General features: G+C 46.1%; 6 protein-coding genes across 7 annotated transcripts; 3 read left to right on the top strand and 3 right to left on the bottom strand.

The window, feature by feature from the left end:
- Positions 1-17621: 17621 nt before the first annotated feature.
- LOC119275732 (zinc finger CCCH domain-containing protein 4-like) lies at positions 17622-26452 on the top strand. The gene is made up of 14 exons (XM_037556632.1): positions 17622-17840; positions 18677-18863; positions 19186-19359; positions 19460-19607; positions 20241-20552; positions 21094-21240; positions 21324-21504; positions 21884-22167; positions 22251-22367; positions 22864-23008; positions 24259-24524; positions 24633-24824; positions 25279-25806; positions 25958-26452. Exons 1-14 carry the CDS (start codon positions 17708-17710, stop codon positions 26168-26170), a joined length of 3027 nt encoding a protein of 1008 aa, XP_037412529.1. The 5' UTR covers positions 17622-17707; the 3' UTR covers positions 26171-26452.
- A 5547-nt stretch (positions 26453-31999) lies between these two features.
- On the bottom strand, positions 32000-38023 carry LOC119275730 (protein pleiotropic regulatory locus 1-like). The gene is made up of 17 exons (XM_037556629.1): positions 37815-38023; positions 37694-37718; positions 37496-37595; positions 37191-37272; positions 37044-37103; positions 36801-36882; positions 36434-36526; positions 35866-35929; positions 35657-35742; positions 34918-35019; positions 34752-34835; positions 34418-34478; positions 34271-34337; positions 34090-34167; positions 33156-33220; positions 32827-32904; positions 32000-32499 (listed from the first exon to the last, which is right to left on the bottom strand). Exons 1-17 carry the CDS (start codon positions 37952-37954, stop codon positions 32327-32329), a joined length of 1440 nt encoding a protein of 479 aa, XP_037412526.1. The 5' UTR covers positions 37955-38023; the 3' UTR covers positions 32000-32326.
- Positions 38024-38099: 76 nt separating this feature from the next.
- On the top strand, positions 38100-40891 carry LOC119275731 (50S ribosomal protein L18-like). 2 transcript variants are annotated; one of them, XM_037556630.1, is made up of 3 exons: positions 38117-38251; positions 38586-38705; positions 40245-40891. In XM_037556630.1, exons 2-3 carry the CDS (start codon positions 38588-38590, stop codon positions 40601-40603), a joined length of 477 nt encoding a protein of 158 aa, XP_037412527.1. In that variant the 5' UTR covers positions 38117-38251; positions 38586-38587; the 3' UTR covers positions 40604-40891. The 2 variants fall into 2 exon arrangements, with proteins under 2 accessions (XP_037412528.1, XP_037412527.1); XM_037556631.1 differs by lacking the exon at positions 38586-38705 and having other exon boundaries at positions 38100-38251.
- Positions 40892-44749: 3858 nt separating this feature from the next.
- Positions 44750-45479, top strand: LOC119275728 (late embryogenis abundant protein 41-like). Its single transcript, XM_037556628.1, has one exon. It carries the CDS (start codon positions 44859-44861, stop codon positions 45144-45146), a length of 288 nt encoding a protein of 95 aa, XP_037412525.1. The 5' UTR covers positions 44750-44858; the 3' UTR covers positions 45147-45479.
- Positions 45480-48594: 3115 nt separating this feature from the next.
- LOC119275727 (dynein light chain 1, cytoplasmic-like) lies at positions 48595-52407 on the bottom strand. The gene is made up of 3 exons (XM_037556627.1): positions 51988-52407; positions 51758-51863; positions 48595-48941 (listed from the first exon to the last, which is right to left on the bottom strand). The coding sequence occupies exons 1-3, from the start codon at positions 52222-52224 to the stop codon at positions 48859-48861; spliced, it is 426 nt and encodes a 141-aa protein (XP_037412524.1). The 5' UTR covers positions 52225-52407; the 3' UTR covers positions 48595-48858.
- A 2712-nt stretch (positions 52408-55119) lies between these two features.
- LOC119275726 (epoxide hydrolase A-like) lies at positions 55120-58170 on the bottom strand. The gene is made up of 4 exons (XM_037556626.1): positions 57681-58170; positions 57404-57586; positions 55746-55987; positions 55120-55509 (listed from the first exon to the last, which is right to left on the bottom strand). The coding sequence occupies exons 1-4, from the start codon at positions 57975-57977 to the stop codon at positions 55263-55265; spliced, it is 969 nt and encodes a 322-aa protein (XP_037412523.1). The 5' UTR covers positions 57978-58170; the 3' UTR covers positions 55120-55262.
- Positions 58171-69592: the final 11422 nt, after the last annotated feature.

Here is a 69592-nt window from a genome sequence, read left to right as displayed (position 1 = left end):
TGTCATCCAATCCAGCACCCATGAATTGACATCTTCAGCATCTCCGGTGATGTGCAAAGTGGCATAGAACTGAAGAATGAGTTCTTCATTCCAATCACAGATATCAGTGCAGAAATTCAGTAGTCCTGCATTGTGAATAACTCGGAGGACTGGCTCGAAGCACGGCAGAGATTCCATATCCACATGAGGAATATGCTCATGATCGAAGATTTTGTCCTTGTCGAAGAGCACTGAGGAATAGAAGTTGGCTTGAGTAGCAGTCCAGAAACGTCTTTTCCTTATGCGAGCAGAGTCATATGGATTGTAATCAGTGAAGAACACATGTTCAGAAAAGAAGTCTTCAGCCTTGAATTTTTGCTTGCTCGAGAACGGATTCTTCGGTTTGGGCAGAGGAGTGTCAGTGATTTGCAGCACAACCTCAGGAATCGCGATCTCAGGTGCTTCAGGTTGAGGAATTTCTGGTTCCTCTTCTTGTGCAGTTTGGGGATCAGCAGCAGGTTCTTCAGCACTAGTGGCTGGAATTTCTTCATGAACAGACAATGTGGGATGAGTTTCTTCAGAGCCCATTTGAACAGTTGTAGCCAGGGACTGAGGAATTTGTTGAATGGGGGTGAAGAGAGGAGTATTGGGATGCTGACTTTCCCAAAAGTCATCGTTCATCACTGGTGTAGTGCATCCAATATCCACGTCTTCTTCTTCTTTTTCAATTTCCTCAACACCAGCCTCTTCAGCTGTGAACTGAGGCATAGGTGAGGAAATGACTGGCGTTGAAGGGAATGTTTCCACTTCAATTTCTTCATCAAACTGCTCTGAGGTAGCAACAGAATGATTTTCTTCATCAGATCCACTTGGGATCTTGTAGTCTTCTCCATAAGGAACAATCTCCTTAGATGACATGGAGGAAATGGGAACGGCATCAATGGGATTTTCAAGCGAGCTGGTCATTGGCTTCATTTTCTTCGCGGCTGGAGAATTTGACGCAGTTGATGCCTTCCTTTTCTCCACTGCAGCTCGCTCTGCAGCCTTGGTCTTCTTCACTTCATAAGCAGAAGGAAGAATTGGAGTTGGTGTTGGCACGGGAGGAGCTGAGGACTGTGGTTCATTTTCTTCAGGCGCAACTGGTGCAGTTGCCCTGATCTCTTCAGTTTCTTCAGGCGCACCACTAGTGGATGCCCTGGGAGTTTCCTCAGCGGCTGGAATGGAGTCATCAGCCCTGGAACTTGTATTCTCATCAGCAGGCTAAAAGTCATCAGCTGTGCTGGCATGTTCTTCAGCAGGCTGAGCAGAGTCTGCAGCCTGAGGATTTTCTTGTTGCGATGGGGCTGCAACAATTGTCATTTTCTTCGTCAAATTGACGAATCTCACTTTGGCTCCTTGCCAATCAGCATTGTATGCATCGAAATCTTTGCTGAGGGCTTGGATCTCAGATTGAGCCTTGAGAAGTTCTTCAGGAGTTAGTCTGACGATGTTCTTCTTCAGAAGCTTCTCCTTTCTAGCTTGTGCTCTCTTTATCTCACGAGCCTTTTCAAACTTCCATTTCTCTTCAGAGATGAAATGGGTCAGCATATGACTTTGACCAGGAGTCAGAGGCAGATCAGGCATTGGAGTGTTTGGATCCTGATGCCATAAGTCGATGAAGTCGAGGATCTTCTTCGGATCCAAAAGCAGAGGCACAGGTGTTCCTTTGGCTCTAGCGGCCTTTGCTTGTCTGTCTCTGATGATTGCTGCAAGTTCTTCATCAGAAGCCTCGTCATCAGAGGGCACTTGGAAAGCAACCTGTTTCTTTCTTGGACTTGGCCGAGGACCGCGTCCAGCTGTTGCTTTTGTCTTCAGCAGAGTGGGGCCTGATGAGGACATTGGTGCAGCTGAGGAACTTGCTGAGACACCAGAAGCAATTGAGAAACCCTGAGTCCTTTGAGATGTAGCCAGATGCATAGGAGTTGAGGACTTGGAGGGAGCTGCTGAGGACTTTGGTGGAGCAGCAGTAGTCTGAGGAATTTGCCGTGAGGGCGCAACTGAGGAACTTGGCCGTGAGGGCGCTGATGGTGAAGCACTTGGCTTGCGAGCAGGCTTCTTCGGCAATGATTTCCTCGGCTTGACCGAGGTCTCAGCGGCAGCAGCAGCAGCAGAATCCTCATTGAATTTCCTCACTGCCTCCTTGGCTTGTCTTGCCAGTTTTGCTTGACGCCTAGCCCATTCTTCAGGAAAGTCCTCACCACGCTTGATGCTGGTGGGATCAGCTACTTGGCCAGGTGCCAATGGAGCTCTTGGGCATGGAGGGTTTAAGGCGAATTTCCTCATGTACTTGGGAGTAACATATCGATATTCCCTCCATTCTCGTGCCCATCTTCGTTCTATCCTCTGAATGCGCACTTTGCGCTGATTCTTGTTTTCTTTGCCAAACTTGGCTTCATCAGGTGTGCAATAATCCTTGTATATTTCATCAGGGATCTCGAAAGCAGTCATGACCTCCGGTTTCTTTCCTCCTTTCTACGGTCTCTTGCCTTCTGCCATTTTCTTCAGATGAGGAATTTGAACAATCGAACACTCTGAAGAAGTATGCAGTTTTTCTTCGAGGAACGCTGCAAATGAGTTAAGTTGATGAGAACCTAGTGATTCAGCAGCGGACATGAGTACCTGTGAACAGAGTGTAGGTGCGAGGAATTTGGAGAGGTCATATGCGTTCTCAGAAGATTTTTCGAAAAGACAAGTTTTGAGGAATTTGACCAGTTGAGCCTTGAGGAATTTCACTAAGCATTCTTGTCTTAGGTTCCAGAGTTGTACAGATCGAAAATCCGCACAATTCAGGAATCTTGAAGAATTGAGTGCTTAGAGAGATGGATCAAGAGCATACAGTGTGTGAGGTGTTCATATGTGAAGATTTGAAGAATAAAACACCTTTGAAGATTTTCAGAAAAGTTTGAGAATCAAAGCGAGTAATAAAAGTTACTTTTAATTACCCGAACTGAAGAACACGACGAACAGAGATGAACAGCGGTGAAGTTCGTCAAGTTAGATCTCCCACGCCCTAACTTGGCTGAGGGAGATAGCTACGGTGGCGGCGGAGTGAAGATTTCCGCAGCCGGCGCGAGTACGACGGCGACGAGGTCGAGGTAGTGAAGCTCTTCCTCACCAGCGGCGATGCAGTAGCGGCGGCGCTAGTGTTTGAGGAGAGCTCGAGCGAGAGACAGCGACCGAGCGGAGTAAATGAAGTAAGGAAGGGAGAGGGGTATTTATAGCCACGGTAAAAACTGTTCGCCCGAAGATTTTGGGATGAACATGCCCCTGCCCTTTCTTCTTCACGCGACATGTGTCACCCACGTACTGTGCAGATGAGATCGTGTAAGATCGTGGGTGAATAAACTAATGCATCGTGGGATGCGGAACGGTTTGAGCGGTAAAACCAAAAATTTGGATAAGATTCGTTTTAAAGTTTCGTTCGCAATTTCTTCAGCTGACAAGGACACAGTGAAGACTTTGAACGAGTTTCAATCAGAACGCACATGAAGAATTGGTGAATAGATTGGGTTGAGTATAGCATAGAGGGGGAAGGGTCCGATCACATTCACTTAGCGGAAATCGCAACTTGAAGAAATAGCAATAAGTGAATGCTGTAGAGGACATAAACTCACATATATATATATAGCCAATGAAGAAAAACGACGGAAACAGTGAAGATTTTGCAAAGTTGAAGAATTTGAAAGACTGAAGAATTTCAAAAATAAAAAAAAACTCAAATTGAAGATTTTCAACTTTTGTGGTGGCGTGACCCATCGTATAAGAATGATGATTTCAGACACCGCGTACAATTGTCGTAGGGTTCTGAGAATCAAATTCTTCATTAATTTCTTCACACTTAGAGTGTTATTCTTCATTGATTGAAGAAAAACGTTTCTTCATGTGTTGCACATCTAAGTCATCAATTCTGCATAAGGGTTAGGATGTGTGTCCTTTTCAAAGAACATTCGAAGATTCTAAGATATTTAGCTCACACCGCAACTTGCTAAATCTCTTCTCATCCAAGGGCTTAGTGAAGATATCAGCTAGCTGTTCTTCAGTCTTCACATGCTCGATGGAGATGTCGCCCTTCAACACATGATCACGAAGAAAATGATGACGAATCTGGATGTGCTTAGTCTTCGAGTGCTGAACTGGGTTGTGAGCAATCTTGATGGCACTCTCATTGTCGCAGAGGAGAGGCACATTCTTCACGTTGACGCCATAGTCCTTGAGGGTTTGCTTCATCCAAAGCAGTTGAGCACAGCATGAGCCAGCAGCAATGTATTCAGCTTCAGCAGTAGACAGTGATACACAGTTCTGTTTCTTCGAGGACCAACAGACCAAAGATCGTCCGAGGAAATGACAAGTGCCAGATGTTGACTTGCCGTCCACACGATCACCAGCATAGTCAGAGTCAGAATATCCAATGAGATCAAAAGCAGAGCCCTTGGGGTACCATAATCCTAGTGTTGGTGTGTGAGCTAGATATCGAAGAATATGCTTCACAGCCTTATGGTGTGATTCCTTCGGTGCAGCTTGAAATCGGGCACACGTGCAAACACTAAGCATTATATCTGGCCTAGATGCACATAAGTACAATAAGGAACCAATCATGGAGCGGTATACCTTGTGATCGAAGTCAATACCATTTTCATCAGTGCATAGATGGCCATTTGTGGGCATAGGAATTTTGACGCCTTTGCAATCTTGCATGCCGAATTTCCTCAGTACATCTTTGAGGTATTTCTCCTGAGATATGAATATGCCATTTCGCTGCTGACGAATTTGAAGACCTAAGAAGAATTTCAACTCTCCCATCATAGACATTTGATATTCTTCACTCATCATATAGGCAAATTCATCACTATAACGTTGGTTAGTACATCCAAAGATAATATCATCAACATATATTTGGCACACAAACAGTTCACCATCATATGATTTAGTAAAAAGAGTAGGGTCGAGTGAACCGGGTGTGAAGCCATTCTTCACGAAGAATTCCTTCAATGTATCATACCACGCCCGAGGGGCTTGTTTGAGGCCATAGAGGGCCTTATTGAGTCTGAAGACTTTGTCAGGATTCTTGGGATCTTCAAAACCTGGGGGTTGAGCAACATATACTTCTTCCTCAAGCTTACCATTGAGGAATGCACTTTTCACATCCATTTGATATAAGATAATATCATGATGGTTAGCGTAAGCAAGTAATATGCGAATAGCCTCAAGTCTAGCAACAGGTGCAAAAGTTTCATCGAAATCAATTCCTTCAACCTGTGTGTAGCCTTGAGCTACAAGTCGTGCCTTATTCCTCACCACAAGGCCATTTTCATCTTGCTTGTTGCGGTAGATCCACTTTGTGCCAATGATATTATGATTGCGAGGATCTGGGCGATTTACCAATTCCCAGACATTGTTCAGCTCGAACTGATGTAATTCTTCTTGCATAGCCTGAATCCACTCCGGCTCCAGAAATGCTTCATCTACCTTAGTGGGCTCTGTGATAGAGACAAAAGCATAGTGCCCACAAAAGTTAGATAAATGTGATGCTTTTGAGCGTGTGAGAGGACCTGGTGCGCTAATGTCATTGATGATCTTCTCCACTTGCACTTCTTTTGCGACACGTGGATGAGTTGGTTGTCGCTGAGGATTTTGATCAGCATTTTCTTCAGCACCATTTTCCTCATCATGTTCTTCAGGTGCATCAGCTCGACGTTCTTCACGAACAGGAATGAATTCTTCAGCAGATTCTTTAGTCGGAATGACATCCTCAGTTGCCTTGAGCTTGATAGCATCCTTAGGTGCTGGTTCATCTAACACAGAAGGTAGGTGCTCTCTTTGCGAGCCATTAGTTTCATCGAACCGCACATCTACAGTGTCAAAATCTTGTGAAGAACAATGTTGAAGACTCTGTAGGTGTGCGAGTCCTTTCCGTAACCAAGCATAAAACCTTCATGTGCTTTCGGTGCAAATTTAGAGTTGTGGTGAGGATCTCTAATCCAACATTTAGCACCGAAGACTTTGAAATAACTCACATTGGGTTTCTTGTCAGTGAGGAGTTCATAGGCAGTCTTCTTGAAGAACTTGTGAAGATATACTCTGTTGATGATGTGGCAAGCAGTATCAATTGCATCAATCCAAAAACGCTGAGGCGTTTTGTATTCATCAAGCATAGTGCGAGCCATCTCAACAAGAGTTCTGTTCTTGCGCTCCACGACGCCATTTTGCTGAGGAGTATAGGGAGCAGATAACTCATGAGTAATACCAAGTTCATCAAGATATGCATCAAGACCGGAATTTTTGAACTCAGTTCCATTGTCACTTCTGATATGCTTGATCTTCACACCAAAGTTGGTTGAAGCCCTCGAGGAAAATCGTTTGAAGACTTCCTGCACTTCATGTTTGTAAGTAACAATGTGTACCCATGTATATCGAGAATAATCATCAACAATGACAAAACCATATAGAGATGCATCATTAGTGACTGTTGAATAATGATTAGGTCCGAAGAGGTCCATGTGAAGCAATTCGAATGGACGAGTAGTGGTCATGATAGTCTTCGCTGGATGCTTGGCCTTGGTCATTTTTCCAGCCTCACAGGCTCCGCACAAGTGATCCTTGAGGACTTTGACATTCTCAATGCCAATGACATGCTTCTTCTTCGCAAGCGTGTTCAAATTCCTCATGCCTGCGTGACCAAGTCGTCGATGCCATAGCCAGCCTTCTGAAGCTTTTGCAAGTAGACACACGGCTGGTTGTGGTCTTGTAGATAAATCAACAATATACAGATCTCCTCTCCTGAAGCCTTCGAAGACTTTGGAATTGTCAGCTTCCATAATCACAACACAGCGATATTTGCCAAAGACAACAACCATATCAAGATCACAGAGCATTGAGACTGACATGAGATTGTATCCTAAGGACTCAACAAGCATGACTTTGTCCATGTGCTTATCCTTAGAGATAGCAACCTTACCAAGACCCAATACCTGACTTTTGCCTTTGTCAGCAAAGATGATATGCTTCAGAGGTGACGGTGATAAGGGAGCATCCATCAATAGATTCTTGTCACCAGTCATGTGATTTGTACATCCACTATCGAGGACCCATTCAGTGGTTTTGGGTTGATCATCCTGCAGATGAATTAGTGTAGCTTACAATCTCATATGCTTCATTAGTGAAGAATATGATATCAAGTTCATCAGATGAATTTCATCACGCAGTAAACAGATATAGCAGTATGAGGACGTGTGAAATGAAAGTTCATTTCATCATGATTCGCCTGCGTCCCTTCAGGCATTTTTGTCAGGTCCCCAGCAAATTCTTCAGACGTTAGAGCACGTCTGGAGACCTGACCCTGCAGAAGAGATTAGTTCTTTTTCTTCACCACCCACATCTGGAGGGGTGGCAAAGAGTTCATCATTCTGCGAGCAGCATATGAGAAAGGTGGCAAAGATGCCAAACCATTTCGTTTCACATAAGAGGAGTTAGGGTAAGCATATGAATAAGCAGAGTAATTCTTCGAGGACTTATGAACATAATGGTTTGAAGAGTAATGCACATATTCATAGCCCTTAGCTCTACCCTGCGAGACAGAGTTGTTAGCACGATGATAATCATATGAGGACTTTGATCCAGTTGAGGAATCTGATCCATGTGAAGAATTTGGTCCATATGAAGAATTTGATCTAGGGTTCCTGTTCTTCACAGGTGGTGTCATGAGGACATTCACCTGAAGACTTTCCACACAACTTTTGGGAACCCAGATTTTCTTCATAGGGGAACCGTTCCTGCAGTTAGTGCCAACATATCTAGCAAATACTTCACCCTTCTGATTTTTGAACAGTTTATAGTTGGAGTCAAATGACTCATCAGAAGAATGAGAAGATTCACATGTAAAGCCAGATAAGTTAGATGGATCAACTGGAGGTCCCTTTGCAGCAACCCATGAGGTTTTGGGGTACTGCTCAGGCTTCCAATATGTTCCATCAGCATTGAGTTTCCTCTCAAAGGCAATACCCTCTTTCCTAGGGTTTCTGTTGAGGATCTGCTTTTTGAGCACATCACAAAGTGTTTGATGCCCTTTGAGGCTTTTGTACATGCCTGTCAAGTACAATTCCTTCAGCCCTGCATTGTCAGTAATACTAGCAATGTCCTCAGATGAGGAATTAGTGATAGCAGAGGCAGATGAAGTATTTGTAACAGTTGAAGCATTTGAACATTCAGGTGAAGAATTAGCATATTCACGTTCAATGCACTTTAAGCATGGAGGAACAAATTCTTCCTGAGAAGCGCTGATTTGTTGAGCTAGTAATGAATCGCGCTCCTTCTGAAGATCTTCATAACACACTCTTAGCTTTTCAAGATCTTCCTTTCTTTGAAGAGATTCAAGAGAAAGCTTCTCGTGATCTTGCTTTTCTTGAAGAATTTCATAAGAAAGTTTCTCATGATCAGACAAGAGAGAGTTATGATGACCTTGAAGGTTATCAAACCTAGACTGAAGTCTCTGAAGATTTTCAGTCAAGGCTTTAGTGCGATCCATTTCTTCACCCAACATATCATCACTTTTATCTAGCATGTTTTGAACCTTTTCAAGAGCCCGTTGTTGTTTCACAGCAAATTTAGCGAGTTTAGAGTAGCTGGGCTTGAGATCCTCATCAGATTCATTTTCACTAGAGTCAGAGGAGTTGTATTTGAGTACCTTAGCACCTTTCGCCATGAAGCAATAGGTGGGAGCGTAGCCATCATTATCTTCATCAGGCTTGTCGGTGGAGTCAGTTTCTCCAGTGTTGAAGATGGACTTGCTGACGAAGACAGTAGCAACGGCCAGACTCGCAACACCAAACTCAGATTCTTCAGACTCCTCCTCTTCATCATTTTCCTCAGATTCAGCTTCAGAGTCCATCTCCTTGCCAATGAATGCCCGAGCCTTCTTGGAGCTGCTCTTCTTGTGAGATGAAGACTTCGAGGATTTTGATGACGAAGATTTTGATGATTTCTTCTTCTTCTTCGCATCATCAGAACTGTAATCCTTGTATTTATTCTTCTTAATTTCCTTTTCCCACTGAGGACAATCTTGAATATAGTGACCAGGCTTCTTGCATGTGTGGCAAAGTCTTCTCTTATAGTCACTAGATGAGGAATCATTTCCTCTTGAGGATTTTCCAAAGCGACCACGTCTTGTGAACTTCTGGAATTTCTTCACAAGCAGTGCTAGATCCTGGCTCAGTTCTTCAGGATCACCAAGGCTACTACCAGAATCCTCATATTCAGAGTCAGACACAGCCTGGGCCTTCAGGGCACGTGGTTTGCCATAGTTTGAGCCATAGAGATCTCTCTTTTCAGCAAGCTGGAACTTGTGAGTGTTTAGCCTTTCAAGGATATCAGCAGGATCAAGCGACTTGTAGTCAGCACGTTCTTGTATCATCAGTCCCAGAGTATCAAATGAGGAATCAAGCGATCTCAGCAGTTTCTTCACAACTTCATGATCAGTGATGTCAGTGGCACCGAGGGCTTGAAGCTCATTTGAGATGTCAGTGAGGCGATCAAAGGTTTGTTGGACATTCTCATTGTCGAGTCTTTTGAAGCGGTTGAAGAGATTCCGAAGAACATCGACTCGAGAGTCACGCTGAGTTGAAACTCCTTCATTTACTTTGGACAGCCTATCCCAAATAAGCTTAGCAGTTTCCAAAGCACTCACTCTTCCATACTGTCCTTTGCTCAGATGGCCACATCTGATATTCTTCGCTTGAGAATTGAGTTGTTTGAATCTCTTCACATCGGTAGCGTTCAGTGAGGAAGTGACAGTGGGGATACCATTTTCCACAACATACCAGAGATCGTTATCAATTGCCTCAAGATGCATTCGCATCTTGTTCTTCCAGTAGGGGTAGTCCGTTCCATCAAAGGTAGGACACCCAGCCGAGACCTTGATCATACCTGCGGTTGACATAACTAAAACTCCAGGCGGTTAAACCAAAATCACACAGAACAAGGGAGTACCTTGCTCTGATACCAATTGAAAGTGCGTTATATCGACTAGAGGGGGGGTGAATAGGCGATTTTTATGAATTCTTCACTGAGGAATTTGCTGGTGAGGAAATTCCTTAGCAAAGAACTACTTGCAGCGGAATGTGTACTCAGAAGTAAACATAACAGGATACAAACATAGTCATCATGATGAAATGAAGACTAGCACAGAGTACAGAAAGCGTAAACACAGGATAACAAGATGAAGAAAAACAGACTGAAGAAATTGAACTGAGGAATTTGTGAAAGTCTTCAGTCAAAGTCTTCAAGCACAGATATGAACAACATACAACACAGTAATGAGGAAATGAAATAGTTGAGGAAATAGAACCAGTTAGTTGGTGAAGACAATGATTTGGTAAACCAGTTCCAACTGCTGTCTCAGTTGTACGTCTGGTTGGAGCGGCTGAGTATTTAAACTCGAGGACACGCAGTCCCGGACACCCAGTAGGACACCCAGTCCTCACCGTATTCTCCTTGAACTAAGACCACGCAGGCCTCGTCCAATCACTCGTGGTAAGTCTTCAGGTGACTTCCAAACCTTCACAGACTTGGTCACTCAGCGATCCACAATTCCTCTTGGATGCTCTAGACCTTGACGCCTAACCGTCTGGAAGAAGCACAGTCTTCAAAGGTAACAAGCGTCGGATCCACGCAGGATCAATTTCTTCGGTGATGCTCAATCACTTTGGGTTTGTGGGGGTTTGGTTTTGGGATTTTCCTCACTCGATGATTTTCGCTCAAAGTCCTCGGAGGATGGGTTGCTCTCAAATGACAAGTGTCAAGTTCTCTCGGAGCAGCCAACCAACTAGTGGTTGTAGGGGGCAGCTATTTATAGCCTAGGGAGCATCCCGACATGATAAGACATAAATGCCCTTCAATGATATGATCGTTAGGTGGATAAGATATTTTGGACAGCCGGCGCACAGCACAGCAACGGTCGGAAATTTGACTCTCAAATTCTTCAGGGCTATCATGTTCCTCACTGTGTAGGCAATTCGCACTGGCGAATTCCTAACTCCTCAGTCAGAGCAAAGTCCTCAGTGACCAGAAGAACTGCGTCTCTGTCACTGAAGAAATTGACTGAACTGTATGAGATTTCCAATGGCTTCACTCGAAGGGATTGGTAGGTGTAGGATTTTGAGTTGAGCATCACATGGAAATTTTTCCTTAGTATTTCCTCGACCCCCTTTAACAGTACGGTGTTTCCTATGACTCAAGAAAGAGAAAATGAAACTTCGAAAACAAAAGTCTTCACGCTCCATATTCCTCGAATGAATACCAAGTCTTCAAGGTCACACCAATTTCTTCACTTTCAAAGTCTTCAGAAAGTCTTCAGAATATCAAAGTCTTCAGTTGAAGAACTTCATTTTTAGGGGTCGACTTTCTCTGTAAATATCAAACTCCTCATAGACTTATAGACCTGTGTACACTCACAAACGCATCAGTTACTTAACCTATAAGTCTTCAATACACCAAAATCACTAAGGGGCACTAGATGCACTTACAACTGACAGTAACTAGCTTCTGCATGACATCAAAAACAAAAGATTGTAGGGAGAAAGAAATAGAGGGAGAGCATTCACCAGGATAGGGAAGCACTTGTTGCTTGGGCGAAGAGATGTGGTAGGCGCAAAGACAGCTGAGATCAAGTACATGAGCAGCTTCATCTTAAATACCTCACCATGGGTTGTGATGCCCTCCAGCGAAGTTGCCAGCACAGTCGTATTAGGCATGGATGCCATTACAGGAAACAAATGGGCGAACAAAACTTCCTCAATCTTATTATTCACCTCATACGGGACTTTGATTTCTCCACGAGGCACACCCAAAGTGCAGAACACAGATTCCTCATCCAAAGGCAGTCTTCCACGTCCCGGAATCACGAATTCCCTAGACGCAGGCTCATATATCTCACCGAGCCAGTCGCATACAGGGTTTACTAGGTTCGTGCATCGAACATCCATCAGAGCCTGCATCCCCATCTCACCGACAGCTCCCTTCTGCTCATCAGTAAATCCCTCGGTTAATATAGTCAGGCGTTCGTTTCTTCTTCTACATAACACAAAAAGGATCATTTGTTGCCATGTTCAATGTAGTAAAATTTAGTTCTAACGGAATAATAAAAACTCAGTATCAAACTAAAACATAGGGGAGAGAGTGACCTCATCACCATCTTTTGTACGACCGGTCGCATGATTCCGTGGCGGTAACTCCATGAAGTTGTCATCATCATCATCATGATGGTCACCGCGAGCCATTGTGCTACGGTAAGAACAAAAACACGTTAGTGCAAAACGAAAACAGAGCCGACAGATGCGGAAAGAGATGCACGAAGTAACGATTCACTGGATATCATCGATAACAAAAATGAAAACTGCCATGTTTACCACGAAGTTTTAGCATGTGGAAGGAGGTAATTGCCATGGGCTGAACATGCACAAATAGGCAAAAAAACATTAGAAAAACAAGTGCAAACATGACAACTGGATATGTGTGTGCTTCTTAAGAAAGCAGTTGGCATGTAGCAGAATCAAGTCGCCATGTTGGCACTAAACAGTGTGGCAACTGAGGAAGTACCATGGAATACCCAGCTACTATTGTCCATCATGTAATGTGGCAACTAACACATTGGCATAATTAAAGTACAGGTCACATCTACTAGGTTCAAGTTGCCATGTTAACAAACAAAAGATGTGGCAACTAAGGCAGTTCAAATAGAACAGACAACTGCCAGTCTACAACGTATAATGTGGCAACTCACACCTTGGCCTTGTAAAAGAATGAGTTTCCATGTAATGCAATCAAATATGTTGTGCTATCACAAAGCAGCATGGCAACGGAGTGAGTACATGGTACAGACAAACTGCCATTACTCTATATATGACATGGCAACTGTCATAGTTTATTCACAAAAATTAGTTGTCACTTGGAAGGATAGTTGTAGGTAAACAAATGCAATGAAATTGCCGTGACTCCCGTTATCCCACACTTAAATATGCATCTACCTAGATATAGGTATCATACACAACTATCACTCCCTGAGTTGGATCTCATAAAACTGACATTATCCTACATATGACATGGCAACTGACATAGTTGATTCACAAAATTAGTTGCCATCAATGAGGATAGTTGTGGATAAAAACAAGTGTGTTGAAATTGCCATGACTCCCATTATCCTACACATTGAAATGCACCTAACTAGATCTAGGGTTCATACACAACTATCATACCCTCAATTCAACAACAACATCGCCCTAAAATAGTGATGACCATAGCCTTCGAGACAAATCAGAACTAACAATTAGAAATCGCTCACATAGGGAAATGCGGGCATCTGATCCCTCGTACATACATAGGTGGTTGCCGACCGGGCGAGCCTCGCCGGCTTGACTACCACCACGGCGGCGACGGAACTGCGCAATGCCACCCTAAATGGCACACACGCGACTCCCCCGCCGACGGGGACACCGGACCACCGTGAATCTGCTTGAATCTCGAGATGGCTCGAGAGGAATGTGACCAGGGAGGAAGGGGGACAGATTGCGTAGGGAGAAATGTGACCAGCTTCGATAGCCTTACCTTCTCACTGCGGCTGCTCCGACGACGACGCTCTGGTCCGGTGAACACCAGCAACGGCCGCGAATGTCGTCGACTCTTCCGTCGCCGCCGCCTCCTCCTCTGGTCTTCTCCTCCAATCGAATGGAACTGTTGTGGATGGTGGATTGGGGAGTAATGAAACCGCAGCACCGTTGAGGTGGGAGAATGGTGAGTCGTGGGAGACGCAAAGAGAAGTCGTGTGCGGCGTGCGGGCGCGACGGCAGTTCCACCGCATGCCCCGACTCGCAACCGGTGTCGTATGAGGGAGAAACGGCGTGCGGGCGAACTAACAACACACCACACACCGGCCTTGTCCTACATGGCACACAAAATCTGCCTTTGCGTGTCAAGATTCGTGTAAAATTGAATCGACAGCGGTCCAGGCGTGTAGGCGAGTTGGAGTAGTGCCACACGTATGGGCTTTAGTGTTTCCGTATATTTTAGAGAAACGACCGAATCAAAGGAGACTCAAAATCATATTCTCATCGTGTTTAGGTCTACGATAGAGTGGGCGGTTTTATCTCTTTTTTTCCGGAAACAACAAAGAAATACAGGCCCCCGTCCCCAAATGTCCATGAAAAAAAAAACATGTGAAGCGGCCATCAAACATCCCTGCTTGGAAACGCCACTGACGGCGCTGAACCCGTGCGTGAGATTTGGTGCTTTTACTTTTCTCATTTATCCTTTTGCCAACGATGAGGCCGGTCATAATAAAAGTAGTAGGTAGTATCACACGTGCTAATTAGGCATTTTGGCTAAGATGACATGCAATTAAATGAGAAAAGAGAAGGTTGAGTATATAATATCATATCATATTAAATGATGTATTAGTGTAATACTGCCTTCGTTTTTAAATATAAGTATTTTTTAGAAATTCCAACAAGTGAATGTATACTCTAAAATATGTCTTTTTTTTGCAGGGATACTCTAAAATATGTCTACATACATTCTTATGTTGTAATCCATTTGAAATGTCTAAAGAGACTTATATTTAAAAATGAAGACAGTATGTGTTATGCATGACAATAAATAAGGTCAATATGAGTATCATACACTTGACCAGCCTAATGCTTCCTTTCATAAAAAAACAAAACCAAGATAAAGTCCTTCAAGTGAGGCGTCGATTCGATTTATATAACAAGATCAACACGTGATAGGGAGCTAGCTCTCTCAACTCGGTCGTCCCAACCAAACTTGTTTACATCACCTACTACAAGAGAAATTATAATGGTGATCATACATAGTTAAGAACAATTGTGCCGGAGCTGAACCAACATACTACAACCAGGCGAGAGGTGGACATCACTTGGCTTCTCCTATCGAATCACACACATATTTTAACTACTGTACTACACTACTCCTGCCCTTGTGTTCAAAAAAAAAAAAAAACTACTCCTGCCCTCTGCCCCTGCTACAGCCGCAGGCCTTTGTAGACTGGCAACTGACATTGCATGCAGCATGGAGGACACCGGACTCGTCCAACTGTCTTTTGGGTTCAGCGGTCAAGGCATGTCTGGTTGCTACATCTTCTTTTCTGGTGGCAACTTGCCAAAGACTTGAGTTGTGACCACTGTTGCTCTAGCGGTCTAGCCTCTACGCATCGTGTATGTTATCTATTCAAACACGGTAATGAATATCAAACGTAATTTTTGTTTTTTGACACATTCAGGTACTCCTTCCGTTTCATATTAGTCGTCGCTCAAACGGATGTATATAGCACTGAAATATGTCTAGATACATCTGTTTCAGCGACAATCAATATGGAACGGAAGGAGTATAAGCGTATGGCGACCATGTTCAACACTTGGATTACTTCAAGTGACGCGTTGTCGTCACAGCCTATACACATGATCAGCCAATCACAATGCCACATCTTGTTGCGCATTCCACCTTCTTCATGTATCCAGTATATTGTCAAGATATATACATTTTCCTTCACATCATGCTGAGGTGGTTTCTTCGAGATCGATCGTGACCTCATTATTGGACTAGTTACGTCACGGGCTTTGACAATACCGATATTCACAATTAGGTACGGTGCTTTGGCTCTCGGGAGTATTTTGCTCTTGTATAAATAATAAATTAAAAAACTCTGTTTTTCTAGATGTTCATGTTAGTGTCTGAAGTGTGTTTGAGAATTTTCAGATGAAATAGAATAGCAAATATCAATGTTCAACCTTTTTTTTCTTCGCACATGTTGAAATGTTTATGTTTCCTCCCTAAAAGTTTGCTAATGAAATTTAATATGTAAATGTCTAAAAGTTTTTGCATTTTCCCCACATTAAAACAACGTTTTTGGCGCTCGGGAGCAAATGCTCCCTAGAGCCAAACTGATTTTTCGTATCCTGAGTGCATAATTTTGGAGTTGGGGGTACAACTACCCTTGGCAAAATATGACCACCTATAAGTCCACGGACATGATTCAATCACCCCTCATTTGTCTGCCATTGAAACCACTCTTCATTTTCAAACCCTCATTTTCACATTACTCCATGCAATGTCCATTATATCTAGGTAATCATAATACATGAAGCAAACTACACAAATCCCATTCAGCGTCAGAGATATCAATGATCCCATTACCCAAGCCACCAGCCTCGTGCTCATTGGTGGCGGGGCTATGCTCCGAGGCCTCCTCCTCCTCATCGTCCTCGTCCGTGAAGAGAAGCTCCCGCTCCATGTCGGCAAGGTGGATAACGCGACAGTTCTCTACCACCTTCTGTTCGGACTGGATCGAGTCCAGATTGTCGGCTATGAGTTTGCAATCGGTGACGAGCGCCGCGTAGGAGGCATTGCCCGCTTGCTCGACCTCCTCACCGCACCTCCGCCCATAATCATCGGGCTCAACCTCCATGGCCGCCTCCTCGTCCTTCGGCACCTCGACCTCTCACTGTGCACGTGCCTCGTCCTTCTCTGCACGCTGAGCAGCGCGGTTTTGCCTTCGTCGTGTGGTGTGCCTCGGCGGCACGACGTTCCCGGCCCTAGGATGTTAGCATATTGTAGTGGGTTATCTTCTCTTGAACCAAGTCAGAGCAAAAAGGGGAAAGAGATGGGGGATCCGGTGGCAGCACAGACGTGAGGAAAAGAAAGAAAATGTGAGCGACTAGGGTTTGCCCCCAGTTTGGTTAAATAGTCGGGTTCTTGGCTCATCAGATGGCGCGCCAGAGTGGCACCATGAATGCGATCACCAAACCAGTGACCTTCCTGACGGTTTGAATGTTTTTCATGCGGGTCTCGCCCGTCGGTCCGAAGTGGTGACGCATCCGACAAATCCCCCTATCCGCCCTACATATGGGTTGGGTATAAAGGGTGACGCACATCCCGAACATATATGAGCTTGGTTTGCGGGTCTTGGTAGGGCTGAAAAAAACATAAATGAATATTTAAGGGTGCGCTTGGTTGCAAAGGTGGGCATGGAGGGTTAGGATCGTCCAAAAAATATACGTGTTTGGTTATAAATCACTTAATGGTTCGAGTCACAAAAAAAAGAATATGCCTAGGAGATGCTAAACCGTTTCACAACCAAATTGGTCGAATCAAATGACCATCCTTTGCATGCATGACCATGTAAGCATGACTAATGGTCCCGTCCTAAATAATTAGCTCATCTCTTATATTGAGCCAAACACATGATTGGACGGGCTGAACCGGAATCTTGGGCAGGAGATGCGGAACAGTTGCAACTGTTGTTTTCCGATAATCCACGATTGAATACAGGGTGTTCACCGGTCACTCAGTCAACAGAAGCTGACCCCCGTGTCCCACTTGACAGTGTCTTTCTCGTGCTCGCCAGCTGTGGAAAATATCGCCATAGGTCAACAGAGGCCGTACGACCCAGGCGTGGACCTGGTGTTGGTGCACCGCGGAGTCACGCGCCGCCCCCGTGCTCTCCTCGGGGCCGGTCCATGCGCCGTGCCGCTGCCTCCGGACTTGTCGCGTCTTCAAAAAGGAAAACTCAACCCCCCACTACTGGCACGGAGGGCGGGCGCGAGGCTTGCAGTGCAAGAAGGGAAGGCGCCGCCGCCGCCACCGTCTCTCTCGAGGAGGAGGAGGGGGAGACCTCACCGCCGCCTCCGGCATGCAGGGCCTCGAGCAGGAGGACGCGCCGCGGCGGCGGCGGCCGCCGGTCGCCACGGAGGCTCTCCGCGACAGGATCGTCGAGAAGGTCAAGGAAAACCGCGTCACCCTGATCGTGGGGGACACCGGATGCGGTAACAATCGAGTCGCTTTTCCTTCGACATACGTTCCTTCCTGCCTCGATCGCTCGCATTTGGGTGATTCGATTTTTTTGGTGGCATTTGGGGTTTGGAGGGAGGTTTATCCTTTTTTTTAAACCGAAAACCAAGGTTTTTTGGCCTGGATTTCCGCAAATTCCCTTGTTTGCTTCCTGCCGCTCTGTTTGTTCATCTGCTTTTTTCGGCCTTTTTTTGCATCTACTGTTTATTGGGGTTTTGGTCTATCGTGGGTGGCGGCATTGGGGGTTTGTTGGAGCAGGGGTTTCTGCCAGATTGGGAACTGCGTGTTTCAACTTTGATTGGGTGGCGGCATTGGGGATCTCGGCCTTGTTTTCTCCTTTTTAGAGCTTTTGGAGGGTTCAAGTTTTTGAGAAAGGGCAAGAGATGGACGATGGAGGAAGGGGTTTTGGGAGAGTGGTGGTTCTTGAATTTTTCTTCTGACGCGAGTGTGGATCTACTCTACTTTCTAATAATCAATCTTCTGGAATTGGGATTTTACTAAAAAAAAAGGTTCACAATTTAGATCTGTTATTTATCGCTACCTTTTCGGAGACTCTTCTTTTCCGAAGTTTCCTTGCATTTTTATGTAACAGCTTTTGTTTGGTTTTAGGCTTTTCTGAATGCATGCTTAGAATGGAGGAATGATGTAGAACAACTAGGGTTCACCCGACGTTTGTAATTTCAATGTTAAAATCATACTCCATTAACTTGCTCTAGGATGTTACTATCGATGTTACATATAGTATCCTGCTCTAGGATGTAAACTTTGTGTTCAGTCACCCTAATGGATTTAACCCATTAACTTGCTGCAGGGAAGAGCTCTATGGTTCCCCAGTTCCTCCTAGACGGAAATTTGGAACCAATTATGTGCACACAGCCTAGGAGGTTTGCTGTAGTAGCTATTGCTCAAATGGTGGCTGAATCCCGCAACTGTCAGGTTGGAGAAGAGGTTGGATATCATATTGGCCACTCCAATGTGTCAAATCTCAATTCGAAAAGGTAATTCCTCACTGAATTTGTGATCCGATGGCACCTTATCCCCGATATTAGGCGGATGAATGAATCGTTATTCATTTTCTTCTTCATTCTGCATTCTCCATGGGTATTATTGTGCAGGATATATGCAGTATATGCTGCCACTTTGACTATATTTTCAGTACTTGCCTCCTTAACTCCAAATTTCCAGTATATATAACATTACATTTTATTTCAAGTATCTTACCCACCTGAAGCTCATGATTTCTCACCAGTTCGTTGATTTTGTGATATATCATTGTGCCGTAGTATCAATTAACTAAAACTTGTCTAATGTGTGAATCAGGTCAAAAATTGTTTTCAAAACAGCTGGTGTTGTACTGGAGCAAATGCGTGATAAGGGCCTCGCTGCATTGAAATATAAGGTTATTATTCTTGATGAAATACACGAAAGGTCCGTCGAATCTGATCTTGTACTTGCTTGTGTGAAGCAGTTCATGATGAAAAAAAATGACTTAAGGTAAGAACTCTGATAACATGCATTGGCACATTTCATTTCTGCCCACCTTACAAAATTATCTTACTTATTGCTAAGATATGTCATGTCACTCTTGACATAGGTTGGTTTTAATGTCTGCTACCGCTGATATCACAAGATACAAGGAATACTTTAGAGATCTTGGAAGGGGTGAAAGGGTTGAAGTGATTGCCATTCCAAGCAGTCCTCGAACGCGCATTTTCCAGAGAGAAGTCCTATACCTTGAGCAGGTACATGTTGTAGCTGACTTCAGCATTTAACTGGGCTGTCAATGTTTGGTTTACTATTATACCATGGAACGTCGATATTAGTTTACCTAAATTTCTTCTTGAAATTGCATGATGTACCTTCTAGTATCTACAGTGCCTTGTTACTGAAGATGCTGCAGTTTGTTTCCTATATGCTCTTGTCTCATATATTTGTGTACTCCCTCTGTTCCTAAATATAAGACCTTTTAGAGATTCCACTATAGACTAACATACGGAGCATAGTGGAATCTCTAAAATGTCTTATATTTAGGAACGGAGGGAGTACATTGGATTTTACAGAAGTATTATTTCACGAATGTAGCACTGCATCATTCTCATTAATAGAATATGGGTTCAATCCTTACACCCCCCCTCCCCTCCATTGAAGACCCCCTGTCTGACATGCAGGCCACCTTGTGTCTGACTTGTTAATCTAGGCCCTAGTGGCTTAAGGGTTTGATCTTTTTATAAGGGCATAAGAGCTTTCACCTCGAAATTGTCACCTTCCATTGTCTAGTTTGTGATTTGCCTTATTTGATACAGTCAGTACTTTACATGGATCTCTTCTAGTCTGTACTTTACTGTTGTCACCTGATGCAATGGAATGCTGCTCAGATTGCTGATATTCTCAAGATGAATTCTGAATCACTCTCAACAAAGTATTGCTCTGGAGAGGATGCTGACGCTGATGCTGGTCTAAACTCTGATGTGTATCAACTTATCCACGAGTTACTGTTGCACATACACCGAAGTGATCCAGACCTTGAAAATAGTATTTTGGTTTTCCTTCCTACATACTATGCATTGGAGCAGCAGTGGATCCGTCTGTCGTCTGTTAGGTCGGTTTTCAAGGTGCACATTCTTCATCGTAGCATTGACACTGATGAAGCACTTCAAACTATGAAGGTTTCAAAGTCTTGCCGAAAGGTATGCATCGTTTTATTGCAATTAACTTGGTTCTGTTAAACATTTTTTTACCTGTTAAGATGATCTCTTAAGTTATGTGGTGCCAGTAGTGGGACATGGTGACAAAATTGAAATATTATGCAGATGGTGTACTTGTGGAGTTGTTTCCTATATATGTCACTATCATTATTTGCTTATTCTTAATTTTATTCATCTCGTCACGTGATGACTCTGATTGGCTGTGTCAGTTCACAGTATATGTAGCCCACCAAAGTGCCCCCTCCTCTCCATTGCCAGAAAAAGTTCTGTGTTTCCTACATCTGGAAACAAATGAATTCAATTTATTTTTCTTTCCACCAGTCCCCTTGTACATTTTAGCGATCCTTGGCCTCGGGGGGGCGCTGTCGGCTTCCCTCTCCTGCTAGTGCTAACCTACAAGGTGTCCCTAGTAACCACAAATGTGTGTAGGTCAAACTTAGCATGGATGTATGCATGCTTACATGATTGAAACAATTTCATCTTGTCAACTGATTTCTCTGAGTCGTTTGTACTTCACATGCAGGTTATACTGGCAACAAACATTGCCGAATCATCTGTCACTATTCCTGGAGTGGCTTATGTTATTGATTCCTGTAGATCATTGCAAGTCTATTGGGATCCAATTAGGAAAACAGACTCAGCTGGGCTTGTATGGGCTTCCAAGTCTCAGGTTATCTAAAAAATATACTGATGTTATCCATTTTAAAACTTAACTTTAACCCTGACGCTTACAACTATTTAAACCTTTTCTAGGCTGAGCAGCGGAAAGGCAGGACAGGACGTACCTGTGATGGTCAAATTTATCGCCTGGTAACTGGACCATTTTACAACAGTTTAGATGATCATGAACATCCTGCCATTTTAAGGTTATCGTTAAGAGAGCAAGTGCTCATGGTTTGCTGTGCAGAGTCAAGAGCTATGAATGATCCTAATGGTATTTGTTTTACTGAAATTCAGCTAATTTTAGTTGATGTTTCTTTTCACATGACCAGTTTCTGTTATATAAATATTTATATATTTGGTTGTCCACATATTAGTCACTGCACCATCTGTCTCTTAAGTGTCTAATTTTGTTACACTTTGCACAGCCTTTCATAGAAGTTTGACCATTTAATTCCATAACAGTATGCTGTCAAGTTATAGAAAATCACCAAATGCCTCTTATGTGTATTAGCAATCCGAGGTATAAAGAAAACAAACCTTATCTGGGTATATGTGGTGTGTGTGGGTTGGGGTTATATACTGCATTTCTTGTTATTTGATTTAGATTAAGCATTAAGGTACTATTCTCACTAACAGTTCATTTTTGCCAGTCGTGCTGCAAAAAGTTCTCGACCCTCCAAATTTGGATGTTATTCAAGATGCACTAGACTCACTTGTTCAAATTCATGCATTGGTTAAGCCAACTTCTCCTAGAGGGCGTTACGAGCCCACCTTTTATGGCTGTTTGCTCAATAGCTTGCCATTATCGTTTGATGCTTCTGTTCTTGCCCTGAAATTTGCGGAGATTGGCTTTCTCCATGAAGGAATTCTAATAGGCATTATGTTGGACATCCAACCACTCCCTATCCTGCAACCTTTTGGCTATCAAGCATTGGTATGTTTTAGTTGCCTCTCGAAAAATGCTTAGATCCCTGTGCTGTATTTATTTATATATGTATCCAACTGCCTGTTTTCCAGTGTAAGATGTTTAGAGACAATTACTTTGACGAGGATAGCAACCTGAAAATTGGCAAGAAGGAAGCTACATTAATTGGAAACCTTTGTGCATTCCAATTTTGGCAGCGAATGTTTAAGGTACGCCTTAACTTTTTCTAATAATCACTGTGAATATTTTCAGGACCTGTTGCATCTGATAGTTGGTTATTAGTAGTAACTTTCAAAACCCACATTATGGTAAACGTTTACTATTTTGTTTTGAGGATTGTACAATTTTCTTGCCCATGAACTCAAACTCTTGCATAGCTTGCTTCTCCACTTAATGAGAAGATGTGCAAATGCTGTTTGCACATTCTTAAAAAAGAAGTACTCCCTCCGTCCCAAAATAAGTGACTCAACTTTATACTAACTTTGTAGTACAAAGTTGAGTCACTTATTTTGGACGGAGGGAGTAGCATTTACTAATGCATTGTTCATTTTCTCTTTCTAAGATTCCATCAACAGCGACAGAGTTTACTCATCATTGTCCATCTTGGCCTTCGTGAGAATGATTTTTGATGGATCAAAATGCACTCATCATTGTCTTCTGTTTGAAACATTAGTTACTTTATTGCTACATTTTCATATGTTTCAGGACAAGTATCGTCAAGAGTATCTGAAAATGGTGGCTGACACCCAAGAGCCAACAGCATATCATGCTTTTATCTCTAAACAGGAAGAAGTGTGGTGTGCATTTCATAACCTCTTGCCAGCAGCACTTAACAACATCTCTGAAATTTGTAAGTCCTTCCAACTTGTGATAAAAAAATGATGAAATGAATGTTGTGATCGGAGTTACTCTCACCGAATGCATATTTTGATCGCACATTGTTCATGTTTGTAGTGTGCCTTGGGCACATTTTTCACACTTATTATGTACCATTATACATGAGATGTTTGGATAAAACTAGTGGTTGGGGCCCGCCATTGCGGGCCGCTTGAGAGAAAGCTATGCGCACCTCACCATCATGTCAAAAAATTTAAAAAATTCTAAAAAACTTTCTCACCGTGACCAACCAGCATGCGCCACATGGCGTAGCTGGTTGGCCACCATTCTAGCGCCTCTTAATGGGTTTAATTCCTATTCTATTCTTGTTCATGAATCTAATTGATAGATCAGATATTGTTTTTCACAATATCGATCCATTCATTATCACGGGGATGGAAAAGTCATCTTGTTGAATTTACAGAAGTCAAACTTTAATATCATCGCGATTACATCCTGATAAAATAAAACGAATAATTCAATTATGGAAGCAGCTAAAACTATTGCATTTATTGTTACTGCACTATTCACTGTAGTTTGATGGCACATTATTCATGTTTGTAGTGTGCCCTGAGTACATTTTTCACACTTATTATGTACCATTACGATGTTGTGCTCATCTAGGAGTTACTCTCACTGTATACATATTTTGATCTCACATTGTTCATGTTTGTAGTGTGTTTGTGTGCCTCGGGTACATTTTTCACATTTATTATGTATACCATTATATGAGATGTTTGGATAAAATTCCCATTCTATTCTTGTTGATGAATCGAATTGATAGATCAGGATCCTATTCAGTATCACCGGAATGGAAAAGTCATCTTGTTGAATTTACAGAAGTCAAAATTTTATATCATCCCAATTATATTCTGATAAAATAAAATGAATATTCGATTATGGAAGCCAATACTATTGCATTTATTGCTACGACACTATTTACTGTAGCTTATACCGCTTTATTACTTTGAATACATGTAAAGATTGTCAGCCAAATGATGAATTTGAATCAAACCTGAATTATTACTTCTTTTAAGTCATTGAAGAAATGGAATGCGTATTTAAGTAAAATAGTAATAGAAATGGTAGCCTAGTGGGTTATTCAGAAGTTCCTTTGGAAAAGAAAACTGTGTGAAGAACTTATGCTAAAATTGTGTACTGCAAATACTTTCCAATAAATAATGTATGCAATAATGATTTTGGTTAACTCTTTCTTTTCAACAGACGATGATGTTATGTGCACACTGCACCGTTTTAGGCCTAGTTTTCTTGTGGAAATCGATCCTCCGAAGTACCTTCAGCCTTCTGAATTCCACCATGTTTGTCTTCACCACAAAGTACTAGAGCCAGAGGATATGAATTCACTCTCGCTGGAATCTGAGAGTTCCCACTTAGGTTCACAGAGGAAGTGTGCTGCGACCCCTTATGTTTCTGCAACTGATTTTGGGGTCACTCTCACTGTTGTCGTACTGAAGGCTCTTATTAAGGAGGTGCGGTGTAACTTCATGCTTCGTCAAAATTTCCTTATACAATAGATAAATTAGTATAAATATACATTCACTATGTTGCAAACATAATGATTCTTGGTTGGCTTCCAGATGAAGACACAACTTGCAGAGGACAAGGTAGTTTCTTGTAGGGAACGAGTTAGTGGTTATGCTCAACAAACCGTTGAGAGTGAGATGTGTGTGTTCTTTGTACGTGGATCCTGTACTCGAGGCAACACATGCCCCTTTTCTCATTCCGCTCGTGCCCCCAAACCAGTATGCAAGTTCTTCCTTACATTACAGGTACCATATTTGCAGCAGTTTGTTTTTCTCATTTTCTTTTGGTCATGTCACTTGCGTTCCAGCTTATAATTCGCATGGTTATGTTATTAGTATTGCAGTATGCGTGTTGTGTGTGTGTGTGTGTGTGTGTGTTTGTGTGTTTCTAGCTAATCTAATGTTTTGACATACTATTACTGTATGAAGTAATTCAAGGCAACTCGTTGGTGAGACTATGAACAAAATAGTGTTGATTTAACCGGTCAAATGAGTTTTTTAGAACACAGTAAATGCCAGTTTGATAGTATGCCAGCTTGAAGCTCGTTAAAAAATTATTTATTGAGCTGCCTGTGTTTATTGAACTGCACACGTGTATCTTGAAAAATTATTTATTGAGCTGCCTGAGTTTAATGTTTTGACATACTATTATTTATTGAGCTGTAATCTTTTTATCTGATGTGCTGTTCCTTATGTTCAGGGTTGTAGAAATGGTAGCTCTTGTTCATTTTCACATGATTGTGGCTCCTCGAACTCGAAAACTTCATCTATTACATCTGGAATATGCTCTCAAGAAGACATACCTACGGCAGTATGCTGTGCGAAGTTGCTGCCTGCAGGTGGAGATGGGCATGTTCTTATCATGAATGACAAAAATCTGCAGTTCTCCTATAAAATCTGCCACTATTATGACCCCACTAAGATAGTTACATGTACACCTGGTCTGCATTCAATGGAGTCTGATTCAGTGACAAACGGCATCATGATACTCCAGAATGTGGCTGATCCTTGTCGTCTGATTCTTGGTGGTGAACGTAAACTACCAGTTGCTTGGGCAAAGTTAGAGCGGGTTTTCTGGTTTGCTGATTTTGATTCTGATGAATCAATGAATGAGAGAGTTCTCCTGCAGAAATTCTTTGAGCATATTGCCATCAAGACCTTGTCAGAGACATTGCCTAATTTGCAGGTTGTCTTGATCATGAATAACACAAAATTTGTTCACTTGCAGGTATGGCATTCCTTAAAAGCAAAATATACAGCTAAAAACTAGTTGCGTTGTGCCCTGACTAATGATAGATATGTTCTTATTTGCTTGTACCTTTTGCCTGAATAACTTAATCCAGGTTATCTGAGAATGACCTTTGCTGCCATTTTTACAGGCTGAAAGATTGGCGAGGGAATGCTTCTATTTTCTGCGTGAATCATTTATGTTCGATGAAGGGACTCTGGGATGGTTTTCAGACGCCCCAAGTTATCCCAATGGGATGCAAGTATCTGCACCAGTCGCTTACATTTTCAACATGCATCCTCCTGCTGGCATTCAGTTTGGCGACTATCAAACAGAGCTGCGCAAAGCCTTACGCAGAGCCTAGTTAGGCCGCAGTGTAGGTTTCTCAGATGTGAATAGCTAGGTCGAATCATTATGCGTGCTGTAATATTTTGGTAAGGTCAGATAAGACTACGAGTGCCATCTCAAGTGAACCCACGCTCGCTAGGAATTCTTATTGGTGGGGACGGAGTAGGCCCTGCTACAGTGACTACTGTTGGTTTCAGCTAACTGCTTTAACTTTATTTCGTTAGGTTGAGAACTGAAGCGTATCTTTTTTGGGGTGTTAAACATTAATATCTTGAGAAGGTCAGATGTTGGTTTGGAATTGTTTTCTGCATTATGAAATTTGAAGTAATCTACTACTACGTTGCATGGTGAGAAAAGATTCCCCTCATACTCATGTAGAAAGTTTGCACTGTGTGGAAAGGGTTTTAGACAAAAACTATAGGTGCTGAAATACACATCTGCTCAGCTATGGGATTCCCTTGCGTCCGAAGTTGACACCTCATTGTGCTAACTTTGCAAGTATCAGCACAACGTTCCATTACACTTTTAGAGCAACTCCTATTCCCAATTACCTTTGCCTTTTCACCAGCCCTGGCCGGTCAGTCAGATTGGACCCAGTGACACGGGTTTGTGCAGTCCTGACACACCGCCACTGTCTTGCACAATGTTGAATGATACAATTGTTAAAACAAGCCATTGTGATCTTGATCTCCTGAAGCAGGGCAAAATATGTTGATCCGTCTGGGCTGACAGCCTGAGCGAGAAGATGAGCATCCGTTTTTATGATCAGGTTCACGATTCCCAGGTTCATGCAAGATAAATTGTACGTATTCAGCACCGAATGGATTGTGATCACATCTCCTCTATGGCTGCTGATTTAGGACACTCCAGCCACCATGATTATATCATCCCCTATAAACCCATCAAAACATTAGCTTTGACTCGGTCATCGTCGGCCCTTCTCCATGAACAGAGGTGAAAGTGAAATTATGAATACATCGAGGAACACTCACGCAAAGCCGCTAGCCAACTGTTTATGCTTCCGAATCCGCCTAAAAGATTATAAGCGACCGAATATTGGAAAACGCTATATGAATATCAAAATTCAAAAAAATAAAAAATAAAAAAGAATCTGGAATCTTGGGATATCAAACCTGGGTGCCCAATCTACTCCTATATGAAGTTCCGTGAAAAAATACAAAGAAATGTATCCGTGATAAAGAAAATACAGTCCGACCTACGATCCATCCAAACAATTTTTTTGTTGTGTACATAGGAATTTTTTATCCCTTTTTATTAAGAGTACAATGAATGCCATTTTTTCGCAGAACTTCGCATGGGAGTAGATTGGGCACCCAGGTTTGATATCCCCAAACCCTAGGTTTTTTTAAAAAATCCCAGCATTTTTCTAATTTGATGTTCATATATGAGGGTGGAGCACCCAGGAGCTAAAAGTCCACGTCCACCGAATATCCACTACATGAGGATGTGTTTGGCACGAAAATGGCCTACGATTGAACAGTTATTGTGCGTCCTTCAAGACCCCAGAGTCTCCGTTTCGAAAAAAAGAAAGATCCCAGAGTCTTAAGGCATGTTTACCGACTCTTGGAGCAACTCTAGCAGACCCCACAAAAAGCCTCGACCCGCAAAATAACCGCCAAAATGCGGGTCGGCGCGGAAAATCCCGACCGAATAGACCCCGCAAACGCAGCCGGCCCGTAATTTTTTTAGGGACGCGGCAAAATCTCGGCCCCAACCTGCGAATAAGCGGGTTTCCGCCTCGCCCCTACGGTGCCCCGTATCGCAGTGAAGCGGTTGGCGGCAGGGACATTTCAGCCCGCGCCCTTACCTCACCTCCTTCTGCCGCCGCCCGCCATTGGTTGCGCCCATCCACCGCCGGCGATTCCAGCCAAATATGCGGGCGGAATCGCGCCGCGGGGGCGTCCCCCACCCTCCACCACCGATCGCTGCAACCACCCCCCCCTCATCGTTGTCGCCGTCGGGGATCGACCGCCCTCGAGCCGCCCCTCGCCGCCGCCCGGAATCACCGGCCCCACGAGCCGTCGGTTAGTGTTTGCTTGTGATTTGTGGCGAGCGCTATGCATAGTCGGTTGACGCGGCATGCGATTCTTGTTCATGTAGATGGAATCGAGCCCGTGCGAGAAGTTTTTGCTCTCTGATTCGACCGATTCGGACGACTCGGATGTTGAGACGCTGCTTGCAAACTTTCGGCAACAAACGTTGGTGATGGCTCTTGCCGTGAAGGAGCACAAAGACGAGAACCAAAAGAGGCGGCGAGGATCGACCGTACGGCGTCTTTGCATTCCTCGGAATCGCCATCTCGGGAACGAGATGTTGATGCAAGACTACTTCGCGGAGAGTCCAACATATCCTCCGCACCTCTTCTGGAGAAGGTACCGAATGCGCCGATCCCTTTTTGTGAAAATTGTTCAAGCTTGCGAGGCAAATTATCGGTATTTTACTCAAAGAAGAAATGTTGCGGACTTGAAGGGATTTACTGCATATCAAAAAATCTCGGCAGCTGTGCGAGTGATTGCATATGGCGTTCCGGCTGACTATGCCGATGAGTACCTTCGCATTGGTGAAGATACCACAATTGAGTCAGTGCGTAGATTTGCCAAAGTGATCATCCGTGTCTTTGGTCCTGAATATCTTCGGGCACCCAACGAGGATGACACAAAGAAATTGATGGCATCTAATGAGAGGAGAGGTTGGCCTGGCATACTAGGTAGCATTGATTGTGTGCATTGGACTTGAAAAAATTGCCCGAAGGCATGGCAGAGAATGTATTGTGGCAAGACTCGTGATGCAACAATTGTGCTAGAGGTTGTAGGATCCGAGGATTTATGGATTTGGCATTGCTTCTTTGGTATGCAGGGCACTCTCAATGATATCAATGTGTTGCAACGGTCTCATTTGTTTGCTAGGCTTGCTAGTGGTGATGCTCTTGCTTGCAACTGTACTATCAATGGGCATGAGTACACAAAAGGGTACTATCTTGCAGATGGTATATACCCTCCTTGGTGCACATTTGTCAAGAGCATCAAAGAACCCAAAACTAGAAAACAATGTGAATTCGCAAGGGTGCAAGAGGCAGCCTGAAAATTCATTGAAAGAGCAGGGGTTTTGTAATCTAGGTTTGCCATTGTTCGTGGTCCTGCTCGTTTTTGGACAAACGGACACTGAAAAACATCATGACATGATGTGTTATCCTTCACAATATGATTCTCGAAGATGAGAGAGGCATGAACTTGAAGTTCTTCTACGACAATGAGGGTAGCCGTGTCAAACCAGCTAGAGACCCTAACCATATTAGAGCTTCTCTTCAAACATACAAGGAGATTGAAAATGCAAACACCCACTTTCAGCTTTAGGAGGATCTCATTGAGCATCATTGGCAAAGGGCTGGACAATAACAAACTCATTTTTCTATTTATTTTATTTAATTCATGTGTTATTTATACTCGGGACACGTTTTGTATTGCATTATTTAGTTTGCTTCGGTGATGTGAATAAATTATTTGTAATGTGGATGATTGTTGTATTGTGTTGGTATTGATAATTTTCCTGAAAAATTATTTTATTTTATTTTTGTGGTGTGGTATTGATATTTGCGGACCGGCAGCAGCGGCGCAAGAGCAGATCCCGCAAAGCCGACCCGTAAAAGGTATATTTTGTGAATATCCTTTTATACGGTCCGTTTTGCGGGGCCTGCCTCTGCGGCCGTCCGCGCCAGCCCTCAAAGCCGTTTTTATGCGAACTGCAAACGCGTTTTGTGGGTCGGCGGGACCCCGCATCCTCCCGGTCCGCAAAACATGTTTGCAGTTCGCGCAAAAACACTTTTGCGGACTGGCTTGGACGGCCACAGTTGCAGACCCCGCATAATGGACCCGTAAAATGGATATTCCCGGAATATCCTTTTTTCCGGGTCCATTATGCGGGGTCTGATCAGACGCAGGTCCTTCCGGCCCACGAAAACTTAGATTTGCAACTTAAATTGATCTAGCATAATGCATTTCTTTGCTTTTGCAACAATATTAGATACAAAAGATATCGCCAAATCTTGGCTAGAATAGCAAAACCAAAGAAAACAAGAACCACAAGTATGCATTTCAGAAGATTTCCAACTTCCATAACTGCTCCCACAAGTTGGACTAATATCTTCTCCATGCATTCATTGTTGATCTGCGGATTCTTGATTTTGCATTCTTCTTTCTTCATCTTTGGTTCGAAAGAAGTAGACGTTGCTTCCCCTCTAATTGCACATGCAGCCGCATCATTGCCTTCGATTATACTAAGGAGTGTACTAACATCTATTAAGTTTCTTTCTATCAACAAATCAATGTATTGGCCCAAAATGAGCATCCATCGTCCCACACAAAAGAATGAGCAAGCTCGAAGTGAGCTACCGCAATTGAACTAAAGAATGAGCTATGAAACGAGCTACCGCAAGTGCACGTACCCCGTCATTTTCGCATTTGAAGAACACCCATCCGGGGTGCTTTGGCGTGCCCGAAGTGAGCCGCAACACTTTTCGCGTGCAGTCGTCGCAATCTATGAACGGCGTCGGCAAGCCACAAAGACGTTGCGCGAGCGCCGAGCCCGGTGGACGGCCGGACGAGTCCATGCCCGCAAACCTTCAGCGACGGCTGGCAGACGAACCCGTACCTGCATGCGGCGATGAGCCCTTGCCTGGGCTACGGGAGAGGCTCCCCGACCACTCCATCGCCTGGGGCAGCAACCGGCGGCCAAAAAAATCCAAATCCGGCGGCCCGCGATGAAGTGCCGCAGATATGCAAATCCGGCGGCCCGCCGACGCAGGGGAAGGGAGGGGAGGCCTCATGCGCGTGGCGTCCTTCCGGCGTGCTCCTGCCGGCTGCTTCCGCCAGAATCTTGGGCGGCGGCCGACGGCGGCGCGAGGGGGGAGAGGAGAGGTGGTTGGTGGGAGAAAGCGCGGGATGAAGGGTCAGTTTGGTTGGCGTCCTCGACACCATGCCTGGTAAATTTTGCTGCCTGGCACGGGCCTGGGAAACTGGAAAATATTGCCTGGTCAGGCAAGTATAGGGGAACCCTGTTTGGTTCACGACCTGACCTGACGAGCGCTTAAAAGTCAATCTGGTCTCTGAAACAGCGATCTGATTCCTTTTCTATGCCTCGGTCCTTGAGCCCTATAATTAATAAGCCCAGGCTGCTCCTTCAGGCAAGCCCAGGCGTCCGAATTCACTTGCCTGGCCGAGGCTAACCAACTTGCCTCGTTTTGGGGCCAGGCTAATTGCGTTGTCAGATTTTGTGGCCAGGCCGGCTCTCTCGTCACCAGGTACCCAACCAAACAGCTGCCTGAAGGTCCCAGGCCAGGCATCAAACATCCAGGACGTGAACCAAACATGCTGGAAATGTCCCACCACCAACCGCTTCCGCTAATATGCAGGGCACCGTAGCCGCGAGCGGGAAACCCGTGTTTTCCCAGGTTGGAGTTGGGATTTTGCCGCGCCACCTAAATTTTTTTGCGGGCCGGGATGCGGGGTCTTATCGAGCTGGTTTTTCCGCCCCGACCCACATTTTGACGGTTATTTTACAGGTCAGGGCGGGATGCAGGGTCTGCTAGAGTTGCTCCTAGCAGGGGATGAGCTTACCATTCTGCATGTGGCAGACGAGGCACGCATCGAGTCTTCCGGGCGTATTGCAACGGACCTTGTCAGCTTCAATTAAACAACGCTTCCGCAGCAGCTAAAAGAAAGAAAAAGAAAATTCCAACTCGTTGCGAATAAGTACAGCAGCAGCAGACGCTTTCAGCAAGGAATGCATCATCCAAGTTAAGTTTTTTTTGCAAGCCTCGCTAATGATGTTAAGCGAAACAAAATTCGTACTGTTCAACTTAGTCTGAATCATTAGCAAGATCGCGATTTTACAGAGAACCCGTAGTGACTTACAGACACCACTACAGCTGCAGAAATTTAATTTGATGCATCACAAAATGCCAATGCATAGAACAAAATATATTCAAACTAGAAAACACCCTCCAAATTCAGCAATAAATACTAGCACAAGACAATCTGTATTATACAACAGGGACGCTAGGGCTTGAACGCCGCCATAAACGCTCAACAAGATGAACACTCAACCAAGGGTAGAATTTGGGCGGTCGAAATCAATCTTGTAACTTATGCGGCAATCAATATCTCCGGATGTCTTTTGGTGGCTTGAAGTTGACAGGGTGGGTTTCTGGTGTTGCTGTTAAATCTTCTTTCCACATCTTTATTGTTTTATCTGCCTCGCATGTCACAAGCCTTGATCCACTATTATCATAAGAAAGGGCATATATACATGCTTCACTCTCCAATGATCCTGAAATTTAAGATAACAGGGATGCAGATAATCAGTGATTCCAGCTGTAAACAAACATCAAGGCTAGACCAGCAGTTTTGTCAGTGTCACTAGCATTTCTGATACATTACTATCAGCACCCCTCACAAGAGGAAAAACTTCGTCAAAATCGAAAAGGCAAGCTGAATATTCACTCATACTCCCTCCGTTCGGAATTACTTGTCTCGGAAATGGATGTATCTAGAACTAAAATACATCTAGATACATCCATTTTCACGACAAGTAATTCCGAACGGAGGGAGTACTTATCAGCCTGTCAACCAATGTGGAATGCATAGTAGCACGTACCAGGCTGGACAATAGTCTGTTCTTGCTGAAAATTATGGCCACTCTTCCAATCCCAAAACCACATGCTTCCATTGTCCCCTGCAAAAGAAACGAAAGATTTCGTTCTACATAAATGGTCTGAGCTCCAAGAACATGCTAGAGATTATAAAATATGGTTCTTCTATACATTGTCACATAACATCTTAGAAATGAACAGGATTCATGCAATAGGTAAGGCATAAAGAACACAGCTGTGACTGTAAATCACCAAATAAAACATCCATATCTAATAAAGCATGATGGGGAGCCCAAAAGGTTGGAAGAATATGGCACTCTGTCAATGCATTTACCTGCAGTTGCCAGGACACCATCCTCATTAACAGCCATTGCATTCAGAATCGTTTTTTGCTGGGACCTGAACGTGATAACAGATGAGAAGTTTAGTGCACGATCCACTATCAATATGTTGGACTGAGAAAAAGAAGAAAAAAAAATCAAGTCCAGATGTTGAACCCGTGACTAGAGGGACAATGCAATATACTCCCTCCATTCCTAAATATAAGTCTTTTTAGAGATTGCACTACAAACTACATACGGATGTATATACATATATTTTAGAGTGTAGATTCACTCATTTTGCTCCGTATGTAGTGCATAGTGGAATCTCTAAAAAGACTTTATATTTAGGAACGGAAGGAGTATTGGATTCTGAAAAATGAATGCAACTTATGCCAAACTGCATAAGTTCTCCTTTTGCAGTAGCAATTCTAGAGGCATTGTCAGGAATCAATGTTGAGCAAGATGAGACCGAGACATCGGATGGTCATTATCTAGGGCAAATAGCATGTTTTGGTATTATTATAGAATAATAATAATATATTTTTAAAATCGCTAAAACAAATAGCACAAATGCCTCTTAAAAGTTTCCCATAATTCTGAGAAAGAGGAACTTGACTTTGGTAATGTCCATAGGTAGATCTAGGGCATCAGAATTGAAACTTACAATAAGAAAAACACCAGCAAATTCATGTCCATTAGTCAACCATTTGAACGCACACAAATGAAGACAAAAAAGACATCCTGATCAACATATATGGCACACGCTCATTTACCAAAAAAGGTTATAAAGCAGACCTAAATGTATTTTTATTACAAATGATGGAATCTGAGTTGCATTGACACACAGTGCAGTACTTAATTGTTTCGACTTACAGTTAGCTAAACAACAAACTGTGGCACTTATAGACAAGGTGAAAAAGTATGGATACAAATAAGTGAACTCACAGCATGTTGTGCAGAAATTCGCCTTTGGGCAGGCTCCACTTTTTTATGTTGTCGGCAGATGCTGATGCAAATGATTTCCTACATAAGAGAAGTTATTGTAAAGGTTCCAGCAATGTACATAATAGAAAATATGAACCCATGGGTACTACATAATTTAAAAAATGAAACCGTGGGTACTAACTCTTTTGGATGCAGTGCCATGGCCCGAACAGACTTCTTATGGTGTGTAAGAGTACACATAGTTTTCCCTGGAGAAACAAACAACTGTAACGGATACAGATAAACGGAACCATTTGGTGGACAATGTCAAGTTCAATAGTTGAATTACCAGCTACAAGATCCCAGAACTTGATAGTTGTATCATGTGAGCCAGTGACAACTTGTGGATCCTGAGAAAGAAAGAAAAAAAAGGTAATTAACAGTAGGTACCACAGTAGACAAGAAAATACTATCACAAGCAAGCTCCAAGCCCGGTCCAAATAATAACATGGTGAACAAACCAGAGGTTTTATGCATGTATTTAACTGCTTTTTATTTAACTTAAAGAAGACTAAGAATCAGAAGACTCCAATTAGAAACTTGAGACACCATTAGATGAAGAGTATTGAAGCTGCAAAACTCAGTATTTCAGTGAGTTGCGGCAAGTAAAGATGCCTTCTTACCGTTGGCCGAGCAAACACTGAACAAACTGTGTTATCATGTCCAGTTAAAGCAGAAACATGAGCCTTTGTTCGGATATCCCACACCTGTGCATGGAGCAAGAACAACTTAGTGCATAGTGTACTGCCAAATTTTGCATAACGTGCACGGTAAGGAGTAATTTCTTACCCTGCAAACTGAATCTCGACCACCTGTCAGCAAGACATCAATTGTTGGATGGAGAGCTAGGCAGTAAACCCCACTCAGATGCCCATGATAAGACCGAATAACCTTTTACAGAGAATACAGACAAAATATCATGAGAATGCCAATATGCCACATGCTAAACACGAGTACTCCCTCCGTCTAGGTGTATAAGTCATCTTAGGTTGTGCACTGCGACCAAGGCGGAGGGGAAAACTAGAGAACTTAATGTTTTTTGCTAATTAATAGCATTGCATGCAATGAACTAACCACTGCATGTCATGTTTGGTAGTCTCAAGTCATTTAAAGAATGCACGGCCCACATCTCTTATTGGTTGATATGTCACGAAACAAGAAACGAGGAGCGAGTTAATGTATCGACAATGGTGAGTAACATACACTAGTAACATACACATATCCCTAGACTATGTTACTACCTTCATAGTGGGTAGTAACATAAGTGTGATAACATGCAAAGCTCCACTTATTAGGTTATAGACTCATATTGCATTGGGACATGTGATGTTACAGTAACTAGCTAAGTTACTATAACTACCTCTCTCCTCATTAACTCATTGCCACATAAGCAAATTTGATGAGTTGGACTCGATGTTACTGCCAAAGTTACTCCCACTGTGGCTAGTCTAAGTGTTTTGGGATTATTTGGTTTTCGTAAGGTGACTTACACACCTAGACGGAGGGAGTAATAAATAATAAAACAGACCTTATTTTGTTCAAGATCCCAACATTTTACTTGTTTGTCATCACCAGCAGAAAATAGATATGTGTGCCGCTGACTGACAGCAAGTCCTACATAAATGCACATTACACCCATCAGTTACAAACTTCCAGATTGGGGCAAAAACAAAAGAAATTTGTAAGGGTGATGAGTGCCTAACAAGGCCCTGCAATCCAAAACCAAGAACAACTTACCGCGGACTTGTTCAATATGACCAGTTAGTGTCAGCTTCAACGTTCCTGATGCCAGGTCCCATATCTACACAACCCAATTGTCAGAAGATCAATGAATGAACTACACAGGAAAGTAGTATGACATGTTGGCAGTTGGATTGCTAGCTTAATGTACAATTGCAAAATAAGGGAAGAGGGAGATAGTTTAGTGGCTCTTATAGTAGCGGTTGCCCTAGCACAAAGCAAAAAAGATGCAAATGGAAGATTGATGTCAAAATAAGACCATATTGGCACCAGAAGCATAAACAGATCATAAATTAAACATGCACTATTTTCTGTTTCTCATGAGAATTCGTCACCAGAATAGCAATATAATTATTCTATTAGTTCAAACAAGATTCCAAAAACTGAGAATAACTGCACCATGCAAATAGAAGTATAAAACATTAGAAAAGTGCGGACACCTGTAAACAAGCATCTGAGCAACTAACAGTGCCAATACATGTTGTGATATAACTAGTGGCACACATACATGAATTCAACTTAGTTGCCAAATTCGCAAGACAGGAATGCAGGCTGTAGGGTTCACCTTTATTGTTCTATCAGCAGAACCAGTACAGAACCATTCATTGCCTGGATCAAATGCTATAGATCGCACCCATCCCAAGTGACCACTGATAACCTGCATACATTTAGAAATACCATCAACAAAAATTCTGGAAAAGAAATGATGTAATTTATCACTTGGTGAGAACCAAGATGCTCCCATAGATCAGTTTAATTCCAACAAAATATGCAGAAGAACATGGAGGGTTTAACAATTTTAACCAGTTTAAAAGTTCACAGATGGATATTAGAATTGCATAGGATGCTCAAAAGCTCAAAATAAGTCCCTGGGGTGCCAAACAAGCTATAACACATAATATGAAAGTGACACTTGAATGAAAAAGGATTACCCGATAGTTCTTCCAGGGAGCATGCCATACAGGTTTAGGCCATCTACTTGGCAACCTTTCCATCAGTGCAGATGTCGAGAATCTGAAAGACATATCAAGACGTGAGCAATTTAAAATAACAGCCAGGAACTGCACATCACAATTATTCCACAGTTGACACACTTAATTGAATATCAGAAATAATATGGAAGCCATGTTGTACGGTGACAAGACAGCCATAGAAGGAAATGCAAGTGAACAAACCTATCAGATGACCCAGGGATCGATAATACGGTTGTATTTTTGCCAGGCACTGCAGATTCGCTGACGAAAATCAAAGAGGAACTTCAGTAGCAATAAAAGGGAACATCAACATATTAACAACAGACAAGAGAATATGGATGCACTTACGGTGCTTTAGGAAGCATAAGCGGTGAAGGGATGATGGCATTACTAGGGCCTTCCCTAGGAGCATCTTTTGTGTCTTGTGTGCCTGACAAAGATAACTTTTAGCATCCTGTAAACAATCTACAATAAAAATCGCTAGAATTCCAGCCGTTGCTCCTGTTCTTTAAATCCCCATAGTTTCTTTTCCCTAGCGGCCATTACTAACGAGCACGAAAATTCCTGTTATAGCTAGTGAATTTCTGTTGTTCAATTTGAAAAGCGGACGGGGCTTTTCATTCAAAAAGGGCAGCAAAAAAAAAAACACATACCTAGAAGCGCCAACGCATTGGAAGGAGCGGCGGCGCCTTTCACCTGCGCTCGGCCCTGCTCAGTCGGCAGGTTCTTGACCGAACCGTACTCCGCATTCACCTGCGAGAAACCACCCGACCACCAAATTTTCAGGGCCGCCCCTTATGCAGACAAAGGTAGGAATCCAACCAGTAGAGAGCCGAGACGAGGCCACGAACCTTGCAGCTGACGCGAATCCGTTTGCTGCAGCGAGATAGAGAGCAAGCGAAGAGAAGAGGTTAGCGCAGGCGGGCTAGGGTTTAGGGGGGTTAAGGAAGGGGGGCGAGCGAGCTGGCTTACCTCTCGGCGTCGGGAGCGAATGGGAGGGAGTGGGTGGGCGCGAAGAGGTCGAGGGAGCGCTTCAGCGACTTGAGACTCAGCTTCTTCAACGACTGCGGCTCTACCGGCTCGCCGCCCGCTGCTGCCGCCGCCATCGCCATAGCCGCCGCCCGCCGATCTCCGAGACAGCTCTACTCCCTTCTCCTTTCTTGTCCCGGTACTGGAGGCGGTTCACAATGTGGGCCTGGATAAGAAACGAGCTGGGCCTAACTGGGCCGTTACTAGTCTAGTCGCATCGCATCGCGTCCATTCCTCTAACCCTGCAGCCGCCGCCCCGTCCATGTTCTGATCGGCTTCGCTACCCTCGTCGCGCCGCGCGCCGCCGCCGCCGCCCTGCGCTGTCCGCTGCATCTCCGGCTCGCCGCGTGGTACGCCTCCGGTCCCGCGTGCTCTCCGAGGTAGGCCACCTCTCTGGTTATACAAATATAGTAAGGTTGCACTGCTCGTTACAGTAGATCCGTATCGGTTTACCTATGCGTTGATTCAGCAGTAGTATTCTGCCATTCCGTGGTAGAGCTCAACTCATTCTGAAAGATATCTTCACCTGATGGGTTCGATAACTGGCTCTGTAGCTGTTAATTTGATATGGCCCGAAAATTAAGTGTCCCTAATTCTTATGTTTAGGTCTGCACGCAGCACGCTTGATCCAGTTTCTGCATACTTAATCGCCATGATTTTATTTGAAAAATCTTGAGCTGGAATTCATTAGGTGTCATGTGTGCTGGTAAACAGAAATGTGTAGAGCGCTATTCAGTACTGATGTTTATTGGAGCCTAGCATTGCTGGGGCATATTAAGGTCTACCTTCACTCAGGGACAATCCTTTCCGGCTTCGGGTTCCTGCCTCAGTGTAGTGAGTCACTCTGAAAATCTTTGAGTTCTTTTTGGGACAAATCGCTCTGTTTCTGCCTCATGAATGCATAAATTTTCCTTCTTAGCCATTAGATATTGGCACTCTAGATAATTTGGCTGAATTCTGAATTTCATGGTGTAATATCCTATTCATTTTTGCTGAAGTTGACATGTCTGGTCATCATACCTCGAAAGACAATGTGATTAAGCTTCCTCTCACTGAACCTGCTAAATGCTGCCTTGGTTTGTTTGGCGCTAAGTATTCTGATATCAATGTTGGCAACTTCATTTAGAGTTTTATGTCTGTCAATTAAGTTACTGCTGCTGCATTATATTAAAAAAATGCATATCAATTAGAACACTATTCTCATAGCTACATTGTTCAGGCTATGTACCGCATCAATTTCTTGCTCATGATGTCACAATGTCCAAATTAACACCTCTCATAGGCATCTACATGGTTGCCAAACTCTCCGTATGCCCATGCTCCTTAGGCGACTCCCAGTGAACTTCCTTGCGAACGTAGGCCAGAACTTTGACAACCAAAACCATATCCAATATTTTGGCTAGCCAACTTTTTCGTATCTCTTGGCTTGGACCAATGTTCAGGCTATCGGTAACTGGTACCATATCAGTTGGGTGCTGAGTAGGGATTAATGGGCGAATAGGCCATTTTACTGAATTTATCGGTAACGCATTTATCGGGAGGTTAACTAGGGCCATATCTATATATCCTAGGCTATACAGAAACATGCAATGTACTGAGTGTCTAAATACGCAATCCTAGGCTACATAGCAATAAGGAAAATTGTGGCCTTGATGTTCTAATGATGCTGCAGCTGATCTGGAAGTTCATAAACCTGAACACTGAAAAGTAGGAAGGGAATAGCCCAGTTTTGGGCTAAAAAATGCCTAGTAGTTAATTCGCCCAGCCAATAATTCGGCCCGACAGCTGATAAATCGGCTTGTCAGACAAATGAACTGGACCTACCAGTTAATGGCTCGAATAGCACGTTCTCGTATCGGGAGGGGTCTGAATAACAGTTAACTACTCGACAGTTAACTGACCGATATTTGGAACAGTGGCTTGGACTCAAACCAAACACACCTAAGGTGCAACTGTGCAAATCAAGATTCTTACCTATTAGCTATTGTGTATGAGCAAAAAGGTTATGTGAGTTTCCTGGTATAGCTCCTTGTCACAATGGTTCAAACACTGTAGCTAAGTACTAGATTCAGTATCAGGTTATCTACTTAGCAGGCAACTTTACTTGGATTTTGCGCCCGCTATTGATTTTCTTCTCTTTCTTTTAAGATCGTCAATTTACCATGCACTGTCGCTCCCTGTCTATACCAGCGGCAAGAATTTGTTTTATGAATTGTTCAACAATTGCATTAATACTGTATTCCTCAGTGCGTTCTGTATCCTGATTTTTAACATCGACCGCTGATAATTCAAAACTGGTTTGTAGATTGGGTAAATTGAAATGTATTCACGTTGTCAATTGACTAATACGTGCTGCTTGTTACCTTGCTACAGAGAAACCAGTGAGAATGGTCGTCCCTCCACCAGACAGGGCCGCTAGGATCGTCGGTTTTCTCAAGCCCTACCTTTTGAGGATGCATTTCTCGAACAAGTATGTAACCGCCCAGGTCATCCATACCCCAACAGCAACCGTCGCGTGTTCTGCAAGCTCGCAGGAGAAGCTGCTGAGACCGAACTTGGAGTCGACCCGTGACGTCTCTGCCGCGGCAAAGATTGGGAAGCTGCTGGGCGAGCGCCTGCTGCTCAAAGGGATACCTGCCGTGTCCATCCACATGAAGAGAGAGCAGAAGTACCACGGGAAAGTCAAGGCCGTTATTGATTCCGTCAGAGAATCTGGTGTGAAGCTGTTGTGATGGTGAAAACGTAGAGCTCGTCTTAGCATTTGCGCAGTTTTGAGCTGTATTTCTGATGTTTGGACTGATTCACAGCAACTTCTCTGTTCATGAATTTGGCGCTAAACGAACGTTTGTCCGGGACTCCAGGTCAATAAAGGGACTCTGTTGTAGGAGCTCGAACTGATAATCTGCAGTAGCACTTTTTATTTTTTGAAACAAATCTGCAGTAGCACTTGATGACTCGAGGATAAACAGCCTGTTATGTTTCTCCTCTCCGAAATGTAACGGAGATTATTGGGCTGGAGATATTCCGGACTTGGTTGCCTGTGATGCTAAATTTGGTATTCAAGACTGTTTAATGGAGCGGATGCTCAAAAAAAAAAAATACTGTTTAATGGAGCATGGTGTGACTTCTTTTACGTGTGGATTAATGCGTGATCGCGACTGCCGAGTGTATCTTGCCGTTAAGCTTTCTTCAGATGCTCAGCTATCCATAGCGTAGCACCATGTGCCTATGAAGATTCTTCTTGATTTCTTCTAGTACTATTCTCTTGGAGAGCACGTTGATATTTTTCTGGCAAACTATTTGCTGTTAGTACATGCTTAGCCTCAGGATCGTATTTCTTTTAGAAGATAGTACTTTTTTGAGGGATTCTTAGTATTGATTTAATTTAATTTTTTGTGGGTGATTCTTAGTAGTGATGATCGTTTCATTCAGGAGATGCTAATCTTTAAGGTAGTAATTGCATTTGTGGTGTTCATTGTCATGTCCCTGGCAAGCAACAGTATTAAGAAGACGCATGGTATGTGACTTTGTGTGCATGACCTTTTTTTTCCTCCACATCTATATAGGAGTATACTATACATAGCTAAAATGGAGAGTTGCGTTTTGGCACATGGGAGCGCGCGCTCCTGGTTTTTAAAATGTGTTTGAAACATATTTTGAAATGTCAAAAAAATTCAAACAAAAATTTGGGGCATACTTCTCGATATTGTACATGCTCACAAACTCGTTTCGCGAAAAACCGACAACTTATGTGTTGCCTGTGAAAAAGACAAAATCCGATGTTGAAAAAGTGTTTTTCACAATACATTCTTTCGTCTTTTTTACACTAGCCACAAAAAATATTAGTTTTCACAAAAACTTGACATGCACATATATAATATCAAGATGTATGCGCCAAATTTTTGTTTGAAATTTTTTCACCTTTTAAAATGTATTTTTCGCGTGCAGGAGCGCACGCTCCCGTGAGCACTAATGGATTTTTGGCTAAAATGGCGTCATATCTAGTGCATCCGGGATAGGTGGTGCATCCGTGTATCCGTCGACTCCTCGGCCGGCCGATTCACATCTCACGTATGAGATCAAAAGCAACACAATTTTGCAGAAACACGCCCGCCGCCGCTCCAAGTCCAGTCAGCTAATTTGCTAATAACCCCCTTCGCTAATCACACTTCTAAATCCCTTATTCCCTGTTCGTCTCCCTCCCAATCTCTAATCACGGCTGCAACCTCCATCCCAACGAGTGCATCGGCCGCGGCAGCATGCATCCGCAGGCACAATCGCCACACCGGATTTCATCTACCCTGGCGATCTCAGCGACGGCCACGTCTGCCCTGGCGATCTCAGGGACGGCCAAGACGGGATGCATCTCCGAACTCCCCATCGGCTTCGTGGAAAAATTCTCATCACGTGACAAGCTGCAACAGATCGTCACGGCGGCTTCTACTGTTAAGGATGTTGAACATGCATCAGCGGTGATCCATAATTCAAGTGTTGACCATCGGTGTGCCTCTGCATCTAGCCATGGTGTGGCTGCATCTAGCCATCGGCCAAGTGTGGCTGCCGTGGAAGGATTGGGAAGGAGACGAACAGGGAATAAGGGATTTAGAAGTGTGATTAGCGGAGGGGGTTATTAGCAAATTAGCTGACTGGACTTGGAGCGGCGGCGGGCGTGTTCCTGCAAAATTGTGTTGCTTTTGATCCTATACGTGAGATGTGAATCGGCCGGCTGAGGAGTCCGGATACACGGATGCACCACCTATCTGGGATGCACTACATATGACGCCAATAAATAATCTCATCAGCATCCGCATCTCGTTCCTGCCCTTTCTTTTCGCCGCTAAATGGCCAAACTACGAGGTCAGGTGCCGTCATGAGAGAATCTCCTTTTTCGCTGCTAAAATGGCCAAACCACCGGATGCATCCCATCCAGCCGACCCGCGCGCGCCATGCGCCGACGACCGACCGAGACGCCGACCGCGTCAAGTCTCCGCATCATCACGGGCCCATATGCCCGTCGGCGCGCGACCCGGTCGGCCCGGTAGCTGCTTTACCTAGCGAGCGACGGCCGAACGCCGGGCCGGGTACGACCTGTCCAGATGCGGCTCACTCGCTCTTCTCCCTCGCGCTGCCGACCGCACCCCCCGCCTCCACCAGACGCCGCCTCCTCGGCTCACGACGAGCCTGGGGTCCCCGGTCCACGCTTGCTCGCTCGCCAAAAGATCTCCTCCACGTCCCAGGAGGCGACACGTAGACCTCTTCCATGTGCCCCCCATCCAAATACTCAAAGCGAGGCAAGATAGAATAATGTTTGGAAACACTAACTTCCACACGTGTGGCGTTTGCATTTTGCTCATACGCGTGGATTCGCGTCCGTTTGTGGGTGCACAAATCTTGACGTGTTTATGATGCCACGTAGGACCGGACTGATGTGTGGGCATTCATCATCTTGGCATGTTTGTGGTGCCATGTAGGACTTGGCTGGTGTGTGAGCACTCACCCGGCCGCCCACACGTCTGTTTCACCACACGAAGATGTGTGGGCGTTTAGCGGTTCGTCCACACACTAATTTTCACTGACGCACAAGGGTTGGTGTGTGGGCATTTGCCATCTCGTCCACATGCCCGTCTCCTCTCCTACACCCAAGCTGCCAGTTGCCATGTGTTTTGCAGTGTACATGGAAACTGCCCTAGTGTGCTTGTAAGCAGATGTCAACTCTTTTTTTTTACCCGAACATGTCAGTTGCTATCTGTTTTGCAACGTACACGGCAACTTTTCTAGTGTGCTTGTAAGCAGATGGCAACTCTCTCTTTACCCGAACATGTTGTTTTATCATGTCTTTTTATAGCGCTACATGACAGTTGCCTAGTGTTAGTAGGTGGCAACTCCTAAGGTTTTCAAATCATGCCAACTGTTGTAAACCAGACCACATGGCAACTGCTTAGTGTTAGTAGGTGGCAACCTCTAAAATTTCAAATCATGGCAACTATAGTAAACCAGACCATACATGGCAACAGCTGCAGTTGTCCAAAATGGCATCTCGCACTTGACCTGAGATGACAACGGCAATTGAGCAACCATGTCAACTGCAGTTAAACGGACATTGAAGAGGGTCCGGACCACGACAACTGTGGGGACGCGTGCTGACTGTCACGCGGGGCGTGCGGGACCGTGAGGTAGGTGACTGAGAGAGGTTGTGTGGCTGTTATCCATTTTGCCCACACGTAGGCGGGTAAGAGGGATCGCAAGGAAAAAAAGACGTGTGTGCGCAAGTTGTTTTGCCCACACGTAAGCGTGTAGGCTGGTCCTTTTAGACACCACGGAAAACGTGTGACCAGACCCCTTAACGTCCACATGTGTGGCAGTTATCGTCGTTCATAATGTTTTTGTTTTCGCATCGTGTTCCACTACCCCGAATACGTGGATAATGGTTACTAATGCAACGTGTAACTTAGTACGCCAACGACGTAATCCTGAAAATTATTTTTTACTGCGCACCAGACCGAGAAGAGCAGAGGCAACTTCGCCGTTCACAACGAAGCAAACACAACTTGGCTTACCCTCTCTCAAAAGTCCAAATTGTCACCAACTTTTTATTAAGCGCGCGTCGCTCTCACTGGCTCATGTCGACCCGGCAATGCACGCTATCATCAGCTCGAGAAGAGTAAACAAAAATATCAGGTCGACCACGTAGGAAGGAAGCGACGAACCCGCAGCGCCATTTCCTGCGTCCGTCGCGTCGGCACGTGCCGGTTCGCCGCGATGAGTGACGGCGCCCAAAAGCCACCGAATCTTTGACAAAACCCGCGCCGTTGGGCAAGTTTTACCCGCCTGCCCCTGCCCCGTCTCCCTTTAAATACGGGCCCTGGCCTCCCTCGTTCCCCCACACCACCAAAGCCCACCCAGCCTCAAACGCCCACGTTGGAGCAGTAGCAGCAGCACAGAGCCGGAGCCCTCCAGCCGTCCGATCGTCCGACACAGACAGATCCGATGGCCCTCGCTCTCTCCGGCTCCGCTGCTGCCCGCGTGCTCGCCCAGCGGCTGGCCCCAGCCACCGCCAGGGGCTACGCGGCGGCGGCCTCCTCCGGGGCGATGAGGCGCGGCGCCGCGGCGACCGCGGACGGGAAGGCGGCCAGGGAGGCTGAGAAGGCCGCGGCCGACGCCTCGTGGGTGCCCGACCCCGTCACCGGCCACTACCGCCCCGCCAACCGCGCCGCCGGCGCCGACCCCGCCGACCTCCGCGCCGCGCACCTCGGACAGACCTACGCACGGGCTTGAAGCCCCGCTCGACGACCCTCCTGGCCCCGCCATGGAAGGAAAACTGCTATGCTAGGTAACGAGGGAAGAGGCAGGCGGCGCTCGTTCGCCGAGCGCTGCGCGCGACGCGGCTTAACGACGGATCATCATCATGATCGATCCTATACTACTGGGGAGGTGCGGGTTGGATGTTTCCCATTGTGTGCGTGCGTTCGTCTGGGCTTGGATGCCCTGCTATAGTGTTGGTGTGCTCAGATCAGATGTATCTCTCGTCGAGCAGGGCTTGTACCTTTTACTTTTATTTACAGCTAGTAATAATAACGAAAGAATCCAGCGTTTTCTTTGTTCTAAACATACTCCTTGCTGTTTGAATCATTCTTCTGATTATCTTCCAAATGAAGCCCCAGTACAGGGTCATGGCAGCCACCAATACAAGCTCGAGCCACCGTACCGCGACCCGTGCTTGTACGGACACGCCACAGAAATGTGTCACTGGCGTCTGACGACGCGCGATGTCAGTGTGCCACTCACACAAGATCTTTTGTATTAGGCCAACTCCACCGCGGAATCCCAAACGGACATCCGTTTTGTTCGAATTCTGTCATTTTGGGTAGGGCAATAGGGTCGTATCCGGCCCTGTCCTGGGATGCGGTGGCTGTCCGCCCATCCTTTTGCCTCATCTCGTCCGCCAAGGCCTAAAATGCCCATATTTTCATACGAAAACAAGTTTGCACGTTCAAATATTAATTGTCTGAAAATTAAAATAGTTTTACAACCCAATCGAAATTGTCTCTAATAAAGATAGTTTTACAACCAAATCGAAATTATTTTGAATGAACATAAAACGAACCAATACATCTATCGGTTGCCAATATGCTCCCAGACGTGCTCAACCAAGTCATTTTGAAGAGCCTTATGAGTGTGCTAATCACGCAGCTCACGATGGAACTGGCCGAACTGATCAAACGTGGTCGGTTCTTGATGCAGGGGCTCAACATTGTCACCTTGATAGTCAAATCCTTGGTCGAAGATACTGTCATCACGCTCGTCCTCGACGATCATGTTGTGCATGATCACACAAGCAGTCATCACCTCCCAAAGCTTTCTTTCATCCCATGACAGTGCAGGGTATCGAACGATGCCCCATCGGGATTGAAGCACATCAAAAGCACGTTCCACATCCTTTCTAGCACTCTCTTGCATTTGGGCAAATCTCTTTCTCTTCTCACCTTGGGGCTTCGAGATTGTCTTCACAAAACTTGACCACTGAGGATATATACCATCAGCTAGATAGTATCCTTTGTTGTACTGGTGGCCATTGACCTCAAAGTTGACAGGTGGGGAGCGGCCTTCTGCAAGCCTCGCGAAGACTGGAGAACGTTGCAGCATGTTGATATCATTGTGAGAACCTGCCATACCGAAGAAAGAATGCCATATCCAGAGATCCTGCAATGCCACAACTTCTAATATGACAGTGCACTCGCTGACATGCCCCTTGTACTGGCCCTGCCAAGCAAATGGACTGTTCTTCCACTCCCAGTGCATACAATCTATGCCGCCAAGCATACCTGGAAGGCCTCTAGCTGCGTTGGTCGCCAACAATCTCTCTGTATCAGCGGCAGTTGGCTACCTCAAGTACTCTGGGCCAAACACCTCGATCACAGCTTGGCAGAACTTGTACATTGACATCAGACATGTTGTCTCGCTCATACGCACGTACTCATCCACCAGATCGCCTGGAATTCCATAGGCAAGCATGCGGACGGCCGCGGTGCATTTCTGGTAAGAGGAGAACCCAAACTTGCCAAGGGCATCCGTCTTGCACTCGAAGTATGGGTCATGAGCAACCACTCCCTCTCAAATACGATTGAACACATGCCTTGCCATTCGAAAACGGCGACGGAATTTATCCGGCTTGAAGAGCGGTTTGTTGGAAAGGTAATCGGCATAGAGCAGGGCGTGGCCTCTCTCCCTGTTGCGGTTCAGGATGGGAGCACGGCCAGGGACTGACCCCCTATACCGAGGAAGCTGCCGTTGAATGTGGTCGTGAACGACAAGTGCAGCCACCACAAGATCTTCATCATCCGACGACGAATCGTCCGATGAACAAAGGAAGTGGTGGAAGAAGAACTCGTCTCCACTGTCCATACCTTTGTGGGCAAAATGTCGAACACCTTGCGGTCGTGGTGGCGAAGAGGCCGCGATGATCACCTCGACGCAGCAGGGGTGGTTGCCGGCTGGCTACTGGCCGCTCTGGAGCCGTCGGAAGCTGCCGCGGCCGCCGGCGGTCGTGTCTCCTCTGCCACCGGCAAAGACGGCAACGGCCAAACCTCCTTCGATCGACGGCCAAAACTACGACGAAAGCGCGGGCGTGGTGGCGGCCATGTCTACACGTGGTTTGGTATGGACGGCCGGGGGCTGCGCGGTGTGGAGGCGGCCGGAGAATAGCGGCGGCGCCGGCGGCGGGGCGTGGCAGGAGAGGGAGGGTTGAAGCGTTGGGAGGGAGGGACTGCTAGTGTCCCAACAGGAGGGCCACAGGGGGGACAAGGGCGTGCGTCGCGGCCGTCCGCGCGCGTCCGTTTCACCCCAAACCGAGCACAACTTTGGCCCGGGGATGGGTCGAAAACGGACGGATTCCGGACATTTGTCCGTTTGAGACCGCGCGTTGGGCCGCGCTATTCGTCCGTTTTATCCCAAACGGACGTACCCGGATAAGATGGGGTCGCGCGGTGGAGTTGGCATTAATTCGACGTCGCTGGTCATATCAGATCGATCATCGTTATTACAGCCAATTGATGGCGCGTGACACGTCGGCTGCGCATGCGTAGGTTAATTATACAGGTCGCGCGGCGTCGTCGCTGTCCGTGAACACTTTTTCTCGCTGCCCGGGCGGCATGGAATCACGTCGCTCCGATCGGACGGGCGTCGCCTTGCACTCACGACGGCGGCCGGAAAGGAAAACATCGCATCTCACCGCACCGGCCGCACGTCCACGTCACGGGCTCGAGTGCGCTTACTCATCTGTAAACTTTGTATATAATGGCAAAAACGTCTCAGAGTTACTGCGTCAAATCGATTGATCCTTCTCCAGTTCACATTCAGTACATCTGACCAGAAAACAGCGACAAGGATTATCCTCCGAGTGGAGAACCCAATTCACGAGAAGATGGACAGTGCTCATATGATGGCTATCAGCAACCTAGATCGACTAGATCGTGCACCGGAAACAGCCAAAAACCTCGAATCCCAGCAGCGTGCCAGCTGCTCCCCGGGTGTATAGTCTAACCATATGACACACACCTAGTGCACGTTATATACTATACCAATAAAATGCAAATTCTGAATTTGATCATCCCATGAGGCCAAGACACTTAGCAACTACTCCCTCCGTTGGGAATTACTTGTGGATAAAAATGGATGTATCTACAACTAAAATACATCTAGATACATTCATTTCTTGGACGAGTAATTCCGAACGGAGGGAGTAGTCAGTAAATCAGACAGTTTTTCGTACATCGTTGATGATGACTTTTCGTCCAAATTCTTGGCAATATTACAACGAGACAATGTCAACAAGACCTAGCTGCATCAAGCAAAAGAGAGACACGATCTAAAATCTCACACCAACATGTAGGCTCTTCCAAATTTCTGATCTCCAGTCTCGTGGCAGACGCGGATGAAAGAGGGGCACACAGGAGCTCGCCACAGGGGAGAGAGGGATCAGATTCACCCATCACCCAGACTTGAATAGCAAGACAGCTTTAGAATCAATGTAGAAATACACAAAGTAGTTCGTCTCGTGCGTCACGTAGGAACCTGCAAAAGCCATAAAAAATAATTACCAACATTGCTTGCACTCATATGTATCTCGTGCCTATAGCAATGCACAGCTTTCGGCATTTGAAGTTCTCAAAAGGATCACTTAGGCAAACAAGCAACCAGGTATGGGGTCAGTAGCTTATGGTTCAGGATCAGCAAATGAAACTCAAGACATTAAGTAACAAAATACACCACTAACCTCTTATGTCTTAACTGCACAGTGTGGGAATGAAAATGGGAGGCAAATGGAGAATATCAGTTTAAGTTATTACGTATCTTCTAATGTTTTAGCAGTTGGCTGTTTCAACATAATGACAAGTAATAGCTGACTCCAATCTCCCTACACCACCCAAGGGAACAGCTTAAGAAAGGAAATGTGATTATGTTCCCATCGTTTATCAGCTCGTTTTTTGCATTCCAAGCAAATGCAGTTCACTATAATCATACACAACCAATCATACCGAAGGGTTTTCTTTGGATGTTTTTAACCTTAGCTCATGGGCCACATAAACTAAAGCACCTGGATGGTTTAACAAACCAAAACAAAATTATAACTCCAGTAGGACTGAGAAAATATTGAGGATCCTCTGACTGGTTTGAGAAGATGACACCACCCCAAGCAGATCCACAAAAGCAAAGCAAGACAAGACAACACACAAGCAAAATCCTAGGAATTAAACAAATAAACACCAAAAATGGGCTAAAGAGAATATACTATGAGCAATTCGCCCAATCATACTTAGATTGACTGATAAAATTTGCGAATCAAAACCTTTCTACACTTTCTACAAGACTTTGAGAAGCGAAGGTAAGCTTTCTCTAGCATCTGTACAGTCAACTAGAGAGCCCTAATATTAACAAAGTCTGTTCTTTCACTTTAGAATTTAGTTTTTGGGACAGAATCATCAATATGACATGGAACCACGAGATCATCTAAAGGTCATGAGATGTGTGGTTTAACAGCTAGCATTGTGTCAAATGGAGCACCATAACTGATTTAAAAGAGTATTAGATATTCACGACACTAAGTTCTCAAAGCCATTGCCAGACTAAAACTGCAAGTTTTCACGACTACACTTTATCATGTATTTCTTGCCAAACTAATGTAAAGTCAGTCCAACAAAATAGGCACCAGTGCCACACTTCGGCATGCCTAAGGCAACCTCTTCTTCTTACTCAGTGACGTATGGAGACAACTATCAGAAAATGGATCTTGCCTAAGGTGTGGTCACAATTCACAAACCAAACACCCGTCTACCGTGATCAAACCAGCCTCACTCGAATGGTGGCGAACTGAGGCAACCATAGTGGCCAGTCAAATAGGCCAACTCCTTTCAGGGTGAGGAGCGTAACAAGTAAAAGAAAATTTGACGTGTTGCTAAAGTTCAGACTAACAAATGTGAAGAAAATAATATTATATTACAAAGAAAAACATTGGTTTGCAATGAGATGCGGAATTCCGATAATCATATTGAGTACAAATGAGACGACTCTCTTGTCATGGGCCTAAAGGCTATCATTGTTGTTTGCTCAGTGCCAGGCTGCCAGATAAAGAAAAAAAAGCTCATGCATATCGACCATACGTGTGATAACTTATTGATTATCTGTATTCCTGATGCGACTTTCTACTGTAAAATGATCTGGCTTGCAAATAAATATAGTCAACAAACTCTAAGAAATCTGGTGAAATGAAACGATTACCTCAAGTAAGATAACCCTTTTTTGTACAGGACGGAGTAGAAAATGTGTAATTAACAGTAACATGCAATTGTCTGTACACACAAAGGCATTTGATTAATCTGTTGTTCTTCTAGAACCACTTCACCATTCGGATGAGCTAATTGCATTAGAGGTCCCAAAACTTTCTTTCAGCCTAATTTTAACTGTGAAAGTTTTAATAATGGGAAGTTGAAAACAAATGATATGGTGCATTATGTAAACCTCTAAGATGACACGGCCCATGTGGCATGGCATTACCAAGTCAGTTGAGAAATCTACATAACATGCCATATCAGTTTTCCATGCATCTCATTATAAGATCAATATACAAGGACCGAAGTGCAATTTACTCTACTCCCTCTCTCTCAGTTTACAGGGCGTGCGCGTACCCCTAGGTCGTTAATTTGACCAACCTAATACAAGTCATATATTACAAAAAGTATACCAATATAAACTTCAGTTGTTCTACTTTCAAACAGTATATTTTTTGTGCTATATAGTTTATATTAGGGTGACAAAATTAGCAACCTAGGTATACGCGTAGGACTTGTAAACTGAAACAGAGGGAGTATTTAGCTTTGTACAAGAAAGACTGAAACATAAATTCCAGATTTCTTAGCTGAAAATACAACACACTGAGTTATAGTTACGGAAAGTTGGATGTGGTTGATACCAGAGAGAACCTGAGCAAATACTGACATCGGTAGAAAAATTAACATCCAAACAATGAGCCCTGTGAGCAAGGAATCACACTACATTAGCGCATCCTATTTCCTAAGTGCCAACTTGCTTTTGCGTTAACCTAACAGCCATCAGATAATTTATACTTACGGCCCTTCTAAGTACTTCTGAAATACATAAGGGTCACTTATGCAGTTAACTTAGCATTCTATTGCTCCAACTGACATCCACATAAATTATACCTCAGTCACTGTCCCCCTAGGAGATATATTCATCAACAGAAGTTTATGGTCGCCTCAGAAGAGAAGAAAATGGCCACGCACAAAGCCAAATCACCCCAAAGCACATCCACCACAGACGCATCCTCCGTACAACGCTATTTCGAAAAGGAATGGGGGAAGAGAGGGGATTACCGAAGTTGCGGCCGACGATGCAGTGCCAGGTGGGGCCGTGGTTCTTGTCGAACTCCTTCTTGATGTACTCCGCGATGTCCTTCTCCATGGTGTGCTTCTCGAACGCCTAGTATGCAGAACAAACGAACAAATAAATAAATTCCCCACACCAAACCCCAGCGGCCAGCCACGCTGGGACAGCGCGGCGGGACCAAATCGAGAATCCAATGTGCAGGGAGAAAGGGGATTACGACGCGGGAGATGTCGAACGCCTCCTTCTGCATCTCCTCCTTCATGTCGGCGCTCTTGAGCGTGATCTTGTGCGCCGTGGGGGACGCGGCGGCCGGCGGCGGGGAGCCGAGCGCGGCGGTGGCGGAGGCGGCGAGCCTGCGGTCGGCGTCGGCCGGGGCCCGCGGCGCGTAGGGCGCCGGGTGGGAGGCGGCGACGGCGGCGGCGCCCGCGATCCCGCGCTTGAGCTCGTCGGACATGGCTGCGAATCTCTGGCGTGGAAGGCAGTGTGGCTTGGCTTGTGGTGGAAGCAGTTGGATGGAGGAGCTCAGCGATTCCTTTCTCCACTCCGCCCTTTTCAAAGCCGACGGTGGCTGCTGCCGTGCTGCTTCATCATTGTACGGGAGGCCGGGCCTTCTAGCGGAAGCTACTAGAGGGGAAGCGGAATGCGCGGACAAGTCGCGGAGGTAAGGGCGCTGATAGGCGCCGGTGCGCCGGCCGAAAGTTTCGGCCGGTCTAGCCCAGGCCGTTGGATGTGAGCCGCGCAGGTCGTTGGATCCAGGAAAAAAAAAACGAATCGCCCCCGGCTTCTTCTTCCTCCCGCACGCACGCGTAAACGCAGGAAAAAAACGGATCTCCGCGGGTCAGCCTCCTCGTGCTCGCCCTTGGACGCCGCGTCGCAGCTCACCGGGGCCGCTCGCCGTCGCAGCTCGCCGGGGCTGCTCGCCGTCATAGCTCACCTGGGGCGTTCGCCGTATGCAGCTCCGTCGGGCCGGGCGTGTCTCCCTCCCTCTGGTTGCAGCACCGCCGGGTGAGGGTTCCAGCATTGTCGCAGTCCGCCATCATAGCTCGCCGCGTGCCCGTCGCAGCACCGCGCGCCCATGCAGCTCCGTCGCCGCCGCTCACCATTGTTAGCTAGCCGTTCTCGGTTTGAAGCTTTTTTAGAAGCGCGTTGTAGCTTTCCTCCAAGCCGGTTGCAGCTTTTTGTCGCAGCGAGATGCCGACCCCCAACTACCTCATATCCAGTTGAAGCATTTTTCAAGCTGGTTGTAGCTTTCGTGGCTACCGGATGTAGCATTTTTCAGCACTGGTTGCAGCTCTGACGTACATCCGTTGAAGCCCCTGCTTCTTTTGATTCCAACAAAAAATGTTGTTGGTTCCAGCTCTCGATTTGCAGGTTGTAGCAAAAACAAAAGCTGGTTCCAGCTCTGGGTTTTGCCGGGACAAAAATCATTTGCTGGAAAAGCATTGCTGGTCGCTTCTTCCGCCGGTTGCCGTGGTAGCAAAAAACATGCTAGTTGTAGCAAAATCCTGCTACGGTTGCAGCAAAACATCGTTGTCGTCGTCGCGAGGGTCCGAGCTCCGCCTGATGGATGTAGCAAAAAGCTTCGCCGGTGGTAGCAAAATTCAACTATGGTTGCAGCTTCCCCCTTGTTGTGCAGTGCCATTGAAGCTTTCTATGTCTATGGTTGAAGCTTTTTTGAATGGCCGTTGAAGCTTTTTTAGGTGATGGTTGCAACACTTCTATACGCGGGGTGGATCCGGGCATGGCGGGCAGGCAGTTATGGTGGGCGGCGAGGGAGCGCCCTGGCCGCCGGCGATGGAGCTTGTGGTGGCCCAGCCGCTGCCCGGGAGGAGGAGGAGGGGAGGGGATGAGCGCCCTTGAAGGCTGTAGGTTAGGGATGGATCTGGCCATGGCAGCAGGCAGCCATGGCGGCTGGCGAGGGAGCGCCTGGCCGCCGGCGATGGAGTTCGTGGAGGCCCAGTCGCAGCTCGGGGGAGGAGAGGTGCGCGCACGTAGGCTGAAGGTAGGGGATGGAGGCACGTAAGGAAGGAGGCGGGGATCGCGCGGGCGCGTTGCCAGCGTGGCGTGCGAACCGGCGGAACGGTTTGGCCGGTGCGCCGTTTGTAAACACTTCCCCGGAGGTAATGGGCTGCATACCTGAAGCACGCAGGGGTCAGCCCATACCCGAGTTACCCGTAGCTACTACTGTAGCATGTGATTTTTTTTGGGTTGTTCTACCACTCTCTTTTAGTTCATTGTTTTTGAGATAGCTCACCACTCATGTCAAGTGCCACACTTTCTTTTAGTTGTGAAGATTCGCAAAAAAAATAATTGTGAAGAATATTTGGAAGTGCAAACTTTTTTAAAAAGTATACGGACATTTATTGGAAAACCCGAAGATTTTCTGAAATTGGGAACAAAATTTTAAAACACAAACAATTTTGAAAATCCAAACGTTTCATGAAATTGTGAATATTTTCTAAAAACACAATTTGCTTTTAGAAAATAGGCAAAAAAATGAAAACATGAACATTTTTTGAAATTTCTAAACAAAGGAAAAGGAAAATAAACTTGAAAAAGAAAAAAACAAAGAGAACCAGTGAACAACGCCAAGATCATCGACAATCTGCTTCCCAGACTGTTGATCGTAGTGTTAAAAAAAAGGCGCTATTCTATAATGTGAAGACCCAAAAGATTTTCGTTGGGGCGTAAGCCTCTCAGCGACGCGCCTCATACCATGAGTTGGTCGCAAGATCTTATGGGTTTCACCTCTAGCCTACCCCAACTTGTTTGGGACTAAAGGCTTTGTTGTTGTTGTTGTTGTTGTATTCTATAATGTGAAGTTACTCGCAGTTCAGCATGTTCATCAACTACTCATGAAACACCTAGCTACGCCAGAAACTAACAAATTTCCCTCTGCAGGTCAGCATTGGAACGGTTGAGTTGCAGAGGCAGCGGAGCCGTACATCCCTTTGAAGATTTTCACGGCAAAACTCAGCTGCCCTAGAGGCAGAGGTGTTTCAGACAACTGCTTCAACTAGCCTAAAAGTAAAACACAAGCCTTCAATGGAAGAGTTTACGTTATTTTTGCAATATTTTTTGTAAGTTTGAAGTTGAACTTAATTTAACAAGTAAAGCAATTCTATTTGCCCACAATAATAGGAAATTTGCCCCTGCCAATATTCTTCCCATATGTTTGTCCACTACCTCAGTATGAACCTAACCAAAAGAAAAAAGAGGTCCAAAAGACAGGCCCGAATAAAGAAGAAACGGTAATCTGGTGGGTTTTTTCTACCGGTTTCAGCTGCTAAGATTTCACTGCTGCCCACAGGTTACACTTTGACCCTCTGCATAGAAACAGGAGGACACGAGAGTTCACAGAAATTCTTCTGTGACAATCAGACCATGGTTTTATTTAGAGATAATTCAGTATCATGGCATGTGTAATCGACAACTTATAAGTACATAAACAGCACCGAAACAAGTAGGTTCGCCAAGACTCTCTTGATATAATCAGAACTTGCTGAAGAACTCGCAGATGTAATCTGAAACCTCATTAGGCTTCTCCTGGTTGCAGAAGTGACTCACTCCCTCCATGACAACCACATCCTCCAGATTCGGCACGCTCGCTTTCAAGCCACCCTTGTGAATGTAGTCTTTCACTCCCGGTACATTGTATGTAACGTCAAGGTCCCCAACGATGAATTTTGTTGCTACTTTTATTGGAGCTCCAGTCCATGGTGCAGAAAGCTCCCAATTCCTGCATGAACACGCAAGTAAGTTGAGCCAGATCTAATGCATGCGTTAACTCTGGTGAAATGATTTCACCCATAAAACTTATGAACTGAAGTTGGCGCAATCAGATATGTAGTTCAGACATACGTATATACTCCCTCCGTTCCAAAATTGATGACCCAGGTTTATACTAACTTTAGTACAAAGTTAGTACAAAGTTAGTAAAACCAAGACAGTGAGAATGGGACGTAGGTGACATACAAGTCCATGCATCTGTAGTAGTTAAGCCCTCCTGTAAACCCTGTCTTCTCAAATTTGTCTGCATAGTAGGAAATATCTTCTTCAGACAACCATGGAGGGCAAGTACCATCCGAATCTAGTGAGTCAAAGAAGGTCTTGTCCTTGGGTAGAATAGGAGGAGCTGGTTTGCGCATTCCAAAGACCGTCTTAAACTTATGACTATTGTCGTATAGAGCAAATTCAGCTTCAGCGACTCCAGGCTCCTGCATGCATAATTCAGTAATGCATATGAACGACTGTTTCCGACAAACCAAATCTGAAGCGATGTTGGTGCAGACGAAAACTGTATCTAAGAATAAGCAATTAAACAGCAATATCTAGTACTGTGTCAGGAGATACTTTTAAACCTGAGTCTGCAGGTAGGAATTGTTGAAGTCCTATAGAAGGACAGACCCAGTGCATAGAAGCTCCCACACAAGGTGGGGTCTGGGGAGGGATTATAGGAACCTAGTCTTACCCCTGCAAAGTGCAATGCAGAGAGGCTAGTTCGAACCCAGGACCTCTTGGCACAAGTGGGGAGGACTTCACCACTGCGCCAGGCCTGCCCTCGAATTGTTGAAGTCCTATACTCGGAAAAAAATTCCAGGCGATGACAAGATAGACAACTATAATCTGTCAGTCAGTTGAATGTTTTTAAGGCTAACTGTAATCACTGTAATACTCCGTATTGTTATTTACAGCTCTGCAAAAGGGATGTTGTGTGTTCCCTGAATTTTTTTTGTGCTTGTTATAGAGATGTTTTCCCATATACTTACGGATACACGTTCAATTCCTTGTGTTGCTACAAATCAAAATGGATTAAAACAAGACCAAATCATCTACATCTGCTCACATATCAGGCATTTGTCATGTCAAACATGTGATGTGGCCTGAAAGTGAGCAGACCGCCATCACCGAGTGAAATCTTTATAAGAGTAAAGATAAAGATCCGTGTTGTTGTTTGCGAAGCATGGTGTCTTTCAAGAAAATGCTTTTACTTGGAGCCTTGCACACTCCATATCTTGAAAATGTGATACTGTAATTTTTGGGTTTCAACAAAAGCACAATGTCAATAAGAACTAAAGTTTGTTACTGAAGATTTATAGTACTTAAGGTACTCGGGTTCTTAACCTTATAAGGACATAGGTGTAATTGCATAGCAAATAAAGCTTCAACAAGTAAATTTGGCATATTTCAAGAAACAATGGTTTTACCTACTATGTATCTCAGGAATGCGATAATGTTTAAGTTACCAGCTTCAAAAAAGACAATACAAAGTATCAAATTTCAATTGAACCAATAACTCAATTTCCTTAGTGAATAACACTACTCAACCTCCAATCCAATATACCGATATTTCTTGTTTATTATCATTTCTCCATTGTTATCTATCTGGAATTCCGAAGTTCGAATAATCTAGTTTGGTTAGATCCCTTGGTAAGCATCACGAACAGCCCACCATGAAGACAATCGTCTAATATACGAAATTATGCCAACAACTATGAACTGGTTCAATTGTTTCGCCACGACCAGTAAACAGACCCCTATCCAGTAAAGTCGTCAGGACAGATGAACACAACTCATAATGACATTGATTCTGTCTGCCATAAGCAGGACAGAAAGGAGATGAAGGGCTCCACCTGGAAACGGCACATGTAGTGGTCTTCCCCGCACAAGGCCCTGATGATCTGGAGCGGGCTCCCCTCGGAGCTGCGCGGGTGGTAGGCCACGCTGAGGTTAACCAGCGCCCGCACAAGGTCCGGGCGGAGCAGGCAGAGCTGCCATGCCACGAGTGCGCCCCAGTCGTGCCCAACCACGAACACCTGCCACGCGAGCCCGAGAATTGAACAGCAATCTTAGCAAGGAGCATGGCAGGCGTGAGGGGTCTCGAAGGGAGAACGGGTTCGATGCTAAGACCTGGGGCTGACCGAGGTCGGCGACGAGGGCGACGAGGTCGCCGACGAGGTGGAAGATGGAGTAGGAGCCCGCGGAGGGCGGGGCGTCAGAGTCGCCGTAGCCGCGCATGTCGGGCGCGACGGCGCGGAAGCCCCGGGCCGCCAGGGCGGCCATCTGGTGGCGCCAGCCGTACCAGAGGTCCGGGAAGCCGTGCACGAGCAGCACCGCGGGGCCGTCCTCGGGCCCCGCCTCCGCCACGTGCAGCCGCACCCCCTTCGCCACCTCCACCATCCGGTGCCGCACCCCCTCCGGCTCCATCGCTGCCGCTGCTTCCTCTCGCGCTCGTGGACCACCGAGGGATTGACTATCCGGTGGTTTTGGGGTAGCCTGCGCGCGCTGCTTCGGGTGCGTCGCCGGCCGCTGGCTGTGTGGCTAAATGGGCGAGGATTTCGTGGCTTGTGGGGGCGGCCGGACGGGCGCCGGCAAGAGGAGTTTTTGGCAGCTTGCCGAAATTTCGCACACCTTGGACTTGGATACTTGGATTTGACTGGACCGGATGTCGCGGCTCTCTTTCCTCGTCGTTCGTAGACTTTTATTTTTCGAGAGTAGGCCAAACATTATAGAAGGAGGTCAGAAAGTTTACAAGAGCTTTAAAGAAGCGATTCACGCATCGCCTCAAAGCCCCAACACCATTAGAGCATCTACACCGTCACGTCTCAGGGTTGTATGCCTGGAACAAGAAGGGTCGTCGTACAATTACGGCGATTACAAAAAAGGAGGTGAGCTCTCTATCCCTCTTTGTCTTTCCACTTCCCTCGTTCAGGAACAAACACTTCACCAAATTCTGTTAAGTCCCGACCCGGCGTTGTGCTCCTCACTGTTCGAGAGAGTTTTTGCCCTTCTTTGATCGGGGAAGGTCATTTAAAAACACTAGATCAGCTCATTTCTGTTGAAGAAAAAAAGTTATCCACCTAACATATATGATCGATACCAAAAGATTGGATGTCATTTCTCAACACCAGCTTCTCACCTGGAGGAGGGAAGGGAGACATGAGCATAGCGATAGCACCTTGATATACTAGCAGAAACTCAATACTTGACCGACTGCGTCACAGTGCTCAGGTAAAGTGGCAGTGGTTGAAAGCGAGCGGAAACGTCAGTGTTTTTTGTGCATTACAATAGTAGTGGTGAAAGAAAATCCAATTCAAATATGTCAACGTAAAAGGAAAATCAGTACTCGTCGAACAGAAGAACCGAGTACTACAGAATCTGAAACACACATATGCGGGCTACAACTCTTAATAAACGAGTCGAAGTCCAGCAGTTGGCCCCCAGGGGGCTTGAAAAATCGCCGCCTGGGGGCGAACCGGCGCTAAAATCGGCTTGGGGGCGATTAAGTTCCCAGTCGCCGCCCCCAGGTTGGCACCAGGCGCCGATATCGGCCCAATTTTGGTGCAAATTTGCCTGCTTTTCAGCCAATTTTCGGCGCAAAATCGGCCCGCTATCGGCACGAATCGGCCCATATTCGCCGTGCTTTGGTGCAAATTCAACATAAGTTATTTTTTTAACACATAGTTCATCATAGAAAATCGATAGAAATCAAAATAGTTCAGCAAATAGTTCAATACAAATTATATAGTTCAACAAATAAAAACTCATATTTCATCACATGTCGAGCTAGGCGTTGGCCTTGAGCCTCTATAAGTGCTCCACCAGATCCTGCTGCAGTTGTTGATGCACCTATGGGTCTCGAATCTCCTGACGCATATTGAGGAAGGCAGTCCAGGTTGCCGATAGCTCGTGATCAACTTGGGCAAGAGGACCCTGGCTGTAATATGGTTCAGTGTCAAACACTGGCTCTTCCTGCTCCCTCACAATGATCATGTTGTGCAAGATGACACAGCAAGTCATGATCTCCCACATTTGATCTTTCGACCAGGTCTGAGCGGGGTATCGGACAACAGCAAACCGAGATTGGAGCACACCAAATGCACACTCGACATCCATCCTGCAAGCCTCCTGAACCTTCGCAAAGTGAGAGTTCTTGCCTCCTAGCATAGGGTTTGAGATAGTCTTCACAAATGTAGACCATTTCGGATAGATGCCATCTGCTAGGTAGTATCCCTTGTTGTAGTGCCGCCCATTGACCTCGAAGTTCACCGGAGGAGAACGACCTTCAACAAGCTTGGCAAAGACAGGGGAGCACTGCAGCACATTGATGTCATTGTGAGTTTCTGGCATACCAAAGAAGAAGTGCCAAATCTAGAGGTCCTGTGTGGCCACTGCCTCAAGTACCACACTGCAACTGCCTTTGGCGCCTTTGTACATCCCCTGCCAAGCAAATGGAAAATTTTTCCATTTCCAATTCATGCAGTCGATGCTTCCAAGCATCCCAGGAAATCCTCCTGCTGCATTCTGTGCTAGGATCCAAGCAGTGTCTTAAGCATTGGGTGATCGCAATTATTGCGGTCCAAACACTGCCACCACTGCCCTACAGAACTTGTAGAATTACTCAATGGTCATGGACTCGGCCATGCGCCCATAGTCATCGAGCGAATCACAGGGAGCTCCGTATGCAAGCATCCTCATAGTTGTCGTGCACTTTGGATTGAGGTGAATCCAAGTTTGCCGGTGCAATCCTTCTTGCACTTGAAGTAGCTATCGAACTCCCGGATGGAATTCACAATCTTGAGAAAGCTTTTAGCTCATCCTATAACGGCGCCGAAATACTTTGTCGCCGTGCAGTGGAGCATCGGCGAAGTAGTCAAAGTACAGCATGCAATAGCCTTCCAGACGATGTCGGTTCTTTGCTTTCAGCCGCCTCGGCGCCGAGCCACCTCGCTGCGGCTTTGCATTGCTCGCGAGAAGGCTGGCCAGGGCGACAAGGACCATGAGATGCTCTTCGTCCTGGACGTCGGCATCGGCTTCCTCCCCCAGCAGCGCCGCGAGCGCCTCCTCGTCGTCCGAGTCCATCATCGAGCAGACAAATTGCTGAACACCTGCTGGGTGTGGTGGGTGCACGGCCGTCGGTATCCTGCCCTGCGCAGCCGGAGCACCGGAAAACTCGCTTAGGAAGGTGGTGGAGAGGTTGCCGCGGTGAAACCCCTCTCTTTTCTGGCGGGGAATGGCCTATCTAGCGGTGGTGGGCGGTGGGCGGCGTCGGGATCGGCAAGGTGGCAGGAGGTCGCGCAGGGGTGGGGGGCGAATCGGGCTATTTGTCTTTACTTTTTGCCTGACAGTGTCTCCCAGACGTGGTTTTCCCTTCTGCAGGAGCCCTCGAGTGCCCCCCAGTGCGCTGGGATTGGCCTGGGATCGCCAGGCCCAAAAACGGGCCGAGCCGGCGAATTTCGGTGTCTTAGGGGCGCGACAGGGTTTTTTTCCGGCGCCGACGCAAAAAAAAATCGCCCTGGGGGGCTTGGGGGCGTGGCTGGAGATGCTCTTACAACCAACACCCAAAAAAAGACTGGACCTACTCTCTCACAAATGGTTGCAGCCCTCCCACCAATTCCTGCCTTTTTCCAATCCAGAACTTCCCGGAGGTTTCACTCCCTCAACTCAGAGGGCATCTTGACCTGATTCATCCTACCGAACACCCTAGCATTTCTTTGTTTCCATAAGGCCCATGCTGCTGCAATTATGAGCGTGTCAAATCCTTTTTTGCGAGCACGAGAAAAAGACCGTTTGGCCTTGAGCCACCACTCCAGAAAGGTGTCCCGCTGAGCCGGCTGGCACACGTTGATATTTAGAGCATCAAAGCATCTGTGCCAAACCTCCCGAGCATACACACATTGCACCAAAATGTGCTCTGCGTTGTCCTCATGTTTCATGCAAGTGTAGCAGGCCGAGGGTTGGTCTTTTAGTCCATGTTTAGCCCGTTTGTCCGAAGTCCAAATCCGGTGCTGAACCGCTCGCCAGACGAAAATTTTGCACTTAAGCAAAGCCCAGCTCCTCCAGATGCAATTAGCAAAAGGGATACGCTGAATACCGCAGCACAAGTGGCGATAGGTGGATCTCGCCGAGTAAGAACTAGTCGGATCTGCCGGCCAAGTGAAGCGGTCCGGCTGGCAGGATTGCGTTGCACTGCATTGATTGCCATGTCCAAATGCATCAGCTGCATATGCGTAGTAAAGGATAGGTCACCCATGACATCAAGGAACCATTTGTTGTCAGTCATCGCCTGACTCACCGTGCGTCTATTTATGGTGCGTGTGTCCACCATTCTAAGAATGAGGGGAGCGATGTCCACGACAGTGAAACCCAGGATCCAGTTGTCCCTCAAGAATAGGACACGGGAACCATCCCCTACATCGATCTTGACCATATTGTCGAACACTCTATGAGCATCTTTGTCGTCAATCATGGGTAGCCCTTGCCACGATCGTCCGACACCCGTCCTCTTTAACGAAACCCATCGTACACGCAGTGCAAGGGCTTGTAACTTGAGGTTCATGACACCCAACCCTCCAAGATATGTTGGCCTGCAGACCATGCTCCAGGCCACAAGACACTTACCGCCATTTGTTTTCTCCTTGCCAGCCCAAAAAAGCCCTCATCCACTGGTCCAACTCCTCAAAGACCCAAGCCAGAGCGTCCAACATCATGAAATTATGTATTGGCCTCGATGCAATGACTGACTTGACAAGAATTAACAGGCCCGGTTTCTGGATCAAACCCCTCTACCATGCTGGAACGCATCGCTTTGCCTTATCGATCATAGGCTGCCAGTCATTGCGCGTGAGCTGATTGATCGCAAGTTGCAATCCCAGGTATTGGCATGGGAATGTACCGATGCTACACTATAACATGTCGGCCACCCTCAGCTGGTCCATCTCGTTGCCCCTGATTAGCACCACCGAGGATTCCCTGTAGTTGACCCTTAGACCTGATGCATCCCCAAACACTTGCAGAGCAACTCTCACAAATCTCAGATCACCGGGGGCGGTGTCGGTGTCAAAACCGGCAGATCTCGGGTAGGGGGTCCCGATCTGTGCGTCTTAGGCTGATGGTAACAGGAAGCGAGGGACACAATGTTTACCCAGGTTCGGGCCCTCTCGACGGAGGTAAAACCCTACTTCCTGCTTGATTAATATTGAAGATATGAGTAGTACAAGAGTAGATCTACCACGAGATCGTAGAGACTAAACCCTAGGAGCTAGCCTATGATGATTATGATTGTAATTGTGATCGGCCTTCTAAGGACCAACCTCTCCGGTTTATATAGACACCGGAGAGGTCTAGGGTTTACATGGAGTCAGTTACAAGGAAGGAAATATAATATCCGGATCGCCAAGCTTGCCTTCCACGCCAAGGAGAGTCCCATCCGGACACGGGACGGAGTCTTGAGTCTTGTATCTTCACGCTTCAATAGTCCGGACGATGTACATAGTCCGACTGTTCGGATACCCCCTAAACCAGGACTCCCTCAGTAGCCCTTGAACCAGGCTTCAATGACGATGAGTCCGGCGCGCAGTCTTGTCATCGGCATTGCAAGGCGGGTTCCATCTCCGAATACTCCAAAGTACCTGTTATGATGAATAGTGTCCAGCTTCCCATCAATGTTGTACTCCTCGGCTTCAGTGCCTCAATAATGATCATCTCCACGTGTCGGGAGAATGAGAGGAGCCGAGGCATTTTTGCATTTGCCACCCTCAATCCTTCGAGCTGACCATCTATTTGAAGAGACGGGGATTCTCAGATCCAAACCTCACTCTTCCCCCTCGAGCTAGCATCCAACAGAGCGCTTCAGAAAAAAAACATTCCAACATGGCCGGTCATCGCAGCTCTTCTGCTCGCTCTCCCCGCTCCAAGCCGGGGGATTGGGAAGAGTGTTCAGTTCCTCATAGTCGTTTGGTAGAGTTACAAACCCAAGGGTTTCTCCCGCCGATGTTCATGGTCCCCGTTCGAGCCGGAATAGCCACCTACAACGGAGGGGAACAAGCTGGGGGATCTCCTAATCCATCTCCAGAGGAGCGAATATGCCTCATCCTGCATCTGCTAAGGGGCGTCGGGTTTCCCATCCACCCGTTCCTTTGCGGGCTCCTGGAGTTCTATGGCCTCCAGTTGCGCAATCTTACCCCTGCCTCCGTACTACACATAGCAAGGTATGTTGCCCTTTGCGAGCTATTTCTAGGCTGCGAGCCTCACTTCGGGTTATGGAAGAAGCTGTTCTGCCTCATCCCCCGCAACCAGGGAGAATCCCTATGCCAAGTGGGCGGGGCTGAAGTATGGCCCATTGCCGAGACCGGATACCTATCCGGCACTCCCAAGAAGGCACCAGAGAACTGGCCTTCGGAGTGGTTTTACATCGAGGACGTTCCCCTTCCGGATCCAGTACGGACAGGCCTCCCCAAGTTCAGTGACGCCCCACCGAGGGCACGTCTAGGCTGGCGCCCCCGAGGCCCCCAAGAGGAGGATACCAGGGAAATACACTTCCTGATGAGCAGGATAAAGTTATTGGCCAAGCCCGGACTGACGATAGTCGAGGTTATGGAAATATGCATAGTACGGGGGGTGCAACCGCTTCAATATCGGGGGAAGCCCATGTGGCACTTCAACGGGGAAGATGATGGCACCCGCTGTGGCCGTAAGGGTCCGGACTCCGCCAGTGCCTTGGCAAGGATATTATCTGACTTATACAAAGGAGAAGAGGAAGAATTCCTTCACATTAAACCACGGGATGGATTCTCCATGTACAACCCCCCAAGCTGGGTAAGTCGTTGTTCCTTTCCCTGCTTCACTTATCGTGGCGTTCTTTGCTAAGATTATCTGCTTCGATATTTCTGAGCAGGAACTGAGGAGGGCCGTAGAAGGAATCTCCAGCCCCTCCCCACAGCCAGAGGATCCCGGAAGGGCCCTAGATCTAGGACTCGAAGAAGATCCGGATATTACCGTGGAGCTTGTCAACGGGATATTTTATCAAGCGAGCCGTGACGGTGCCTCAGTGGCCATTGTTGCCGACTATCCCGGACTGCTACCTACATCGCGTGTAAGCCAAACTGGAAAACCCTATCCTCCGAAGAGGACTCCCTTCAGATATTATGCCTTACCCTTGAAGTGTCGTATTTTTTGCAAAGACGGCGGTCGGAGCGCGGGGCCGAGCCCCTAGGGACTCGTCGACCACGGGCGTCCGGATCGGGCAGGCTCAAGAGGAAGGCGGTAAGGGTCGACATGCCGCTGCAGAGGTAAGGCAAAAACTTGTCCTGCGATTATGGTATTTGAAGTATAACAGCGCCCTTGGTGTCCTGGCAGGAAGAGGAGTAGCCAGACTATATCCGGGGATCCCGCCAATCACGCCTCCACCAGCCGGATTCCAGAACCGGCTTCGAGAGCGGAGGCGGACACGGGGTCGATGCCGCATAGTTCTCCAACAGAGGACGCGGATATGCTCTCGGCCACGAACTCCGAGGTAGAGAGCGCCATGAATCACCGGCGCCGATGGGTCGTGCTTCGGAACAACATCTTTTCCGAAGAGGCATCCAATGCCTTCAATTCGGGAGACGCATACATCCGGGCTGCTCAAGGCGGGCTTGCCCGAGCGACGGGCCAGTATGCCAAAGATATACGGGTAAGAAATTTTGATAAGCAAGTATAGCAGTAGCCCCTGAGACTTGAAATGGTTGGAACAACTGTTTGAAGGATCAATTTATGCACAGGTCCTTGTAGATAAGAATGAATAATTGGCTCGGGAGCTGGAGGAATGCAAGGCCCAGCTAAGGGACACAGTTGCCAAATTAGAGGAATCCCAGAAGGCCTCATCTGGTAACATTTGTCTCAATTGTACGAAGATGCACCAGTTAGTAAATGGTTGGTATAGCAAGTCTAACAGAGAATTTTGCAGACAATCCCGGGGTGAATCCGGAGGGCGTAAGAGATGACGACTCGCATCTCAAAAGGCAGCTAAAGGCTGGCGAGTGCATTCTTACGCAAGTTAGGCAGGAGAAGAACAATCTTCAAGATGTCAATGTCCGGCTGGACGTAGAACTAAAAGACATCCGCGCCCAGCTGGCGGACTCCGTGAAGGAGAACAAAAGGCTTCGACGCGGCGTTTATGGTGAGTGCCTAGACGAACTGTATGATAGTTCGGTAAGGAAGTATATTGAAAGAGTTTTGCTTGCAGGAATGTTAACGGGTCGCCCTGAGGAGGAGATGCCCTCATCTGCAAGTGATTTACTGCAAGACCTCTCACAACTGCACGAGCAATCTCGGCAAGTGATGCAGGGTGTTGCCGAGGCCTTGTGGCCATCAAGCGTACTGCCGAATGGCATGTAGGAGCTTGTGGATATGCTTCAAGGAGCACGGCGGCGCTTCCGATTGTGGAAGATGTCAGCTTGCCGGCAAGGTGCAAGAGAAGCCTGGGCTATGGTGAAGACGCGCTACACCAAGCTGGACCCGAACCATATGGCCAAAGTAGGACCGGCGGGGCCCGATGGGCAAGAGATTCCCTTGAGTCTGGTATATGACCAGGTAGCGTTAGCCGCCAAGTATTCTCAATAGGATTGTAAGTTAGATAGCCTGTTGGATGGTATAGATGAGGAATATAGTCAGTCCAAGTGACTGTGTAATTCAATGGACATAATTAGTCCCTAGCCGGATTAAAATCATTTGTCATGGCGGACCTTTTCGCTTCAGCCCCCGGATCCTATAGTCCGGGGTGTGTCCGAATACCCACTCAGTTATACAAAACTAGGTATGCGTGGAAACCAGGCGTAGGGGTCATAAGTGCTTGAACAGACAAGTACCCAACTAGTTATGTTATATTACATGGATAATAAGAAACATCTTCCAGGGAGAATAGTTCCGTTAGGGGTTCCTTTCCCTGGGTACGCATGCGACAATGTGTATGTACGGACTGCGTCCGATGGCGCAGGATACAAGACTTCTGGGGATTTACGTTGTAATAAACGAATACATCTTTTGTTCACCGACCGAATATTCTCTTAAGGAAACTAGCTTTCGGCTTCACCCAGTCTGAGGTACACATCCGGCTGAACCGGCAGTAACAATCGCAGAGGTGCTCCCCTTATGCCCTAGCCGAATTAATGGGCACGTAGGGCATAAACACAAGAGCCAGACAACCCAGCTTGGCCACATCTTAAGTCATATCGATGCATATAATGGTGAAGAAAAGGCACATATGAAAAAAAAGAAACTCATATGTGATGGGCAAAAAGCCATTAGAGTAATTATTTTTAGCTTCCGTATAGGAAGCCCCCAGGTATTGCTTACACACATAGTGCGGCCGGAGTCATCCGGGAGTCTGCACTGTATTAAATACTTTGTGTGAAGAGGAAAAAGGTCGAGAAAGGAAAAAGGGGTGGAGCATAATTAAAAAGGAGGGGTAAGGAGACGAACACTGAGTTCGGCGTTAGGCGTAGAATCTCCGGAGTCTGGCCGCGTTCCATGGGTTCGGCTCGAGTCTGTTACCGGATGCATTACGTAAGTGGTACGCGCCTCCGGTGAGGACTTTGTCAATGACGAAGGGACCTTCCCACTTGGGTTTGAGCTTGTCCTTCTTCTTCTCCGGTAGGCGTAGAACGAGCTCGCCAATATTGTAAGTTTTGGGCCGCACTTCTCTGCTTTGGTATCGTCGAGCCTGCTGCTGATAGAATGCGGAGCGGGCTTTTGCAACGTCGCGCTCCTCCTCCAGGGCATCCAAGTTATCCTGCCAATCTAACTCGGCTTCCTTCTCTTCGTACATGCGTACGCGTGGCGAATCATGTATTATGTCGCAGGGTAGTACTGCTTCCGCGCCGTATACCATAAAAAATGGTGTATATCCGGTGGTGCGATTCGGCGTGGTTCGCTGCCCCTAGAGTACGGAGTCGAGCTCTTTGACCCAGTGCGTATCTGACTCTGTCAAGGATCGCACTAGTCTGGGTTTGATGCCGCTCATGATGAGACCATTTGCCCGCTCTACCTGGCCGTTTGTTTGGGGATGGTAGACGGAAGCGTAATCAAGCTTAATGCCCATTTTTCCGCACCAAGTTTTCACTTCATCGGCTGTGAAATTTGAGCCATTATCAGTGATGATGCTGTGGGGGACACCGTATCGGTGTACGACCGCGGATATGAAGTCTATTACCGGTCCGGATTCGATTGTTTTGACTGGTTTGGCTTCTATCCATTTGGTGAACTTGTCCACCATGACCAATAAGTATTTTTTCTTATGGCTTCCCCCTTTAAGAGGTCCGACCATATCCAGCCCCCAGACCGTGAAGGGCCAAGTTATGGGGATTGTTTGGAGAGCAGTAGGGGGCATATGACTCTGATTGGCAAAGAGCTGGCAACTGACGCAATGTTGGACAAGGTCCTGTGCGTCTGCTCGGGCCGTCGGCCAATAGAAGCCTGTACGGAAGGCCTTGCTGACTAGTGCTCGAGCCGTGGCGTGGTGCCTGCCCAGTCCGGCATGGATTTCAGCCAGGAGCTGCCGCCCTTCCTCTTTGGAGATGCATCTTTGGAGCACTCCGGTAGCACTTTTCTTATAGAGTTCCCCTTCGTGGACTTTGTAAGCTTTAGAACGCCGGACGATGCAGCGTGCTTCATTTTGGTCTTCGAGGAGATCCTGCCTATTTAGGTAGGCCAAGAAAGGTTCAGTCCACGGGGCGATTACGGCCATCATTTCGTGGGCCAAAGATGTTATTTCTGTGGCAGAGCCTCCGATTGTGTCTGATGGTTTGGAATCTGGGGGTGTGTTCGGATCCGTGCTAGTATTACCGGACTCCCCTTCCCACACTACGAATGGCTTGAACAACCTTTCCAGGAATATATTAGGTGGGCCAGGGTCGCTTTAGCGCCGATGCGGGCGAGGACGTCCATCGCTTGATTGTTTTCTCGAGCCACATGGTGGAATTCGAGCCCCTCGACCCGAGCTGATATTTTGAGGACGACATTACGGTAGGCCACCATTTTCGGATCCTTGGCATCAAAGTCTCCGTTTATTTGTGATATTGCGAGGTTCGGATCCCCGCGCACTTCCAAGCGTTGGATGCCCATAGAGACTGCCATCCGAAGACCGTGCAACAGGGCCTCGTATTTGGGTGCATTGTTGGAGTCTGTGTATAATATTTGGAGGACGTACTGGACTGTGTCTCCGGTGGGAGACGTCAGGACTACACCTGCTCCCAATCCGGCCAGCATTTTAGAGCCGTCGAAGTGCATGATCTAGTTGGAGTAGGCGCCGTACTCTTTAGGGAGTTCGGCTTCTGTCCATTCGGCGACAAAGTCAGCCAGTACTTGCGACTTGATGGCCCGCCGTGGTTTGTATATTATGTCGAACGGAAGGAGCTCGATAGCCCATTTAGCAATCCGGCCCGTAGCGTCGCGGTTATTTATTATGTCACTGAGTGGTACTTCAGAGGCCACCGTAATCGAACACTCTTGAAAGTAGTGTCGCAGCTTCCGGGATGCCATGAAGACCGCGTATGCTATTTTTTGATAATGTGGGTATCGGGATTTGCATGGGGTGAGGACCGTGGATACATAATAAACCGGCTTTTGGAGCGGGAATTTGTATCCGTCAACCTCTCATTCGACAATGAGCACTGCGCTTACCACTTGATGTGTTGCAGCTATGTACAGGAGCATAGGCTCGCCGATATTTGGCGCTATTAGGACTGGATTACTAGCCAGTAAGGTCTTTATTTCGTCGAGTCCGGCCGCTGCTGCATCCGTCCACATGAAGTGTTCGGTGCGCCGAAGGAGGCGGTAGAGAGGTAATGCCTTTTCTCCTAACCTGGAGATAAAGCGGCTCAAAGCGGCCACGCATCCAGCTAGTTTCTGGATGTGCTTGAGGTCTGTTGGTATAGCCAACTGAGACAGAGCTCGGATTTTTGCCGGATTCGCTTCAATTCCTCTATTGGAAACAATGAAGCCCTGCAGTTTCCCCGAGGGGACGCCGAAAACGCATTTTTCCGGATTAAACTTGATGTCGTATG

Source organism: Triticum dicoccoides, chromosome 3B (genome assembly GCF_002162155.2).
Source record: "Triticum dicoccoides isolate Atlit2015 ecotype Zavitan chromosome 3B, WEW_v2.0, whole genome shotgun sequence".
Taxonomy (NCBI): Eukaryota; Viridiplantae; Streptophyta; class Magnoliopsida; order Poales; family Poaceae; genus Triticum; species Triticum dicoccoides.
The sequence above is the reverse complement of the archived record's forward strand: the minus strand, read 5'-3'. Positions and strand labels throughout refer to the sequence as shown.

Excerpts from the sequence above, each read along its gene's own strand:
- LOC119275732 (XM_037556632.1), top strand. The coding sequence starts at position 17,708 with ATGCAGGGCCTCGAGCAGGAGGACGCGCCGCGGCGGCGGCGGCCGCCG. Across the intron at positions 21,241-21,323 it reads TATGGGCTTCCAAGTCTCAG|GCTGAGCAGCGGAAAGGCAG; the intron begins GTTATCTAAAAA and ends AACCTTTTCTAG. Across the intron at positions 24,525-24,632 it reads TGAAGGCTCTTATTAAGGAG|ATGAAGACACAACTTGCAGA; the intron begins GTGCGGTGTAAC and ends GTTGGCTTCCAG.
- LOC119275730 (XM_037556629.1), bottom strand. The coding sequence starts at position 37,954 with ATGGCGATGGCGGCGGCAGCAGCGGGCGGCGAGCCGGTAGAGCCGCAG. Across the intron at positions 37,104-37,190 it reads CTTATGCTTCCTAAAGCACC|CGAATCTGCAGTGCCTGGCA; the intron begins GTAAGTGCATCC and ends GATTTTCGTCAG. Across the intron at positions 36,883-37,043 it reads ATCCCTGGGTCATCTGATAG|ATTCTCGACATCTGCACTGA; the intron begins GTTTGTTCACTT and ends TATGTCTTTCAG.
- LOC119275731 (XM_037556630.1), top strand. The coding sequence starts at position 38,588 with ATGTGTAGAGCGCTATTCAGTACTGATGTTTATTGGAGCCTAGCATTG. Across the intron at positions 38,706-40,244 it reads CGGGTTCCTGCCTCAGTGTA|AGAAACCAGTGAGAATGGTC; the intron begins GTGAGTCACTCT and ends ACCTTGCTACAG.
- LOC119275728 (XM_037556628.1), top strand. The coding sequence starts at position 44,859 with ATGGCCCTCGCTCTCTCCGGCTCCGCTGCTGCCCGCGTGCTCGCCCAG.
- LOC119275727 (XM_037556627.1), bottom strand. The coding sequence starts at position 52,224 with ATGTCCGACGAGCTCAAGCGCGGGATCGCGGGCGCCGCCGCCGTCGCC. Across the intron at positions 51,864-51,987 it reads CGTTCGACATCTCCCGCGTC|GCGTTCGAGAAGCACACCAT; the intron begins GTAATCCCCTTT and ends TCTGCATACTAG. Across the intron at positions 48,942-51,757 it reads CATCGTCGGCCGCAACTTCG|GTTCCTACGTGACGCACGAG; the intron begins GTAATCCCCTCT and ends TGGCTTTTGCAG.
- LOC119275726 (XM_037556626.1), bottom strand. The coding sequence starts at position 57,977 with ATGGAGCCGGAGGGGGTGCGGCACCGGATGGTGGAGGTGGCGAAGGGG. Across the intron at positions 55,988-57,403 it reads ACTACATGTGCCGTTTCCAG|GAGCCTGGAGTCGCTGAAGC; the intron begins GTGGAGCCCTTC and ends TTATGCATGCAG. Across the intron at positions 55,510-55,745 it reads TACTACAGATGCATGGACTT|GAATTGGGAGCTTTCTGCAC; the intron begins GTATGTCACCTA and ends GTGTTCATGCAG.